The sequence below is a fragment of the Balaenoptera musculus genome, chromosome 13, assembly GCF_009873245.2.
Source record: "Balaenoptera musculus isolate JJ_BM4_2016_0621 chromosome 13, mBalMus1.pri.v3, whole genome shotgun sequence".
NCBI lineage: Eukaryota > Metazoa > Chordata > Mammalia > Artiodactyla > Balaenopteridae > Balaenoptera > Balaenoptera musculus.
The window spans coordinates 46,759,928-46,832,016 of NC_045797.1; the positions used below are offsets into that span (position 1 = coordinate 46,759,928).

Genomic DNA, 72,089 nt, shown 5'->3' on the forward strand with positions numbered 1-72,089 from the left:
GTCTAAGAAGAAGGTGCTGGTACCATTGCTTTCTCTGAGGCCTCTCTCTGTGTCTTGCAGATTACTGCCTTCTTGCTGTGTCCTCAAGTGGCCTTTTCTCTATGTACACACCCAATTAAAAATTGCCCAAAAATCTAAATAGACATTTCTCCGAAGAAGATATATAAACTGCCAAAAGCACTTGAAAAGATACTCAGCATCATTAACTTTCAGTGAAGTCAATACCACAATACCACTTCATACCCAATAGCGTAATTATGATCAAAAAACCAAATAATAATAAATGTTAGCAAGGACATTGAGAAATCAGGTATGTCCTGTGCTGCTGGTAGAACATAATGTTGTGCAGCTGCTTTAGAAAAATGTCTGATAATTCTCAAATGGTTAAATATAAAGTTATTATATGATCCAGCAATTCCACTCCTACATATATGCCCAAGATCATTGAGAAGATACGTCTACACAAAATTTTTTACACAGGTTCATAGAAGCTTTTTGTTTATAACAGCAAAAAGAGGAAACAAAGCAAATGTCCATCCACTGATGAATGGCTGAATAAAATGTGGTACATCTATACAATGGAATATTATGTAGCAATAAAAAGAAATGAAGTACTGACACATTACAAAATGGATGAATCTTGAAAATATTATGCTAAGTGTATGACTTTCCTTAGGCTGCTGTAACAAATTATCATTAATTGGCTGGTTTAAAACTGTTGAACTTTTTCTCTTTCAGGTCTCAAGACCAGAAGTCCAAAACCAAGGTGTTGGAAAGACTGGTTCCTCCTGGATGCTCTGAGTGAGAATTCATACCATGCCTCTTTCCTACCTTCTAGTGGCTGCCATCAATTCTAGGTGCTTTTTAGCCTGTAGAGACATCACTTGAATCTCTGCTTCCATCTATGTGTCTTCTCTTCTGTTCTTTTATAAAGACAGTTGTCATTGTGGACTTAGGGCCCACACTAATTCAGGATGATCTCATCTTGAGCTCCTTAACATAATTACATATGCAACACTTTTTCCCTTAAAATGTCATATTTCCAGGCTCTGCATACACCTATCTTTTGGGGGGCCACCATTCAACCCACTATACTAAGTTAAAGAAGATAGTCACAATGGACCAAACATTATATCATCTACCTATAAGAAATGTCCAGAATATGCAAATCTATAGAGACAGAAGGTAGCTTAGCCATTACCTAGGGCTGGAGGGTACTTGTGGAAGAAGTAACAACTATATAATGTGAGGTTTATTTTTGGGTAGTGAAAATGTTATAAAACGGATTGTGGTGATGGATGTACAACTCTGTGAATATAATAAAGTCCACTGAATCCTATATTTTAAATGGATGAATTGTGTCTCAAGTGAATCATAATTCAGTAAGCTATTTTAAAAAGTAAAGTAAACAAAGATCCATAATAGATGATCTAAATTCCCATCTTAGGAATCCAGAAAAAAATGGGAAAATTAAACCTGAACTAAGTAGAAGGAAGAAAATAATAAATGTGATATAGAAGTCAATGAGAGGGCTTCCCTGGCGGTGCAGTGGTTGAGAGTCTGCCTGCCAATGCAGGGGACGCGGGTTCGAGCCCTGGTCTGGGAAGATCCCACATGCCGCAGAGCGGCTGGGCCCGTGAGCCACAATTGCTGAGCCTGTGCGTCTGGGGCCTGTGCTCCGCAACAAGAGAGGCCGCGACAGTGAGAGGCCTGCGCACCGCGATGAGGAGTGGCCCCCGCTTGCCACAACTAGAGAAAGCCCTTGCACAGAAACAAAGACCCAACACAGCCATGAATAGATAAATAAATAAATTAAAAAGAAAAAGTCAATGAGAAAAAATTTAGATAGAAAAAAATCAATGAAACTGAAAGCAGATTGCAAAAGATGAATAAAATTGACAAAAATCTGATCAGACTAATAAGAATAAACAGAAGACACAAATTACCAATATCAGCAATGAAAGAGGAGCTATCACCACAGACGATACAAACATTAAAATATAATAAAACAATATTATGAAGAATCATAAATTGTAAAACTTACAGGGTACACACAAATTCTTCTAAAAGCAGTTACCTGTTTTTATGAAGGAGTATATCTGAATTTATGAAGGGGTATATCTAAATAGCTCTATACCTATCAAAGACATAGAATCCATACTTAAAAACAGTCCCACAAGGGAAACAGGGGTTGGTATCTTTCCTGAAAAATGACATCAAACAGATAAAGGAGAAATAATGCCAACTTGTGTAAACTCTTCCAGGGAAGAGGAGGAGCAAACATTTCCCAGCACATTTTCTAAGATACTTTGATACTGAATCAGGCAAAGATTTCACAAGAAAACAAATCTACAGACCAATATTCCCCTTGAACACGGACTAAAAACCCTCATTAATTCATTAGTGAATAATATCTTATATTGAAAGTTAATAAATCATGATGAAGTGGGGTTCATTTCAGTAATGAATTTCAGTAATTTTTAACATTCAAAAATCAATGTATCTCACCATATTAATGGAATAAAGAAGAAAAATCACATGATTAGCTAAGTATAGGCAGAAAAAAAGCATTTAATAACATTAAATATCCATTCATGATACATCTCAAGAGTTTATAAACACCACAAAACATTCTAAATCTGATAGCATTGGAATATGACTGGGAGAGCCTAGAACTGGGAGCGTTGCAAGAGCGTAGAGACAAATCCTCTTATAAGTGGGACACAAAAGGACGAACTGTGCAAAAGGAAGGCATAAAAGTGAGGGTGAAAGAAATTGGGATAAACCCTCTGGAAATTAGCCTCAACTATAACTCAAGTTATCACTAGAAAATTTAGGAGGCAAGTTTGCCAAAGGAGTTTTCTCAATAGATTTTCTATCCACAATTTTACATCTTCCCTTTGCAGAGCTCTTGTCACTCTCCCAATGTTATTCACTGTTTGCTATTTGAGCCTCTTGGGGGGAAGGGGTCAAGTCAGGGTGTTATTTCTCCTTTGTCTAAGTCTCAGTTTTGGGCAACACTATGCTTTGGGCTTGGGGAATGTAGCATTTTCAGTGCTTCTGCCATCCCCCCAGCTGTAAGTACAGTACATTCTTCACCAGAGGTAATGATTTATTTTTGTTTCCTCCTCCAGTTGTAATGGTTTTTCAGCTGTAACCCATGGGCAAAGAACACTGCTATCACCATGACCACCACAGCAGGTTAAGGCTTTTGATCCCTAGGAGAAAAGTTTGGGCATAATTTTATGCTGCTCCCACAACAGCCATTGTTCTTTTACTCAAGACATGCAACAAGAAGGAAGCTCTCACAAGACACTCACCAGATTGTGTGCATGTGCACGAGCACCAGTGTGTGTGTGTCCTTGTTGGGATCCATGGACGAGTGGAGTCCTCCAAGAGAATGTAAAACCAGCACCCTTTGTATGTGACTCCTAGGGGCTTAATACTTTCAAAATTCCACACTCAAACTTCACTAATTTTTTTTTTTTAATTATTTATTTATTTGTTTATTTTTGGCCACGTTGGGTCTTCGTTGCTGGGCACGGGTTTTCTCTAGTTGTGGCGAGCTGGGGCTACTCGTTGTTGCAGTGCACGGGCTTCTCATTTCCGTGGCTTCTCTGCTGTGGAACATGGGCTCTAGGTGTGTGGGCTTCAGTAGTTGTGGCTCACGGGCTCTAGAGCACATGCTCAGTAGTTGTGGTGCACCGGTTTAGTTGCTCCACGCCATGTGGGATCTTCCTGGACTAGGGATCAAACCTGTGTCCCCTGCATTGGCAGGCGGATTCTTAACCACTGAACCACCAGGGAAGTCCCTCTTCACCAATTTTTAACTATTCTAGCTGAAGTCTTCTTGCTGTCATGCCACTGCATCTTCCCCAGGTAAACACGTGCTTACATCTTTTTCCTCCTTGCAGACGTTTGTCTCTCCTTAGATTTCAGTATCATTGATTATCTTGTGAATTAGCTCTCTGATACATTGACTGTTTGTCTATCTTTTTTTGTCAGTGTTGTTATAAGGATGGCGGCATCACTCTCTTTAGGCTCGGTATCTCTGAGCAGAAGCCCAAAGTACTACATCATACTGTTATTTTTTGTGCTTTTCTTTGTTTTTGTAACCTTACCTGATTACTTCAAGAGTTAAAATTGAATTTTAAATCTTATTTTTATACAGTCAGCACCAAGCATAAGAGGAGGTGTATGTAACCCTCAACAAATGTTTGATTCATCAAACTGAAGTAAAAGTCAGAGAGGCATATAGTTACATAATTCAGGATAGAATCTTAAACTACTCTTGGCATTGGACTCAATTTTTTTTGTTTGTTTTTCAATAGTATTGGATTTTATTCTCCTATGGTGGCACTGGCTATATCTTTCCTAATCAGACTTATATATGGAATGGTCATTGAATGCCTTTGAAGGACCCTGCCTATTATAGAAAGCATCGTTCTGGAAAAGCCAAGTATGATGAAAGTCTGGTAAAAGATGACTTTATGTAGTTACATTGAATTCTGCTTTTATCAACTATGGTAGCTGTTTTGACTAATATTAGAATCATCTGAGGAGCTATTAAAACTTTGGCTTGGGCTTCCCTGGTGGCGCAGTGGTTGAGAATCTGCCTGCTAATGCAGGGGACACGGGTTCGAGCCCTGGTCTGGGAAGATCCCACATGCCGCGGAGCAGCTGGGCCCGTGAGCCACAATTACTGAGCCTGCGCGTCTGGAGCCTGTGCTCCGCAACAAGAGAGGCCGCGATAGGGAGAGGCCCGCGCACTGCGATGAAGAGTGGTCCCCACTTGCCACAACTAGAGAAAGCCCTCGCACAGAAACGAAGACCCAACACAGCCATAAATAAATAAATAAATATTTAAAAAAAAAAAAAAAAAAAAAAAAAAAAAAACTTTGGCTTGACTCAACCCCAAAAATTAAATTAGAAACTTTGGGTGTGGGCAATTGTATTCTTGAAACTCCTCTATGTGATTCTAACCTGTAGTTAGGAAGGATAACCATTGTACTAGTTTGTCTGTATACTAGAAATCAATATCATGTGTACATTTAATTTTCATAAGTGCAATCCACCGAAATATGGATGGCTAAAATGAAAAAGTTAACCAATAGTCAAAAATGAATTATTCAATATGATTTTTCAGTCACTGATAAGGTATTTATCAAAAAATCTTCTGTAAGCTGTCTTCAACACATAATACTATTAGGTTAACCTATCTCCTAAAGGAACTACTTAGTTGCAAGACCTCTGACTTTATCTGCATTAATTTAGAACAAGGGAGAGATGGAACAGTCAATAAGTGTAGATGAGATGTGAAATTAGTCTCAGTAATGTCATTCTGCTATCTGGTTCCCCAGAGAGGACCTACACAATATTACTCCCACTATCACATAGGTTATTTAGTTCCAGTGACATTTTCTAAGTTTCTATATTAGTTAGGGTAGGTTAATTTGTCCTGTGGCAACAAACCAATCTAAAATCTCAGTGAACTAATGCTAACAAAAATTTCTCATTCCTACAAAGCCTGCTGCACATCTACAGGATTTTCTAACATAACTGTCTTCTATACTTACACAGTCAGATATCCAAATTTCTAGGGTGCCATCAGCCTATTGCTGAACTATTATATACCCATGGCCTATGCATTTGCTATGGCAGAGATTTATGCATGGAATTTCTGTTCCCTCAACCCAGAAGCGGTCCATATGCATTCTGCTTATTGCCCATAATGCAAGGAATAGGAGAAATAGTTATTGTATGATACTAATAATTTCTTCCCCAAAGATAATAGATTATTTATTTCCAGGTTTCTAATTTATCTGTCAGTTAATTTTTTTTGTTCGCAGTTGGGAATTTCTCTAATAATCAGCCTGCATTGAATTTATGTAATTCCATTTATCTGATGTTTAGGCTCTGTGTCTTATAAATCAAACTTCCATTTGATTACTGCTTCAAATAAAATGAATGTTTGGTATTAAAACACTCATACTGAGGTCATACTAAGGTATATTAAAAGATAAAATGGAATAATCCACAAAATAAACTAGTTACCACATCCTCCTTTATACATATTTAAGCCCAGATCAAATCACAGACTATGGCAATGTGAATCAGTGGCTAATTATAGGATTAATTTCCAGATTCTTGTTACTAGTCTCTTCTTTTTCCTAAGGTCTTCAACACAAATACTCACAAAGCTTGTGGAAAGGCTCTGCTGGTTATCAACACTGAAAAATTTAACTTACTTCTCCATTGTGATAAAAGGTGAAATATAGAATTTAAATTTTACAATAATAATCCTAATTTCTCATGAGTGCTTCTTTTAAAAAAAGTTACATTTTTAAAGAAATACTAATCTTTTCTAAATACTGTGGATTTAACAAATACCATCATCTAAAGCTCTGCAGTGTTTATATACAATGTCTATTGTACAGTAAAAAGTACTTAATTACAAAACATAATACCACATGACCAAAAATCAAGCTAAAAAATAAATAGAAACATACTTATTGATAGTGGAGTAAGATGACCAAGAATTAATATGTCACAAAAATAGAATGTGAAAGTGTAGAAAATAGCTTAAAATATAGACAATTATACCAGAGATTTCAAATTTATATAAAACAATCAAATAAAGACTATGGAACTGAGTAATGCAACTTATGAAATTAAGAACTTATTACATGGATTTAAATAGTAGGTTAGACACAACAAAAGACAGAATAAGTAAAGTGAAAGACATATCAATGAATAATTCCTAAATTGAAGCAAAATAGGTAAAAGAAAAAACATAAAAGACTACTAGGGATAGAGTAAATAGCCTAATACAGATGTAACTGTAGTTTGAGAAAGAAGAAGAAAAGGAAGATATGCTGCATCAACCATATTTGAAGAAATAATGCTAACAAAATAAATATACCAGCTCATTGATTCACAAAGCTATAAGAACCCCAACCATAAGCAAATGAAAAACACTACCGAAAGGCACAACATAGCAAAACTACTGAAAACAAAACCAAACAAAAACCAAAGGCATACTCAAAACCTTCCTGAAAACAAGACACATTATCCTCTGAAAATAATCAGAAGACTGACAGCCAAAAATTATGAAAATCAGAAAACAGTGGAATAAGACCTCTGTAAAAATGAAATAAAATAATCACTTACTTAGAATTTAATGCCAAAAAGAGAGCTTTATGAAGTAAGGTGAAATAAAAACTTATTCAGACCAAAACTAACCAACCAACCAACCAACCAACCAACTAACCAAAGTTCTGAGAGAATGCATCAGCAGCTGACTTTCACTAACAGATAAACAGAAGGAATTTCTTCAGACAAAAGGAAAATAAACACAGAAATATAGGAAAGAATGAAAACCAACAGATAGAATAAATATGAGTTAATGTAAATAAAGATTTTCATAAACACAATAATTGTAATGTTTATGGATAAAATGTATAGACTAAAAACATTAACTGTGCAAACTGTGGTAAGATGTAACTGTAATAAAGTGTTCTAAGTTTTTAGTATTTTCAGAGACATTTTAAAATTATTAAATTGTGTATGACTACAATAAGTCATGATACATGTTTTAGTCTCTAAAATATTTAAAAATGTAACTACTCAATAAATATTAAATTAATGTAAAATTAGTAAAAAGGAAAATGGAATAACAATATATACTCAATTACTCCAAAACACAGAAAATAAGAGAGGAGAAAAAAACAAAAATAGAAATACAGTAGGTATAAATTCAAATATATACTTTTTTACATATACTATTATTGTGAACTGGATAAAAAAAAGTGTGTGTTGTTTCTCATAGCACATTTTAAATATGAGTATGCCAAATGTTTGAAAATGAAGATTTTAAAAATATACTAGGAAAACAGTAATCAAAGAAAATTGGTATAGCTATACTAATATCAGATAACATAATGTCAGAACTACTAGAGATAAAGATGGACATTTCACAATAATAAAGAAGTCAACCATTCAGGTAGATATGGTGATGATTATAAAAGTGTGCCTCTGATAGTTTAATATAGGTAAGCAATATTTGACATAAATAAATGAAATGAAAAAAGTAGTCACATCTATAATCATTATGGGAGATATTAAATCACATATTCCACAAACCTATACAAGCAAACAAAAATGCAGTAAGGTTAGAGAAAATAGAAAAAGCACAATTAAAAATATGTATTAACAACCATGTAAAAACCTATCCAAAAGAGACAAAAACATGTTTATTTCATAAGTGCTTTAGATACATATTTTATACATATTTTGGATCAAAAGTATATCTAAACAAAATCAATGGATGAGATTGTAAAGTATATATAGACAAAATTCACGATATTTTCTGACTGTAGAAAAATAAATAACAAAAAGATAATTAGAAAGTCTTGGGCTTCCCTGGTGGTGCAGTGGTTAAGAATCCGCCTGCCAATGCAGGGGACACGGGTTCGAGCCCTGGTCCAGGAAGATCCCACATGCCGCAGAGCAACTAAGCCCGTGTGCCACAACTACTGAGCCTGCGCTCTAGAGCCCGTGAGCCACAACTACTGAGCCTGCATGCCACAACTATTGAAGTCCGCGTGCCTAGAGCACATGCTCTGCAACAAGAGAAGCCACCGCAATGAGAAGACCACGCACTACAGAGAAGAGTAGCCCCCGCTCTCAGCAGCTAGAGAAAGACCGCACAGCTACGAAGACCCAGCACAGCCAAAAATAAATAAATAAAAATAAATAAATTTATAAAAAACAAAACAATCCTTAAAAAAAAGAACGTCTCCAACTGTTAGAAATTAAGCAACATACTTTCAAACAACACATGGGTCAAATAAAAAATTACAATAGAAATCAGAAAATATTTTAAACAGAAAGAAAATGAAAACACAGCATATGAACCTTTGTGGAAAATAGCAAAAACAATGCCTAGAGGGGAATTCATAGCCTTAACTAGATATATTAGAAAAGAACAAAGACTGAAAATCTATAATCTAAGCATCCATCCCAAGATGCTGGGAAATGTATAGTAAAGCATACAAAGTAAATAGAAAAAAATAATTAAGATAAGAGAACTCAATGAAAGATAAATACACACAGAGGAATACATTAACACAAGAGGTGGTTCTTTGAAAATATGGATGATACTAATCAAATGCTAGCAAGACTTATCAAGGAAAAAAATGAATAATTTACAAGTTACAAATATCAGATTAAAAAGTCATATCACTCTGGACCCTACACGTATGAAAGTGAAAATAAAAATATATTATTAACTCTTTACACCATACATTTGACAATTTTTGAGAAGAAAAAAAATCCTTGAAAAGCATATTCCAAGACTGATACAATAAGTAAAAGGAATATGAATAGTGCTACAACTATTAAGAAAAACACAATCCATTATTTAAATCCTCAGAAAGAAGACTGCTTCACCAAAAATTTATTTCAAATATTGAAGAAAGATATTAAGCAAAACTTTTAACAGTAGTCCAGATTGTGGTGTGTGTGTGTGTGTGTGTGTGCGTGTGTGTGTGTGTGCATGTGTGTATGTACAGCAGTCATTTTATGACATCTGCAAACCCTGATACCAAAATCTGACCAGGAAGATTTAATTTTTTTCTTAAGTAATTCTCCAATTTTTTAATCTTTTTACTTGAATATTTTAATCATAATTATTTCAAAGTCTTTATTAGTTAAGTTCATTATCTAGATCATCTGTGGGTGGTCTATAGGGATGATGTAAATATTCTCTTGATTTTTATCTTCATTTCCTTACTCTTGGTATTTCTAGGGTGGTTTTTGTTTTTTTTGTATGTCTGTCTCTTGGTTGTTTTGTTTTGTTTCTAGCCATGTTGTATTAAAAAAATTGTAGAAGCTCTAGGTTACACAGTCTCTCCCCAGAGGGACACACCTTTTCCTTTCGTAGGTAGACAGAGTGGCAAGCAAATCAATTTAATCCTATCTCGGATGGAGTTTAGTGGAGGCAGGGTTGAAGTTTTAGGAAGGCTCAGTCTACTTCTCACTCCAATCTTTGGGACTTAGATTCCAAAGTTTCCAATTTAGAGTTTAGTGGACTCTCCAGGACTGTTTCTCTGGAACATTCAGACTCTATCTCACCACTACCAGGGTACTTTGGCAAACACTTCTCTGCTTCTCAGAATGTTCCAGCTGAAACTGTGCCTGCTACTCCACCCAAATTCAGAATCTGTCTATTGTCTTGAAAGAGAAATTGACACTATGTCTGAAGCCACTCAAGTCTCCAAAGTTGTCTCTTTAGCCCGGGTGTCAGTATAGCCCATGAACCTAATCCAGCCTATTGATTTTTCTGTAGCCTATGAGCTAAGAATGGTGTTTACATTTTAAATGGTTGGAAAAATCAAAGAAGAACAATATTTCATGAGATGTGAAATTAAACAAAATTAAAATTTCAATGTCCATAGTGTTTTGGAACACGGACACACCCATTCATACATATTATCTAGTTTTACTTTGGCTGCAATGGCAGAATTGAGTATTAGCCACAGAGAAAATATTTACTCTCTGGCCCTTGACAGAAAAAAAAAAAAAAATTATCATCCCCTACTCTAGTCTATAAAACCTCCAAAAGTTCTGAAAGTTTCTGTGTCCCCTAGCAGTGGCCTTCTGTCCAGGCAAAGCCCAGATTCTCATTGAAAGCCTACAAGAAAAAAATTTGGTTTCAGATTATAAATTTATCACTCGTAGTTCTCTCACTCCAAAATCTCTACCCCTCAAGGGCTTTTTCCTTCAAACGTGCTCTGATTTTTTTAACTATATATATATATTTCTTTTTTCCTCTTTTATCTACCTTTTGCTATTTTATCTGGTTTTTCTTGACAGGAGCAATCATATATAAAAATCTCCTCCATTCTATTTGCAAATGGAAGACAACCATTAATTTTAAGAGCTGGGTTATTGCCATATTTCATTTTGCTTATTATAAGAGGTATCCAGGGGAAAATAAAGGCAAAAGTTGAAAATATCTGGGTCATTGAAGAGTTTCTGGTTTGAAAGGAGGCAACAGATCTCCCAGTTCAATCTCTTATTTTGCAGGTTAATAAATCATGGCTTAGAGAGAAATGTGAGAAGTTTGTCAGGATCTACCCTTAGATTTTAGTAGTCAGGAGTTGAGTCCTAAACCTCTGGATCTTGGAAACTTTACTCTGTTGTCCTCTGTGTGACCTTCACTGTACACGCACATATGTGTATATAAGTTTAGTTGAAGTGGTAGGCTGAGTCTGAGTGTGTGTGTGTGTGTGTGTACACGTACCTTTCAAGATCTATGTATATTTGTGTTACTGACACAATTAGATAATGCTCTGACATTTGAAGTTATTGAAAATTATCTTTGAACTCTTTGTCCTGTGTTGTTCCCAAGAGAGAATACTGCCTTCCTATCTTGTTTGGTAAAAATGAAATTACTGAGGATGTTTTCAGTTCAACTTAAATTTATCCAAAGTGATTTAAATATTATTTTTGAAGTAAAAGTATAAAGTGTCATTTAAAAAATAGGGTTAATGAGAAAAATGCTGACAGAATCCTAGTGCTATTGTCACTGCAGACTAGTTCTTTATTCAAGGCACCAATTAAGTACAAATTTACATTTAACTTATCAGAAAGAAATATTTGTTAAATTTTTATTCAGCTTTTGTAATTTTAAGCAGAGTTTATTCTCTAATACCAAATAATATATGCTTACACTTGCTTCTATATATTTAGCTATCTGGGTAGATGGCATATCCCATATAGAATACAGTGGAAGCACTATAATAAATATATTTCTTATTATAGAAACTGTCCAAAAGATTACACCAAGACTGAAGGATACCAAATGTATCTTATATCTAACCTTTTCATTGGCGCTAAGTAATATTTACCAAAATTATTAAGTTGGATCTATTTTAGCATCCAGGACAGAAATATCAGGCTATCATTGATAACATATTTAATAATACATTTAAATTTAGAAATTTATTCAAATTTTCAAGTTTTTCATGAAATTCTTTAGAATCAGACATTCTAGCTCTACTTTTTTTTTTTTGCTATTAAAATTTATTGCAATAGGGCAGAACTCAGGACGAGGCATAAGGAAAAAACATTTATTTTATTAGTGTTCTCCTTCCTACTGATACTAGTAATCTCTAACAAATATCTATATTTAAATAAAAGTTTTCAGGCTTAGCAAAATGTATTTTGCTTTTTTTTTTCTTTTTTTTACATATAAATGCTATGTTCAGTTTATTGATGTACCAAATTCTTAAACCATATAGGGTCTTCAGTTCATGTTGACATTGTAGATTTTTCTTTTCTATAACCTAAACCCTCAGAGATACAGGAGTTGTAAAGTCTCATCTTACCAGCAACTTACAGATATTCAAATGGCTAGAGTGCAGAATTTAATCCTCAGTAGACTCATGCTGAGTTTTAATCCCTAGCAGAGAGAACTGCTCCTGCCTTTCATGTCATTATCAGGAAGGCTGTGTCAATATAATTTCACTTTTATTGAATGCCATCTATAAACTACAAGCTAGTACTGAATCCTCCTTCATCAAAGCCTAACGTGTTCATCTATGTGAGGTATAGGTTTCCTAAGATACACCTGTTCAACCTGAGATACAGTTTCCCTAAGCATAAGAGATGACCATGAAACAAGAATTCACAATTCTTTATAAAGTATCTTAGTCAATGCTGTTTTTTAAAAAATAGAAATATTCAACAAGGTTGACATTTTGGTTATTTATCCAAAAAAGGGAGAAATAAAGCAAACAAACAAAAAAACGTAATCTGGATTCTGGTTTAACTCATCACTACTCCCATTGGCAGGGGTCAAAAGGGGGTTTTGATTATTAAGAATAAACTTTCCCTCCCCTATCCTCCTTGTGTCTAATGGGGAAGATTGAAAGGGAAGGCAGAGAACTCTGTGTGCCCCTGGCAAAAACTCCCTGCTTCCCCAATCCCCACTGTCCAATGATCACAGCCTGTGGTCAAGTCTGACATCTTAGAGGGACAACAATTCATGATTCTCCATTATTTGATACTTCCACTGTATTGTTTCAATACAGTGTATTCCACCGTTCTGTTTCAATAACAGTGTAAATAATTACACTGTTATTGAAACAGAACATCTCACTGATATTTGGATTTTTTAACAAGCTGTATAACAAAAACTTTTGAGTAGGTTAAAATATAATTTATTTCTTCAATTTTTGTAAAAGTTTGTGGAGTCCTCATGTGTCCAGTATTGGAAGAAAAAGTATCAAACTTCCTTTTTTACTGGTCTTCCTGCAACTTCAAAAGACAGGAGAAATGAAGCAGGGTACAAATATGATCCAAGATAGTCCTCAAAAGTAATATAAAATATGCACACAAGATAGATATAAATTTGGAACAAACATGTAAATTCTTAAATTTGATTGAAATTTAGTTAATTATTGCCCACAGCCATCCTTTAAATATTGATAATACAATTTTCTGTTAATATGCCTTTTTTAGTGAATCACATAGTAGCCAGCTGAGTAGGCATACAATAAACAGTCACTGAAGGATTGACTGAATCAATGAATGGATGCAAAATCATGAAGAACGAGATAAATATAAAGTACTGAAAGGGAAAGGAAGGGATTAGTAAGCGGCAAAGAAACACTTCTTGGTTTTGAAATTTTGACACATATTAAATGGTTGAGTTATACATGTATAATTCAGAAGAGGCTAGATATGCTGCGATCAAGAATAATGATCAAATTTTAGTGGCTTGAAACAATAGAGCTTTATTCCTAACTTAATGCTATCTACCCAACATGTACCTATTGTGAACTTACTGTTTCAGATGGATGAAAGGTTCATTTTGTGTGTTCCCATGATCACCGTGGAATAGGAACAACAAAGCTGTAGGATGCAGTGCCTGCTGTTAAATGCTTCAGTCCAACATTTGGTCCACATCTAGTCTGTCAAGGACTAGTCACATGGTCCCACTTAACTTTAAGGGGCTGAAAAGTACAACTATATTTGTATCAGAAAAAGAGGGAACTGTGTAACAGACAGATTGGTAATGTCTCCCATGGTGGGGAATTTTCTAAATCAGGAAAGATATGGCACAATCGAAGGCTAAGAGCCAGAATTTATTCAAAGTAGAAAACAAACAAACATAAAAAACTGCCTGCCATTTAGCCAGGCAAGATCACATGGACTATGATATTCTGAGAAGCCTCCACTTATTAATTATGAGGTTAACGGATTTGGATTTAACACAATAAATAACAGAGAACAGATCCTTACAAATAGTGAAATAAAAGGATAAAAATATCAACCATGGGGCTTCCCTGGTGGCGCAGTGGTTGAGAATCTGCCTGCCAATGCAGGGGACACGGGTTCGAGCCCTGGTCTGGGAGGATCCCACATGCCGCAGAGCAACTAGGCCCACGTGCCACAACTACTGAGCCTGCGCGTCTGGAGCCTATGCTCCGCAACAAGAGAGGCCGTGATAGCGAGAGGCCCGCGGCACCGCGATGAGGAGTGGCCCCCGCTTGCCGCAACTGGAGAGAGCCCTCGCACAGAAACGAAGGCCCAACACAGCCAAAAATAAATAAATAAATAAATAAATAAATAAATAAATAAATAAATAAATAAAATATATATCAACCATTACCATATAAGTATTAAGTACTTGATAATTCTGTCATTTTTGCTTTGGGTAATTGGAAAAAGCAGAGTTACAGTAAAAAAAGGCAAAAAACTTGTGACAATAATTCAGGTAAGAAGAAAGATTTGGACTTGGGTTTGTAATTTTGTTGAGCAAATGGAAAAAATAACAACAACAACACACATACACACAGGAGAAAATCTAGACCTTTTTATGAAGGGAGATATCCAGAACTTGATAACATATTTAATTTTAAAAGAAAAGGAGAGAATTAGAAACACAGTTTGAGATTATACATTTTAGGGATTGAGAGAGAGTGTATTCATATGTTTATACATGAGTGCAAGAGAGACAAGACAATGCATTTTTTTTAAACAAATCAAAGCGTCTGAACAACTTCACCATCAGTGAAAATCATATCAAAGTAGAAATAAAAACAAGCGAAGCTTCTCTATCTGTCTTTGAATAGCAATATGAAATTAAGAGTGAGATAATTTCCTATACACGGAAGCTATTCTGCTTTGAAATTTACTCATACACTCAGATATGTTAGAAAGGTAATGCACTCTGTAATGTGGTCTTTAAAATGCACAGTGTGACTGGCATGGTTTAAACATAACGTTTAGTTGCAATATCACCCCAAATTTTCCTAGCAGGGAGAACCAAGGCAAACCACCACTTTTGACTCCACATGTATTCCAGATACAGAAAAATGGATATATTGGCTTCTTTTGTGCTCTCCTTGCTGCATGTCTTTACGAGCAGTAAAACTGTGTGGATGGAGATTTCAGCTCACAGAGAGGCTTCCAGAGGAAAGCGGCAGGAGTTAGCAACTCACAGGGCAACCTGGATTGCAAATGGAACCCAGCAGTCATCATGCTGAAGAGGGTGGATGTAGATTAGAAGGTAGGATGTAGTTATTTTAAGGAGTAAACTCCAAGTGTCTGAACTCCCATGAGGGAAACAGAAAGCCTATGAATAGTGGGCATTCTAGGAAAGATAAATTTGGCTTTTCAAATAGTTGTTCTTCAAAAGGTTATTGATAGGTTTCCAAGACTTAATAAGGAGTTATTTTACAGTTTTCTATCACTGTAACTGTTATGATCTTCAACAAATCACTTACTCTCTCTGTGCCTCAGATTCTTTCTCTGCAAAATGGAGATAATGTCTAAAGATCAGAGAGTAAGTCAGCAGATCACATGAGGTCCCTCCTCACTTTAGGTTGTATAGTTCTATGATTCACAAAGGCCTCTATGTGGTGCACAAAGGCCAGTAACTATAATGATTCTCCCTTATAATTCTGTTAAAATAGTGGCCAGCTACCTCCTACCTGTATGTTTAACACCATTCTGGATTCTCAGCTAGCCCTGCAATTTAAGAAATCCTTGATCAGTAATGGCTAGGAATTAAGTACCTATCTCTTACGGTGTTATGAGAATTGAATGTATTAATGGATTAAAGTTCTTAACCCACTGCTTGACACAGAGTAACTATTCAGTAAGTATTAGTGTTGGTGGGTGTACTGATAGTCATCATTCAAAGGGTCTTTGCGCTAATGGTGTTATCAGCCTTTCTGCTGATCCACTCCAATGTAATACACTAATTCTCTGATACCAGTAATAAGTGCCATAGATTTCTTGTGACCAAGTTCCTACTGTGCATTATTATTCTATATCTTGATTTTCTTTTTTCCCTTGGTCTCATTTCTTGTGCTTGATCCTAAGTTTGACTCACCAGTTCTTCTAGGAAAAAAAGATCTATGCAAGAGCTCTAAGGAGTGTGGTGTGGTAGGATTCTTGATTTCTGCTTTGACCTTCTTGATGAGGGTGATCACCTGGACTTCTACTGCCTTCAGTTTGTAACCCCATGTTCTGCTGTACCCTCTGTTGCCTCCAGGGCACCATCAATCTCGCTACACCTGGCTAGTTCTTATGGTCTCCAGTGAAGCTGATAATAGATCACACTTTCTTCCTAATTTTTGAAAAATTTAGAAGAGAAGAGATAAGAGAAGTCAGAATACCACCTTTTATACGGTTGATGTTGGAGAGTGTGGGTTTCAGTAAGAGACAAATGAACTTCCTAACATAGAACCTCAGAATTAAGCAAGACCAGATGGGTATAGCTGACTCTGGAGGAAATGAGATTGAAGAGGAAAACAATGAGGGGCTGAGCCCCGGATGCCCCAAAAGTGTCAGTAGACAGAGATTAGAAATGATCTTATAGGGAAATGTCCCTCCTTGGGGAAACTAGAAGTGGCTCTCTCATGATTGTCTGTACTTTCCTCTGTGAAGGGTGATCTCTAAACCTTGGCCATGTTTGGACTAAATCCTTTAATAGTTATTAAGACTCTCTATATTTTATTTGGGGTAGCAGTAGGGGAGTAATGTTAAGCCCTCTATAAAGCCTTTACTTTTTATGGAGTCCTATACTAGGGTAAATGGAATACAAGTTTGTGCTCATAATATAAATTTAGCAAACATAATAATTGGTGTTAATTAAAAAGAGACTCTGGAGAGAGATGCTGAAAGCGCAACATTCTCCCTTAAGACAAAATAAAAGACATTTATTTTTTTTAAAAAATAGGCTTATATGAGTTTGTATGTAAACGCAGGAGATAAAGAAAATAATTTTCTGGGTAATGGGCATTAATTTACTATTTGTCAGATTTCCCTATGTTATGATCACCTCCTTTAAAATGTAACCCAGGGTATCACTTATGCTGCGTATTTTTCACAGTGCTATGTCCTCTAAGAACTTCTCTTTTTCATTGTATAAGATAGTGCCCTGGTCATCATCAAGCACTTTCAGGATATGAATTCATTAAAATATTTTAATAAGGATGAATAATATTTCATTTTGAAGTGTGTTCTAAGGGTTCCATAGGGACTGGTAGCAAACAATAAATTAACAGAAAAGGAACTTAACATAACGTCAAGCAGTAAAACAATGCAAATAAATTACATTGGTTTCATCTTTAGTAATTATGAATTAGAAAAATAGAATAGGAAACCTGTCAGGACTTGCTTTTCTTTCTTGTGGTGGTGGTGGTGGTGGTGTGTGTGTGTGTGTGTGTGTCTCACTTGAAAAAGGTGAAGGTGAACTCTGTTCCTGCAACTATATTCTTTTATGCACATTTACAGGCATTCCAATGTTCCAGAGATGTTTCAGAGGCATACAGGACTCTTGCTGACCTACAGCAATAATAATAGGTAGCCTTCACTGGGCGCTTGCCCTAAGAAAAACATGTGCTAAGCAGTTTGCATTTAATCTTTCAGCTATTCTATAACATAGGTACTATTATTATCCCCCCTTTATAAAATAACTTAAAAAAATAAGCTTAAAGAGGTTAGGTATCTTTTCAAGAACACACCACCAGAAAGAGTCAAAGATAGGATTTTCAACTCTTGTTTGTCAGGCTCCTTAGCCATCCTCTAAGCCAGTGGATTCCAAATTATTCACCAGGGCATAAGTAAATACATACACTAAGGAGTGGATAGAAAACATTAAGAAACATACTTTTTAATTTATCTTATCCTTTAAATTTTTATTTTTGTGTACGTTTTAGAAAACAAACGACATATTAGTAGTGTTATATACAGATATTTATAAAGTATATACATAAATTTTGTGTTTAAGCTCAATTTTTGTTATATTTTTATTTTATTGATATGGATATATGATAAATGTTACAAGGAGAGTGGCTCTAAATGATCAGGTGTATTTGCAGGAGTAACAGAATAAGTATTTGAGGTCTACCTTATCTCTTTCTTTTTTTTTTAACATCTTTATTGTAGTATAATTGCTTTACAATGGTTTGTTTCTGCTTTATAACAAAGTGAATCAGCTATACATATACATATATCCCCATACCTCCTCCCTCTTGCATTTCCCTCCCACCCTCCCTATCCCACCCCTCTAGGTGGTCACAAAGCACCAAGCTGATCTCCCTGTGCCATGTGGCTGCTTCCCACTAGATATCTATTTTACATCTGGTAGTGTATATATGTCCATGCCACTCTCACTTCGTCCCAGCTTACTCTACGCACTCCCTGTGTCCTCAAGTCCATTCTCTACATCTGCGTCTTTATTCCTGTCCTGCCCCTAGGTTCTTCAGAAACATATTTTTTCTTTTTTTTAGATTCCATATATATGTGTTAGCATACGGTATTTGTTTTTCTCTTTCTGACTTACTTCAACTCTGTATGACAGACCCTAGGTCCATCGAGCTCACTACAAATAACTCAATTTCATTTGTTTTTATGACTGAGTAATATTCCATTGTATATATGTGCCACATCTTCTTTATCCATTCATCTGTTGATGGACACTTAGGTTGCTTCCATGTCCTGGCTATTGTAAACAGAGCTACAATGAACATTGTGGCACATGACTCTTTTTGAATTATGGTTTTCTCAGGGTATATGCCCAGTAGTGGGATTGCTGGGTCGTATGGTAATTCTATTTTTAGTTTTTTAAGGAACCTCCATACTGTACTCCATAGTGGCTGTATCAATTTACATTCCCACCAACAGTGCAAGAGGGTTCCCTTTTCACCACACCCTCTCCAGCATTTATTCTTTGTAGATTTTTTGATGATGGCCATTCTGACTGGTGTGAGGGGATACCTCATTGTAGTTTTGACTTGCAATTCTCTAATGATTAGTGATGTTGAGCATTTTTTCATGCGTTTGTTAGCAATCTGTATGTCTTCTTTGGAGAAATGTCTATTTAGGTCTTCTGCCCATTTTTGGATAGGGTTGTTTGTTTTTTTGTTATTGAGCTGCATGAGCTGCTTGTAAATTTTGGAGATTAATCCCTTGTCAGTTGCTTCATTTGCAAATATCTTCTCCCATTCTAAGGGGTGTCTTTTCGTCTTGCTTATGGTTTCCTTTGCTGTGCAAAAGCTTTTAAGTTTCATTAGGTCCCATTTGTTTATTTTTGTCTTTATTTCCATTTCTCTAGGAGGTGGGTCAAAAGGAACTTGCTGTGATTTAAGTCCTAGAGTGTTCTGCCTATGTTTATCTCTAAGAGTTTTATAGTGTCTGGACTTATATTTAGGTCTTTGATCCATTTTGAGTTTATTTTTGTGTATGGTGTTAGGGAGTGTTCTAATTTCATTCTTTTACATGTAGCTGTTCAGTTTTCCCAGCACCACTTATTGAAGAGGCTGTCTTTTCTCCATGGTGTATTCTTGCCTCCTTTATCAAAAATAAGGTAACCATATGTGCATGGGTTTATCTCTGGGCTTTTTATCCTGTTCCATTGATCTATATTTCTGTTTTTGTGCCAGTACCATACTGTCTTGATTACTGTAGCTTTGTAGAATAGTCTGAAGTCCAGAAGCCTGATTCCTCCAGCTTCGTTTTTCTTTCTTGGGGTTGTTTTGGCTATTCAGGGTCTTTTGTGTTTCCATACAAATTGTGGAGTTTTTTGTTCTAGTTCTGTGAAAAATGCCATTGGTAGTTTGATAGGGATTGCACTGAACCTGTAGATTGCTTTGGGTATTATAGTCATTTTCATAATGTTGATCCTTCCAATCCAAGAACATGATATATCTCTCCATCTGTTTGTATCATCTTTAATTTCTTTCACCAGTGTCTTATAGTTTTCTGCATACAGGTCTTTTTCTCCTTAGGTAGGTTTATTCCTAGGTATTGCATTCTTTTTGTTGCAATGGTAAATGGGAGTGTTTCCTTAAATTCTCCGTCAGATGATCAAATGAGCTTTATCCCAGGAATGCAAGGATTCTTCAATATATGCAAATCAATCAATGTGATAAACCATAGTAACAAATTGAAGGAGAAAAACCATATGATCATCTCAATAGATGCAGAAAAACTTTCAACAAAATTCAACACCCATTTATGATAAAAACCCTCCAGAAAGTAGGCATAGAGGGAACTTACCTCAACATACTAAAGGCCATATATGACAAACCCACAGCCCACATTGTGTTCAATGGTGAAAAACTGAAACCATTTCCTCTAAGATCAGGAACAAGACAAGGTTGTCTACTCTCATTACTATTATTCAACATAGTTTTGGAAGTTTTATCCACAGCAATCAGAGAAGAATAAGAAATAAAAGGAATCCAAATTGGAAAAGAAGAAGTAAAGCTGTCACTCTTTGCAGATGACATGGTACTATACATAGAGAATCCTAAAGATACTACCAGAAAACTAGTAGAGCTAATCAATCAATTTGGTAAAGTAGCAGGATACAAAATTAATGCACAGAAATCTCTTGCATTCCTATACACTAATGATGAAATACCCTACCTCTTTCTGACATCCTCACTCACTCATTCACTTTCACTTCTCCTCATCGTCATTCACTTTCTGACACCCTCACTTCCTTAATCTCTAGGCAGCCAGTATCCTCATGCTATGTGCCAGACATCTACATATGACTTTGGTCTCCCATAACAGCCTCCCTTCAAGTTCAGGTTTTCCCCTCTTGCACTATCTCCTCTAACTCAATCATTAGGCTTGCCCTTCTCTCAATGCTGCTGCCTGGATCTCAGTGTAAAACAAACAAATGATTCATTAATGTGATCACATAGATTACTGAAAAGTAATGACATGACTTCTCTAGGATATCTATATTTAAAGGTGAGGTCTTTCACATCAAATAAAACTTTTAAAATGAAGAGTGGAGGGAAAATTCATTCTTTATCCTTATATCTTTTACCCAAAGATATGGATTATCAATTACTTGGAATATGTCAAGGACTTTAGGAATGCATGTTTTTGAGTGTTTTTTTCACTTTGCAACATTGGTGAAATTCTACAAAGCACACATTTTTAACATGACATTAAATTTATTTTTCCTTTAAACGAGGGGTTATCCTGGATGCTGTCTTCCCTCTTATCCACCTTTTCTCAAATGACTAACTTTTATACTTTGCATGTGAAATTTGATAATTTCTGTGTGAAACATAATAATGTATTTAACATAAAAAATTTCAAACTTGCCACAGAATCAATGAAGAATATTCTTAGCCATATCTTTTGCATGGCAGGAATTAGCTTCCAATCATTAAGAGTCTTAGAAAAAAAGACCTACAATCTCTTTGAAATAGTGATGCTATATCAGTTTATATTAGTTGTGAAAATGATCACCAGCTGAAATGAAAACAACAGCTAGATATTTGATATATTTTGGTTCTTGTGAGTCCTCTTTACTTAGAAATCCACCTCTCTGGAGGCATATTGAAGATACACCAGTCAAGGCAAAATTTTTCTACCTTGTCTATGGAGGAAGAGAGCAGAAGAAAACAATGGACACTATGAAAAAAGTTTATAAAGAATGTGAGTGGATTCAGTTTAGATCTGGCAGGAATGTTAGATTATGTGCAAACTTTGATTTCAATGTAATTCTACTTATTTTCTTTATGGAAGAGGAACATGTTCACTGCCATGCTTTCAGATGGCATCAGTGTTACCCTGATTCATCTCAGCAAGCACTTTATCCCAGCACTCTAGATAGCATAGACAGAGGAGGCTCAAAGAACTCACAAAACATTCCCACATGAGGCTGTCCTCGATCCAAAAAGTCTATACTGTGGTATGTCAGAAAGTTAGACTATAGAGTCAAGCATAGAAATTAACACCTAGTCTTGGGATGAAAGCAACACAGAAGTTGAGATGTTGAATATTGTGCATTAAGTACACATAATGAATATGTGGTGAATTACACTAGAAACCTATTTCAAAATTCAACTGATGTATCAAGGTTTGTCTGTATGAAAATATAAACTACATTAATCCTGTAGGTACATTAAAGCTATTTCATCTTTTCTTCCTCTACTTCTTCAAAAAGATCAAGTTATTCTCTCAACAGACTGAAAGCATAGAAACTTTATTCTGACATTTTCATATTTTTATTACTTTAAAACTTAAAACATTGATATTTAAGTCTATTAATTTTATGACTTAAAAGAGATAGACAAATTTTAACTAACTTCAGTTCTTTACAGAATAATTCCTCCTTTTTGATATATCATTTATCATTAAAAGAACAGTTTGGATGTGTGTGTTTGTATGTATTACATGTTCTGCTAGATAAATTGGAGTTGAAGAAAAAATCTTTCTGTAGCCAGTCTAACAAAAATGGATTTTTTCTGTATTTATTTACTGAATGAGAGGTTAATTATCTCCATTTTCACATGCTGCAATTTAATTTATTAAATTCTGTGTTGAGCACAAGTTTGTAGCCACATTATTTTATACTATCATCCTGTTTGTTGCAACTTTTTCCTGCCACTAAATATATTATATGCAAAAGAAGAGTGATCCTCCTCCTAATTTATTGATGTGTTGTTGGTACAGGACACATAAATAAAAAACAAACTTTGAAAATACAGGAACACATTGGAAGAATACTGAAGAACCAATTGTAAATGGAAATCATCAGAACTTGTTATTGGGATGAACATTATTTTTTTATAAAAATTTGTTTTTATTTATTAAATTTGCATGTGAATCAGATTTATAAAATTAGACTTTATATAAGAGAATAAAGAGAGTGCAAGCAACACTATAACTTCAGAACATAAGTTATTCTATACTTTTGATTTTGAAATAAACCCATGAACCCATTTCATATAGACTCAGATTTAAATGTTACGACAGAAAGCTTAAAAAGTTTTTCACTCAAGAAAATGAAATCATTAAAATGCATTTTCCCAAAGTAAGAGACAGAACTGGTTTACAGTAGACATTTTAAGATGGGTTTCCTTTTTGTGGTCTTCTGCCTCGGGGAAAAAATGGAATAGCTAGAATCTAAAGGTAAAGGTTCTTCAGACCTTTATAAAATTAATCTCTACCAATTAAAGGCAAACCTGCCATATTATCTCAATGGGAGGTAGTAATATATTTACTTTTATAAACCAGTAAAGAACACTACTGATCTTTTATGAATTTAAGTTAGTTTACTTAAAATGATAGTTTCTTTACTATTAGTGAATGAATATTGATACATTATTATTAAATAAGTCCGTACTTGATTCAGGTTTCCTTTATTTTTACTTAATGTTCTTTTCCTGACATTTATGTTTAGTTGTCTTGTCTCTTTAGACTCCTCAAGGCTGTCACAGTTTCTCAGACTTTTTTGTTTTTGATGACCTTGACTGTTTTGAGAAGTACTGGTCAGATATTCTATATAAGAGCCCTCTATTGGAATTTGTCTGATGTTTTTCTCGTGATTAGACTGAGTTTATCACTTTTTGAGAAGACGACCAAAAAGCTAAAGTACCATTTTCATTACATCATATTAAGGGTGCATACTATTAAACATGATTTTTTACTGCTAATGATGACCCTGATCATCTTGTTGAAGTAATGCTTTTCAGGTGTCTCCATCATAAAGTTATTCTCTTTTTATCCTCCTTCCATACTGTACTCTTTAGAAGGAAGCTGCAATGCCCAAAGCATACTTAAGGACAGGGAAGTCATACTCTTCTTCCTTTAGGTTAGAATAGCTGCACAAATTATTTGGAATACTTCTACATGGCATATTTGTCTCTTCTCTCAGGTTTATTTATTTATTCAGTTATTTGTTTATATCAATATGGACTCATGGACATTTGTTTTATGCCTTGGTATACAATCCAAATAATCCAATACTACTTTATTTATTGTTGTTTCAACTTTTTCTGGTTTTGTCTATTGAGAGTTCTTTCAGATAGCTCCTGTGTCCCTTTGACTTTCACCCATTGATGTGTTTTATTATTATTTTTGAGTATTTTCTTACTTTCTAGCACTATAATATCTTTGACGTTCATATTATATAATTTGTACCCCAGTCTTAGAATCAGTCATTTCTCCAAGAATTTTTTTTTTTTTATTACTTCATGTCTTTTATTAACCAATATACAATTACTTGTCTATGGTTTGTTGAAACAATAGGTCAGACAATATTTGACGCAATAATGTCTGTCAAAGTGGCTGGCCATAAAAACTCCAGCACTACATTCATCTGAAGGGCACACCTGACGAAGGCAACTGATTTTACCATTCTCATCCACCTTATAGTACTTCAGGACAGCCAGCTTAACATTCTTTCTCTTATGCCTGTTCTTCTTGGGAGTGGTGTAAGACTTCTTCCTTTTCTTAGCACCACCATGAAGTCTCACTACAAGATGAAGAGTAGACTCCTTTTGAATGTTGTAGTCAGACAAAGTACGTCCATCTTCCAGTTGCTTGCCAGCAAAGATCAGTCTTTGCTGGTCAGGAGGAATTCCTTCCTTGTCCTGGCTCTTGGCCTTTACATTTTTCTATTGCATCCGAGGGTTCAACCTCGAGAGTGATGGCCATCCCTGTCAGGGTCGTCAAGAAAATCTGCGTATTGGTGGAGCTGCCACCACAGATGGTGGATCCGAAAGGGAAGTTCTTTTTTTAAATTGGAGAATGGCATTAAAAATCAAACACTGGATGCTAGATGTGCTTGTTGTTGCTGGGTTTTCTTTGCTGTTAGGCCATTTTCACTGACAAAGCAAGGAAGTACATGTGTGTTTACTAGCCCATGTATATACATGTATCCATAAATATTTTTATATGTAACTATCTGTATCTATATTAAGCTAAATATGAGTTTACACTGATGTCTCCAACTCTAATCTATTACCATATGGATGATTCTTGCCTCTTCTCCTTGTTTATTTGTAAGTTCTCATTTGTACAAGTAACCTGGCTCCTACCACGTGCCATCTATTTACTTAATTGTTTGAATTCCAGTATATATATATAGCAGTATCAGAACTGTTAACCCATATCCCACTGGAAAAAACTTCACCAACTAAAGAACAGTACTTGTGTGCAATTCCTTTTACCTTTAGTCTCACAGATCTCACTCATTTCCAGTTACTTAGGTCGGTGCCTTTTCTCCCCATTCCCTTCAGTAAAGTTGTTTCATATATTTGTAATACAGTTACATTGTTTGTCATACTCTGAATTTTTCCTGGGATTTACCCAACCTCCTAAATATTTTTTAATTGCATTCATTAAACTTCACTTTGCAAAGTTCTGTGGATTTTGACAAATGGATAATGTCATATAATAACATTATAGTACCATACAGAATAGTTTCACCATACTGAAACTATTTATATATATTATAAACATTTTACCACATTGAAAAAAAAATCATTGTGCGTCACCTATTCAAATCTCATGCCCTTGTTTTGAACTCTCAGCATCACTCATCTTTTTATTCTATAGTTTTGCCTTTTCCAGAATGTCATTTAGTTGGAAACACACAATATATACCATTTTGCATATTGACTGCTGACACTTAGCAATACGCATTTTAGGTTCATCCATGTCATTTTGTGGCTTGATAGCTCATTTCTTTTTGCTGATGAAAAATTGTCCATTGTATGGCTATACCACAGTTTGTTTATCTATTCACCTGTTAAAGGACATCTTGGTTCCTTCCAGGTTTGGCTATTGTGAATGAGGCAGCTATAAGCATAAGCTACAGGGTTTTGTGTGGACATGAGTTTTAGAACAGTTTAAATACCCAGAAGTGTGACTGCTGGATCATATAGCAAGATGATGTCTAACTTTGCAAGAAACTACCAAACTCTCTTCGAGTGGCCATACATTTTGTACCCCTACCAGCAATGAATAAGAGTTTCTCTTGCTCCACAACCTCACCATCAACTATTATTATCGTTTTTTTGGATTTTAACCATTCTAATAGGTATGTACTGGGATCTTATTGTTGCCTTTTTTTTAATTGGAGTATAGTTGCTTTACAATATTGTGTTAGTCTATACTGTACAGCAAAGTGAATCAGCTAGACGTATACATACATCCCCTCTTTTTTGGATTTCCTTCTCATTTAGGTCACTACAGAGCATTGAGTAGAGTTCCCTGTGCTATACAGAAGGTTCTCATCAGTTATCTATTTTATACATAGTATCAATAGTGTATATATGTCAATCCCAATCTCCCAATTCAGCCCACCCTCCTCCTTTCCCCCTTGGTATCCATAAGTTTGTTCTTTAAGTCTGTGTCTGGAGACATGGATGGACCTAGAGACTGTCATACAGAGTGAAATAAGTCAGAAAGAGAAAAACAAATATCGTATATTAACGCATATATGTGGAATCTGAAAAAACTGGTATAGACGATCTTATTGTTGTCTTAATTTGAGGCTTTCTAATTATAAATGATGTTGAGCCTTATTTGTCATATGCTTATTTGTCATCTGCATATCTTGTTTGGTGAGGTGTTTGTTCAAATATTGCCCATTTTTAAAGAAATGGATTGTCTATATTCTTACTGTTGAGCTTTAAGAGTTCTTTGTTTATTTTGGATAACAATCCTATATCTGATACATGTTTGTCAAAGCTTTTTTCCCCCCAGTCTGTGGCTTGTCTTTCCAGTCTCTTAACAGCATCTTTTTCAGAGAAGTTGCTATTTTAGTGAAGCCCAACTTAACAGTTTTTTCCTTCATTGATTATGCTTTTGCCTTTTACCTAAAAACTTATTGAGATACCATTCCACACGTTCACTAGGTGGCTATAATAATAATATTAGAAAAAAATGAAAAATGACAAGTAAAAATGGTGCTGCCACTGTAGAAATAGTTTGCCCATCCCTTGAAAAGTTATACACAGAATTTCATATGACCTAGCAATTTTACTTCTAAGCATAAACTCAAAAGAACTGAAAATAGGTACTGAAACAAATTCTTGTACATGAATGTTTATAGTAGCATTATTCGCAATGTCCATTAACAGATGAATGAATAAACAAAAGTGTCATATTCATACAATGGAATATTATTCAGTTAAAAAAAATGAAGTACTAATACATCCTGCAACATGGATTATTGAAAACATGATAAGTGAAAGAAGCCAAATATTAAAGATGACATATTGTATAATTCCATTTGTACAAAATATCCCAAATAGGTAAATCAGGAGAAACCAAAAGCAAATTAGTGGTTGCAGGTGAATGAGGAGTGACAGCTTAACCTCGAAAGGGTTTCCTTTTGGGGTGATTAAAATATTTTGGAACTAGATAGAAATGATGGTTGCACAACATTGTGAATGTACTAAGTGCTTCTGAACTGTACACTTTAAAATGGTTAATCTTATGTCATGTGAATTTTGTCTCAAAAAAACGACAAGAAAAAAAAACTCATTGCCATTTCCAAGGTCACCTAGTTATTCTCTTATGTTTTCTTCTAGAAATTTTATAGTTTTGTCTATTTTTATTAGTGTTTTAAACAAAAAGATTTTTTAAAATAATAATAAATGTTCCAATCTAAATATATATTTTAGAGCAGCGGTCCCCAACCTTTTTGGCACCAAGGACCAGTTTCGTGGAAGACAATTTTTCTACGGACGGTGGGGGGGATGGTTTAGGTGGTAATGCGAGCTATGGTTCAGGCGGTAATGCAAGTGATGGGGAGCAGCAGATGAAGCTTCACTTGCCCGCCTGCCGCTCACCTCCTGCTGTGCGGCCCAGTTCCTAACAGGCTGCAGATCGGTACCGGTCCACGGCCCAGGGGTTGGGGACCCCTGTTTTAGAGTATATATTTTAGAGTATATATTTTCTTAGTTACCTAATAATGTAGTTTTGTACATTCTTTTTTAAACAACTTAATGCAATTAGAATTTAATAAAATGTATTTTTATATATTAATTTTACTTTTCTACATTCTTCATTTATTCTAATATATCCATGTTTGTTTGTATAATAAATAATTTCTAAAGTCTCTAAATAAAAGGTAAGCTTATTGGGCAATGTATGGAATAAAAACAAGAAACTAGTTATTTTATGATGCTTATTATAAATTAAAATATACAGAAATGGAAGTTTTTTGATTGCCATAATGAAAGGCAAGTTTAACTAGCATGTGTTGATTTAAAATATTTACACCTCTTTATATTTCCCTAATTATTGGGTCTGCATGACAAGCATACAAAATTAAAATTCTAATAAATTACAAAGAAAATTTTATTATCAAACCAATTCAAAATAATATGTTTTCCAGTTTGTCCTCTTTGAAATAGAAAAGAACATTATAAATGTGCAATACATGTTCAGAGAGATCAAACCAGAATTTACATTTTCCTTTACATTAAGAACCTGAAAATTAATACTAGGAGGCTGGAGCCACCCTCAGTTGCGGTATTAATAAGTCATTATGAATTAGTTTAAATATTTCTTATCCTTTAGTCACATTTTTCATCCTTAATATTGAATATAAATCTTTGAATCATCTAAAATGTTATATTTTATTGTTTGGATTACACAACTAAGTTCATTAAAGTTAGGAAAGGAAATAACCAAATAAAAGTGACTCAAAACAAAGAGCATGAAGGCATTAGTAATATCATCAGAGTGACCTTCTTCACTGAATTCTAGCTAGAACTGGCAGCCCTTCACTAGAATGTGATAGCTAGGCCATTGGGTAACTTTTTCCACTGAATAAGGAAATATTTTCCACTGAATATTTTATATGACAGTGGGATAATTGGGGTATTAGTATATTTGGTTCAATGCCTGCCAAATTTTTCAGAAGCCATGAAGATATTAAGATAGTTAATTAAAATAATGTTTCGGGTGATATAAGAAAGATACATTGTGTAAAGAAGGCTGTTTCATCATGTACAGGGGACAAAATATTTGGAGGAGAATAAAGATAATTTTATTAAGAATGCATATGAATGGCTACAGTAGCTTCAACAATAGGAATAAGTGCATCCAGCTATATCTGAAATCCTTAGAAATAAAGATCTCAGAATACCTTAGATTTTCCAGACTTATTTTCTATATAGAGTTTGAGGCACTTTCTGGCATGTTGGGCCTGATAAGAGTCTCACATAGCTCTTTGGCACATGCTGTTCTTGACACAAATCATATACCATGACCTACGAGAAACCTCAGCTTTGCTTGCTTCCTTTTCCTTGTTAAGGTCTGAATAGTGAATACACAATGTTTTAGAAGGTATTCATTCTGATCTGACAAAAATAGGAAATCGTCTTCCTGTGTTACTCCCTATGTTGTTCCTTGGCATACTTAGCTCATATCATAAGCTCATGATAAGAACTTAAAATGTGATCAAATCCATAATGTTCAAATCTTACTTTGAATAGCATTCATTTCTGTTTCTAACACATGCCCTATTCTTGCTCCAAATTCTCAAAAACTGCTGAGGTCTGAGAGAGCCAATAGGTATCACTCTTCTTCTGCTTCTTGATTTTTAGAATAGATGAAGTCACAGAAAGAGACCATTTTCCTTAGGAAGAAGTTCCCACTCCCACCACCACATGTGGTACTTAGATTGGCCTGACTTAGCTGGATCCAATGTGATGACTTCAATTTGGGCACTCAGGCATTTCTTAGGCTGAAAGACCACCTGACAATCCAATAATGCAGACTAATCTCTCACAAGGCAGCACAAGGCAAAAGGTTCAGAAGTAGCAATGACTAATCCAGACACTTAAAGTTAGGAGTGATTACTAGCTCCCTATTTGGGTTGATTACCCACCAGCCTAGCTCAGCTTTACTGAATAAGTAGGACTGAGAAAAAGAAAGATTGTACACCACACACAGCCATAATGTCAAATTTAAAGTGGGTCACCTCCCTTGCTGAATAAATTGAATAAATAACACAATCATGACTCTGAATCTCACACTTTGACATGTGTAAGCAATAATGAACTAAGTTTTGCATGCATCTACTAGAGGAAAGAAGTAGAGATTTTTGCAAGCCAGGCATCTGTAGCAGGTGTGTCAATGGAACCTACTTCCTGTTTCTAATACAGCTGCACATGTTTCTGGCAGGCAGCTTGAATTTGTGCCCCTCAACCTCAGTGATTTCATTTGCTTGGCTCTAGATTCTGGCATGTCTATGCATAAATTGTCAACTTTATTAAAGCTATAAAAGGCCTGAGTGTTAACATCAAGCATGCAGATGCAGTGCTCCCTTAGCCAAGCACACTTCCTGGACTACCACAATAGTGCAGCTGCAACCATTGTGAGCCATTAGCAGTGACATTCTGTAAATCTTAATCTATTAAACAGTGGCACCGTCATGAGTTGATACAAGGTAAAAACTTGCTATTTTAGTTAGCTAGTGGGTAGATCTCTATAAATATGCTATTTTTTCCCTTAGAGTTTAAGTTATATATTTGAAGTCAAAATATTATTTATAAAAATGGATAATTTGTAATTGCTAATTTAGCAATAATTTGGTGAATTTTTTGTTAGCCTGTCTTTTGATATCTCAAAGTGTTTTACTTGAAAAGTGGAAAATTATTTTGAAGTCAGAACTTCTATTTCATCTGCTTCTAATGATACAGAGATTTGTTATCCTTGAAGGCAAAATTTGTGGGTCCTCTTTGTCTTTTTGGTTCCTGAAAATTGATTCACATTTCTTCAGGTCATTCTGTTGAACAGTGCCATGAAGAATAGAGTCAGTCAAGATACAGTAAATTAATATCACTTAATTATAATTTAAATACCAAAAGATCAGTGTCAGACTTTGATAAGTAAAGAAGAAATAAGCCAAACATGACCATAATACTAATTTATTTCAAGTATTTAAAAAACTGGTGTTAAGATGACTGAAAAACAATATTATTGGCCTGAGTGAATAAACCTTCATAAATTTAGAAGTCATTAACACAGAGACATTTAATATATTAACTGAATATCAAAAAGATCTATTATTAGGGCATCCTTCCCAAAACTATTTCTTTTTAACCTGGTATGTGTTATTTATGTACTATGCCCAGGGGATACAATGGTAAAGAAAATATATGGTATCTGTCCTCCCTCCTGGAACTTGTATTTAGTCTTACAGTCTACCATGGTTACTAAATGAACTTTGAAATTCATAGAATGCCATTTCTCTAAATATGATTATAGTCATAACTCTCTAAATCAGTAGGGATTTTATTTATTTTTAAGTTTTCCATTGCTGCTATAACAAATTACACAAATTTAGTGGCACAAAACACTAATCTTATAGTTCTGGAGGTCAGAAGTCCTAAAATCAAGGTTTCAACATGCTATTCTCCTACTGGACGCTGAAGGGAAGAAGCTATTTCCTTGCCTTTTGCAGCTTCTAGAGAAAGCCTACATTCCTTGTTCCTTGGCTTGTGATCTCCTTTCTCCATTTTCAAAGTCAGAAGCAGGACAGTATCTTTAAATGTCTCTCTTTCTCACCTCAGCTTCTATTGTCACATCTTCTTTTCTAAATTTGACCCTCCTGCCTTCACTTATAAGTACCTTTTGTGATTACATTGATTTCACCAGGATAATTCAGAAGAGTCTCCTGATCCTGAAATCCTCAACTTAGTCACAACTGGAGAGTCCCTTTTGCCAGGTAAGGTAACATATTTGCAGGTTCCAGGGATGAGGATGTAGACATCTTGGAAGAGCTATTACTTTGCCTATCACAAACTCTTTACATTAGGGTGACCCTTTCATTATCATAGTTGATAATCTATTATATATTAGCACAACATGTGGATGAAAAGTCGAGTTACCTAAATATTTTTCTTAAATATCTCACAGCCTGAAAATTTTTGGAATAACCTGGATGATGGACTCAAGTTAAAAATTTTTTTTCTTGCAAGTTGACTGCTACGTCTATATTTACATATATTTATCTCCATGGAACTTTATAGCTTTTGTCCTGAAATGGTAAGAAAAATCATTGATGTCTCCCAACCTTATTCTTTAATTTTCACAATTCATTACCATGATGTATGAATGTGCCATTTATTTGCTTTTTTACCTGGCTCCTTTTTCTAGGTAGCTGAGTAAGAATACAAGGAAAGTGAATTACATTGATTTCATTAATACTAGAGAAATCAAATTTAAGTTAATTATTTTAATTGTCTCTACCTGTGATGGTTAACTTTCTGTGTCAACTTGGACAGGTCACAGTGTCCAGATATTTGGTCAGATGTTATTCTACATGTTTCTGTGAGGATGTTTTGGAGATGTTAAGGAGATTTACATTTAAATTGATGGACTTTTGGAAAAACAGATTGCCCTCCATAATGTGAATAGACGTCTAAAGAAAACCAATTAGTTGATGGCTTGAGTAGAACAAAAGGCTGACCTCTTGTGAGAAAGAGGAATTTCTGCAGCAGATTGCTGCAGAATTTCTGCAGCAGGAATTTCTGCAGCAGACTGAATTTGGACTTGAATTGAATGTTTTTCCTGAGTCTCCAGCCTGCTGGCCTCCCCTATTAGATTTTGAATTTGCCAAGCATCCCCAGTTGTGTGAGCCAACTCTTTCTTTTTTTTAAAGGTGTAGGCTTATTTATTTTATTTATTTTTGGTTGTGTTGGGTCTTCGTTTCTGTGCGAGGGCTTTCTCTAGTTGGGGCAAGTGGGGGTCACTCTTCATCGCGGTGCGCGGCCTCTCACTATCGCAGCCTCTCTTGTTGCGGAGCACAGGCTCCAGACGCGCAGGCTCAGTAATTGTGGCTCACGGGCCTAGTTGCTCCGCGGCATGTGGGATCTTCCCAAACCAGGGCTTGAACCCGTGTCCCCTGCATTGGCAGGCAGATTCTCAACCACTGCGCCACCAGGGAAGCCTGTGAGCCAACTCTTTAGAATAAATCTCTTTCTACATATATACACATCCTACTGGTTCTATTCTTTGGGGAACCTTAACATCCTACCTAAGATTAAAGTTATCTGCAGTTTGAGGTAACCAGTTTAAATTCTTAAAATAACATATTAGAGTTATATCTTAGTAGTTATCTATTGCTGCATAACTAATTATGCCAAAACATAGCAATAAACATTACTGTCATACATTTTCTGTGGGTTAAGAATCTGGGAGTAGCTTAGCTGGCTGGTTCTCATTTAGAGTCTTTCATAAAACTGCAACCAGGTGTCATGTTAGTCAAGGCTGCAATCATTTGAGGTTTGACTGGGACTGGAGGTTCAGAAACTAAGTTCACTCACATGGCTATGGCTGGAAGCTTCAATTCCTTGCTGCTTGGGCCTCACCATATAATTGCCTAACATTTGTCAGCTGGCTTCTCTCAGGGCATGTGGTCTAAGAGATAGAAAGCAAAACTATGATAATTTATATGGCCTAGTATTCTAGTCACATACTGTCACCATCGAGTAGTTATTCTTTAAAAATGAGTCACTAAGCCCAGTCCACACTCAAAGAGGGGGGACTACATAAGGGTGTAAATATCTAAAGGGTAGGAATCTTTGGGACCATCTTGGATGCCAGCTACCAATATTTTTGGAGGAGTAAAGGGCTTTGAAATGTTTAATACTTATGCCTTATGGTTTAAACGATAATGAACAGGGGTTGGCAAGCTACATCTTGGGAGTCAAATCCATCCCAAGGCTTATATTTTTATGGCTTTTGAACTTAGAATGTTTTTTCACATTGTTAGAGGATTAAAAAAAAAAAAAGAAAGAATATGTGACAGTGACCATATGTGATTAGAAAAGCTTAAAACATTTACCATCTGGTTCTTTATAGAAAACTCTGTCAATCCCTGGTTGTCAGGAACAATATTTGAGGCAATATCAGTATCATCACAGTTATCTGAAATCAGTTAAGCAAATATGAATTTGCTAACTATATTATCTTAGGCCTACATTTTGTTTTCATTTATACGAGCCAGCAATAAACTTTTGTAATTACTGTTGTAGTTTTTTTGTTGTTTAAAATTTTTTGTAATGTCAACTCACATTAGTAATTAAAGAGACTGCTGTCAACTCAAAAATGAAACCATTCTCTTTTAGGAAGCTCTTGGTATCAAATTCACACTAAATTTCACTATTTCTTCAGCAAAGCCAACTCAAGAGTGGAATAAGCACAAAAGAACCATAACTAATACTGCTCTCAATGCATCAGAATTCCTTATATACAGATCAATCGCTCCCCCTGGCCTCTACCACTCTCCTTTTGGGGCTACTATGTTCATAGAGTCTTTTTGTGTTTGTTTTTCAGAATGACCATTACGCTGTGGATCAGTATTGCAGAAACCAATTTTTACTCCAAAGAGGTTTATTCCTATTGATCCTAGAAGTTCTACTATATGAGATATTTCTCCACAGTATGGAAACATAAAGTCAAAACATATTTACTAAAAACTATACGTTAAATATATTTTATGTACTGTGGGGATCACAAAGAAATAAAAGGCTGTCACAGTGTAATTCATAGGCCAGTGGGGGAGCAAACCTTTGCAAACATAAAATTGGCTAACAAACAAGCCAGTATGAGTGAAGTGCTAAGTCAGTGCTACATAGATGAAAGGTATAGAAAACATGTCCAGACGAATCTCCTACACTTTAAAAGTAGGTCACTGTGTGATATTTGAGCTTATGGTCATGCTAGAATTTTGTTAAATACATGAAGGCTGGACTTATCTTTTGGACAGAAGTAGGGGAATAAAAACTCAATATTTGATTTTGCCTTATTCACCATTAATATTTCCTTTAGCACCAACAGCCAGGGATGACTAAGAATTCAACTGTCCCAAACCTATTTCCAGAAAGCACCTGTTAATTATTCATAACATAAAAATCAAAGATAAGAGCTACTGCTGTGATGATACCATGAATATTTTCATATTTTCATCATCCTTAAACAGCTGTCCAGCTAACATAATGTAACTGAACTGGTGAGAAATTAAACCTCTAATTGTTGCAGATGCTATGGATGAAGCCATCAGAGACTATCAGATGGAATGAAACAAATGATTATTTTAAAATGATTTTGTGTGTGTGCGTTTAATTACTCAATTTTAATTCCTATATTCATTGATAATTGTGCCTATGTTGAATACTTCCCTAAAACATTAAACCAAACACTATTCAGGCTTTTAAAAATTGTTTTTCTTTGTTTTTCTTTTTTTAAGTAAGCAAATTTATTTGGTTTCCTAAGGTAGGGCTCCTCTGTATATTTGATGCATGTGCTTTTGTGAAACTGAACATCAGAAAGGAGCAAGGAGGTTGTTAGAAATAAAACTTTTTTCTATCCCCTCCAAAATTAGTTAACCTTCCTTCCCACCTTATCAAAGCAATAATCTGATACATATGAAATTAAATTGGTATAAGTATAAATGTATATTTGCAGGTCTGCCTGAAATTTCTATCTGATTTGAACATTGGAAATGCTTCTTTGAAAGGTAGATTTGTTTGTGGTCTTCTTAGGAGAAAATCTAATGTCATACATTTATTTCAGGTAGGAATAATTTTCTGAAAAGAACATTGAAGAACTAAAGGCATGATGAAGTATTCAGTTCTAAAAGTTCCCAGACAATTTGAAAATGTCAAGACATGCATTATTCTGTTTATATTAAACAACCTGTCAGCCCAGCACATTTGTGAAAAATAACAGTGGTTATTTGTTTGCTATTTCCAATGTCTCTTCATTTAACTCAAAATGTCCCTCCCCCAACCAGAGCGTGCATTAAAAAAAATTCTTTAAAACCATATAGTACCTTCTAGTCACTTAACACCATTATCAATGTTTAAACTTGAAGAGAGCTAGTGATATTGCCCTTACTATAGACTGAATGTTTGTGTTCTACCAAAATTCATATGTTGAAACTTAATGCCCAATGTGATGTTATTTGTAGTGAAACCTTTGGGAGGTGATTGGTCATGAGGGCGCAGCCCACATAAATGGGATTAGTATCCTTATAAAAGAGACCCCAGACAGCTCCCTCACCCCTTTTTCCAACACCTTAATCTTGGACTTCCAGCCTCCCAGGCCAAGAGAAAAAAATTTCTGTTTTTTATATGCCACCCAGTCTTGGTAGTTTTTTTATAAGCAGACTGAATGGACTAAGACAGCAATGTAACTCAAAAAGTAGTCAATAAATGTAGAATATGAATAGAAAGTAATATCACAAAAAAGAAGATTAATCTAAAGAGAAAATGGTCTCCATATGACACATAGGGTCTAATTTTGGTACTGTGAATGTACACATACTAGTTATATTAAAAATACTTAATCTAATTCATCTAATAACCTTTCATAATAATACACATTGTCTTATTTCAGCTGAACCCGTGGGTGTAATTTTCAATTAAGATGTCTTGAGAGTTAAACTTTAGTTAAGACATCATGCTAGGTAGACACTATGGAGGAAACAGAGAAGGGGCTCTTTAAGACATGGTGCCCGGCTTGTCAAGCTGAAATCACTAGGAAACTGAAGAAAATAGAAAGAAATCAAAATAAAAGCCAAGATAGCTGCCAGCATATAAAGGCGGGAGGAGTTAGATCTGTGATGTTCCTGAGAATTGAGGTTAAAATGAATTAGGATATAAGGTCAGAAACTGGATTTTCAGAAACATCTGTGCATCATGAACCATACGATGTCTTTCACTTCTCTTAATGGATAGTGAATATTCTGAAATATCCCCCAGGTAAAAATTAACCCTATGAAAATGGGTAAAATATAACCAATAGACTTTTACGAACATAGCTATATTCACAAAAAAGTAAGGGAAGTACATAAGGACTGTCTTAGTCCATTTGGGCTGCTATAACCGAAGTACCACAAGCTTAGTGGCTTGAAGAACAAGCATTCATTTTTCTCAGTTCTGGAGGCTGGGAAATCCAAAATCATGGCACAAGTCTGGTAAGGGCCAGCTTCTTATTGACCACCAATGTCTTACATGGCTAAAAGGGCAATGGACCTCTCTGGAGCCTCTATTATAAGGGCACTAATCCCATTAAAATAAAAGAGGGAGATGGAAATGGAACCCAGAATGCTAATTTGATTCTAAAGGGTTGATTCTGTAGTTGTCCAAGGACTTCCACTTACTCCAGGAAATGAAGAAACTATAGAGCCGTGGGTTTACTGTCTGTTTTGAGTCAGAATTTTGGCCTGAGCTAGGAGGAAGGCTGAGCTGCAGCTCCCAAGTAAAGCCAAGATCATGGAAGCTGCATACTCAGTGAAAAACAAACTAAAGAATAAAATTTAAATTCATATTTGCAAAGCAGAAATAGAGTAACAGATGTAGAAAACAAACTTAATGTTATCAAGGGGGTAAATGGGGGGGGAATTGGGAGATTGGGATTGACATACATACAATACTATGTATAAAATAGATAACAATGAGAACCTACTGTATAGCACAGGGAACTCTACTCAGTGCTCTGTGGTGACCTAAATGGGAAGGAAATCTAAAAAAGAGTGGATATATATAAACCTATAACTGATTCACTTTGCTGTACAGCAGAAAATAACACAACATTGTAAATCAACCGTACTCCAAAAAAAATTAACAGAAACAAGAATAAAATTTAAAATAAAGTCTTTCCCCCAGCAAAGGGAGATTATAAAAATCTTTCTGTTAAAGTTTTTTTTTTTTTTTTAATAATCTCCTCAAAGAGGTCTTGAGAATGAATTTACACTATTTGTGATGATTCAAGCTGAGAATTGAAACTAAAATGGTCATAAATTGTTGGTAATCTAGGGACTCTGGCAGAAGTAATACAAAACCTTTCCAGAGGAATATATCCTCAAACAAGGCTAGGAATATTCCTCAGAGAAACTTGACTGCTGGTGAGAGCAGTTATTGGAGCTATTGATTTAAAAAGTATAAAATTATGAAAATGAAAAGAAAAAGCTAAAATTTGGAAATTTTTAAAATACCTCAAATAAACCTAAATTCAAAGAAAATCATACTTGAAATAATAAAATATTCAGAGCTATACAAAAATGAAAATGGTATCTAACAAACTAGTGAGATGAAGCTTATTTGGCAAGTAATGGTAAGTGTATAGCTATATATTTCTATTAGAAGATCAAAGCCCCAAAATTAAGATGATAAATGAGCAATAAAAATAGATTAAAAAATTTAAGAAATACAAAGAATGATAAAGATAAAAGCCTAAAGTAATATGTGAATAATAATGTTATTCAATAAAAATATATTGAATAACAACACTAAAAATAATAACAGTAATAGTAACTAGCATTTATAAAGCTGTTACTATTTGCCAGGTACCACTTTTATTTTTATTAATTCATTTAATAAACCACAACATGTAGACTACAGTTAATATTACAGTTTAAAATTAGGAAAACAAAAACAGTAGAGAACTTTCTGAGGTTTACTTGTAAAACAATTAGTAAACTATATGAACCACTGCTGAAGTTAATCAAGAAAAAAACAGAGGGTACAAATACATAACATTAAGATAAAAATGGAAAATGTAACTTTTAGTGCCAATATTAAAATAATTATGCATATACTTTGAATAATGTTATGCCAATAAATTGGCAAAATAAGATGAAATAGATTTTTTTAAAACTAAAATCTATCAAGCTGACACAAAAGAAAGATAAAATCTGAGTAAATTAATAGCCATTTAAAAAAATTATCTTGGTAGTACTTAAAAATCCAACCACAAATAGTTCTGTCAAGCCTGTATAATTTCACAGATGATTTCTGCCAAACTTTCATGGAAAATAGAATTTCAGTCTTACCTAAATCTTTCTAAATAATATAAAATGAGGAGTTCATTTTCTGAGGCCCATATAACCTTGATATCCAAAACAAACTAGGGCAGTATAAAAATTAATATTGCAAGCCAATATCACTTAGGAACATAGATACGATCATTCCAAACATAAAATTTAGATCAAAATACCCATGCATTTTGAAAAGGATCAAGGTGATGTTATCTTAGAATACAATTATGGCTTCATTTTGCAAGTTATATTAAGATAATTCATACAATACTACATTATAAAAAAATACACCATATGATCATCTTAACAGAAACTATAATATTCTTTGATAAAACTCAACTTACATTCATATTATAAGTACTTACCAAACTAGTAATAGAAAAGAACATTCTTAATACGGTAAGAGATACCTATGAAAATCTGCAACAAACATTAAAATCAATGGTAAAATATTAGAGGTATTTTGTTAAAATCAAAGAATGAGAAATGTCTGTGTTCATCTAATCATCAAGTAAGACAAGTTCAAGCAATATAAATTATAAGAAGTTGAAAGTATATGTATTTTTTTTAATGTCCTTGATGCAGATTTTCCATAGGATATTGTTTTGTATGTTGTAAAACATTATATAGTGGCACCACATTATATCTATTTTCTTGAAATGTGCTATTTTCCTTAATGATGTATTTTTGGAATTCATTCAAATGGATACACTACTCTTTGTTATATTTTACTTATAGGTAACATTTTATGACAACTCCATAGAAAAAGACCCAACTGGTCTTTTAGGTCCATTATTAGAATTAAAAAGAGAGTTTAGTAAGGTGGCTAGTAGTTACATGAGCAATAAAAAATAAAAGGTACATACATATATTACAGCAAAGTTATCAAATATTAAGATACTATTTATACAAACAATACAAATATAAATTAATAAATCAATGAAAAATATGCACATCTTTTGTAGAGAGAACTGTAAAACATTAATAAAGTTCTAAATGAACTACGTAATTCACATAGAAAGCTGTAAATAGTTCTACCTGTTTTTTTGCAACAAAGCAGCTCTGATAATCAAGTTGATAATTTTAAAACGATAATGATATAAAAGTTTGCCACTAAAGACATGTTAAAAGTATAAGACAAACTGTGACTCAACATGAATATATTTACAATACATATGATAGAAATGAATCAATATTGGGAATATATAAACTGATCAAATATATAGATTAAAAAAGAATCCAACAAAAATTTGGGCAAAACATATGCATAAGCATATCACAGAAGAGAAAACTCAAATAATAACAACAAGAAAACATCAAGAGATTTCAAATCTCTCTAGTGATCCTGGCAAGGAAAGAAAAAACACTATTACACACAACTTTCACTAAACTGTAATAAATTTTAAATCAGGAAGATCTATAAAATGGTTGCATGAATACTGGCACAAACACTTTGGAGAGTAATATGGCAATATCTGTAAAGCTGAAGATGTGCAGACCATAAAACCCAACAATTTTACAAACTGTCTTGTACATGAATATACTTTGTTGATTTCATTATAATTGCAAAAACCTGAAAACAACCTAAAAACTCACTAAGAGGAAAACAGGCAAATAAATTGATATATGCATATGTTAGTTATATATTATATTTATAACATATATTGTACACAACACAATTGCATACAAAAATATATATTGTATACTATAACATATATTACAATATATAGTGGTATATTAGTATATATGTTTATATGAAAATTATAATATAGATATATATCTCCATAGAATTTGACATATTAGTGGGAAAGAACGAAATAAAGGTAACCATAACAATCTGCATTAAACTAGCAAACAGTTCACTGACCAAAAATAACATAAAATAAGTATGGATACATGAGCAATGCTACTGTGAACATTTTGTGCATGTCCTTGAAATTCACTGGTATTCATTTCTATTGGATATATACCTAGGAGGGGAATTACTGGATCTTATAACATAGTTACTTCTTTATGTTCTTACAGCAGAATTCGAAAGTTTTCCAAAATAATTGTACCTATTCTCAACACCAATATATAAGAATTTCATTTGCTCCACATCCTTGCTAATTTAACATTTGGTATTTTCAGCTTTACAAAATGTAACCAAACCCACCATCTGGAGTAGGGTCATAATCATGTATTTTCTGTTAGCTTTATATCACTGTGCCCATCTAGTGATCCCAAAAATGTTGCCTTTTTTTTTTTTTTCCTGTTTTGAAGCTTTATAAACTGAAACTCACACTATTTACTTCAAGTGTGTCCATGAACAGTCTGAATAAATAACCTGATCTCTGTTCACTATTCATCCATACCATCATTCCCTTAATAATTTAATTCAGGAACACAGAAGACAATGCATATAGGCCTCATCATATTCCTGATGTCTAACTTATCCTCCATAAAAGCTTCTTCAGTCAACATTATTTTGTGGCTTTCTGTGATCTTTCACAATAGAGACCCACTACCCTAATTCTCTTTCTCAGTAAGATTTCTCACTCTATTGCAAGCTCCCAACAAAGGAAAAATCTATCTATATATCTTATTTTGGATTTTATTTTTCATAATGCTTTATATGTATTCAAGGACCAGGTTTGGTATATTTGTGGGCAAATTTAATAAGTAAATCCATATGCCTTATTAGCTATTTTGGAATTCATGGAAATGAGCTGACATTTAATGAGTAAATACAGATTCCGCTGCACTGAAACATCTGCCAATTGCTTCCTGAGGCTCTCTTATTGTTGGACTTATCCTTTTGGGTTTACTTTGTGTCTCTTTTTAAAGATTTGTTTAGATCAATAATAAAATGGAGGCTTCCCTGGTGGCGCAGTGGTTGAGAATCTGCCTGCCAACGCAGGGGACACGGGTTCGAGCCGTGATCTGGGAAGATCCCACATGCCGCGGAGCAATTAAGCCCGTGCTCCACCACTACTGAGCCTGCGCGTCTGGAGCCTGTGCTCCGCAACAAGAGAGGCCGTGATAGTGAGAGGCCCGCGCACCGCGATGAAGAGTGGCCCCCGCTTGCCGTAACTAGAGAAAGCCCTTGCACAGAAACGAAGACCCAACACAGCCAAAAATAAATAAATAAATTAATTAATTAAAAAAAAAAATGGTATTCTTTCTTAAACCTTGCCTAGGACCTTGAAAAACACACACGGTCTTTAAAAAAAGATGTCTTCATCCTTTTACACTTTGACTTTTGCTCTGGTTACGACCGAAATAGTCCGGGTTTTAAAAAGTGATTCATTTTCTTAAATGCTTAAGAAAAAATACTAAAGACAAAACGATTATTTTATCTCCTATATAGTGGTTCACAATAAATTCATATATCGGTTCTATTGAGAAATAAGTTAAAAAAATACTACAACCTCTGATTATACCTGAAGATTTACCCAGAAGTCAACTGAAATCTTTTGAGTACGTCTACATGACAAGTAATTTTCACTATCTTTTTAATCCTCTAATTAATACTATTGGAAAAGTATTCTAGTTTATATCTCCTAATGGGCAATATTAAAATAAATAGATCTCATAAACAGTAAGTAGCAGAGTTTAGAAATTAATTGATTAATTATGTGTTTTTAAATCAGATTTTCATGTTGGGACTGTTAGAACATTAAAAGTAGCAGAATTGCTTTTTTTTTCACCAATGTACCTGTGTGTTTCACATAGTGCCTGAGACTTAGTAAATATTCAATCAACATATTTTTAGGTAAATAAATGGATGAATAATGTCATATGCTTTAAAATCTGACAGCAGCATACAAGATGAATGTGAATAGAGAGACAGGATGAATAATTAGATCTTTATGGTAGTATTTTGAGTGTGAAAGTGTTAAGAATCTTAAGGTCACTTCAGTGGGAATGGAAAAGAAAGGACAAAAATAAATTATAAGATTGGCAGTCATATAGGATCTCTGTGTGGCTTATACCTCACTGAGGAAAATAACGAACCTGAATGACTAGTTGTTTGATACATTGATTACAATTATTATTTTGCAATCTTTATTATATGTTGTCACTGTACTAGACACAACTTATTTTATTCATCACATCTTTACTCAGCTTCCCAAAGACTCTCACTTTATGGCAAGCTCTCAGTCTGGAGTATTTTTGCTGGTAGTGTGGATAGAAATTTTTCAAAGAATTTACTGTGGATACAAAATCAGGTGCACATAAAATTGAGATATGCCTCTAATTTAGGTCATGTTAGTATTTCCCTGCCTAACATAAAGCCCAGACCTTCAAGGAGCACATTTATTTATTTCACTTTGTACTTCCTGGACATGGTGTGCTGTTTGTAAAATAACTGCAGTTGTTTAAGTGAAATAATATTTTTGGCTCTTAAGGGATATTTTTCAAAGACAGCTAACTGATGTAAAACTTGAGTATCTAATATGAGTTAAAGGAACCCATTTTCCTAATATCTGAAGAAGTCTGCATGGGAATTCATCATTATCATTATCAGTAGGCAGTGTGTTGAACACCAGAAAAACTGGATATTATTCAATCTGAAAGCTTTGAGGGCACACTATACATCAACTCATTGCTTTTTAATAGACTTGAACGTAGGACTTAGGTGTGTGGAGAACAAGAATTGCAATGGTTTCTCATATACTCAGAATTTTTAACCATGAATATCACATATAAAATAGACATTGTTTTTTTTCCCCTGGTATCAGGAAAGAAATATAAATATATCTGATCTCGGGTGGCCTTGGCCTGCAGCAGCTTGAAGCAGGGTTTCGGTTCCCGGCCAGAGATTGAGGTCGGGTTGCAGCACTGAGAACACCAAATCCTAACCACTAGACCAGCGGTCAGTGACAAGGCCCTGGCCCTTCGGCTTTGCAGAAAAGAATTCCCACAAAGACGGAAAGTAGTGAAACAAGTAAAGTGTTTATTAGGAGTAAAAAAGAGTAGAGTACACGTGGATAGACACACAGGCGGCGAACTCAGAGAGTCCCGCCCTCGTGGTAGTTTAAATCACTTATATGGGGCATTTCTTCCGGGTTTCTTTGGCCAATCATTTTGATTTGCCTAGTTCAGAGTCCGTATTTCGTATATCTCAGGATCTTCCCATGTATGCGCACGCATCTCTTAGCCAAGATGGATTCCACCTAAGAGGCCTATGGGTAGCTGGCATCACTTACTATGGGGTGATGCCCCCTCACTCCTTGTAGCGCCCCCTCACTTTTTGACCTACAAGGAGCCTTTCTGCGCATGTGTATTCAGGGAGGTCTCCTGATTTCAAGAATGAGAAATATGTGGTCTCTTATTATCTATCTGGGCAGGGCCCAGCCTCCTCTCTCAATTGTCCTGCTATTCTCATCTTGGAGTAACAGTCCACAGGGAACGAATCTCCAATTGCTTTACCCTGGCGGGGGGGGGCCCATCTACCTCCTGCCTCAAATCCACTTTATACCATATTGTTTAGTGTGTCGTCAAGAATATTAGAATTTTTATACTTGAAAGTTAGATTGGCTATACTGTTTTGTTCTAGAGATGAAGTTACGATTCAAAAAACATAAGTTCCTCTCTGGTGTCCATATCTTATGGCAGGGAAATAGTGTCTTTAAATTTCCCAAATCTTAGTTACACTGGAAACTAATATATTTTGGAAATAAGTTAATTTTGGAAAAGAAAAATCTGAGGTAAATAAGCTATTTGAACTACTTATAACTTTATTTATGAAAGTTGTCAAGTTATATATGTTTTGAAGCTGGCTCAGGGAACATAATATATAAAGTATGGTTAGCTATTGACTTGGGAATCACCTTCCTCTGCAATTTCTTTTCTTATTCATAATCAGATATTGGAGCAGAAGCTTTGCAGTATTTACTTGAACTCTATCTCACTCCTCTTTCTGAAAGTGGATGATTCTGAAATTTTCTGAAAGTTGATGATTCTGAAATTTTCATGCATATGAGAATCACCCGGGGAGCTTATAAAAATCCCAGTGCCAGGCCACAACTCATGTGAACTAAATAAAAATCTCTGGAGATGGGACATAAGAATCAGTAATTTTTAAAGTTTTCTAGATGATTCCAATATAAGATTGAAAACCAATGCTCTAGATTCTGAATTTCCCCTTTCTCAGGTGAAATGTGTTGTATGAGAATATTAAATACTTGGTATAAAGCTAAATGTCTAATTTCCATATTGAGGTAAAGTGTCAAAAGCTCTGAACCTTTTATCCAGATGCTCTTGCTCTCACATTACTCATTTGCCTCATACTAAGGCAGACTTCTTGCTGTCAATTTTTTACTCTTAAGGCATCTGAGATAAAGAAGACACATGGTCCACCTTTCTTTAATAGAAAAGAAGCTATCTGTGTGTTGGATTTCAATTACACTTTTTAGGAATTGATTCTATCTAAATAAATAAATGAAATTAATTAGCAACTGATGCTGGCTTGAGGCTGGAAAACCTAATTCCAAATGTATTTAATTTCAAACATGCAGCAATTGAAATAAATGGCAGATATTCACCACAGTTAAAATATCTACATGTCAAACACCAGATTGCTGATAACTCTTCTTTCTGTGAATATTAACTTTTGTGCTCAGACTTTGAATGAAAATGTAAGCCACCACAGGAAAAAAATGTGGAGTGAATATTGGATATGCTCTTTTTATTTTTTTAACCTTTAATTTTATGGGCACATGCGTGCTAGTGAATTTAGTAGTAGAAATAACAATGTCTGCCTGGAATAAAACATTTCCTAAGTGCCTGGCCATGTGCTCAAGGACTTCACATTTATTAACATATTTATTTTTATGACGATAATTATTTCCATTTTATTGGTGAAGAAACCGATGTTTATAGACTTTAAATAGCTTGTCTCCAAGTTCTCTGGCAGATCTAGAATCTAAACTTGATTGTGTATAATTCTAAAAGTACTTCCATGCAATCACCATGCTACACTAACCATTAATTAAAACTGTCCTGTCAACTTACCATGAAAAATAGTTTATGAGTGCAAATTGAGGTTAATGCAAACGATGGAAAAATTACAAGATTTTTAACATTCTCTGCAATTTTATATCCTTTCCTCTTTTTGGTGCATAAATCCATTTATCAAACACGTATTAAGCATCTACTCACAGGCACACTGTTAGATTCTAAGAAAACAGGGATGAAATATAGGGCCTTTCCCTCAAGGAGCTTAAAGTTGTAAGGGAGATGAAACCTTGAAAGAGCAACTTTTCATTTATGGATTGTTTGGTGTAAGATGAAAAGAAATACAATCCAGATGGCATAGTTGACATACCTCGAACAATTAAAGAGTCACCTACTCCACTGGGACCCGGTAGAAGATGAAAACATAGGTATAGGTTGGGTCTCCATAAAAACTTTCCATTATTGTCAAGTTATCCGGAGGGTAATTTTTATTGTCAAATATAACAATGAACACACACACAAAACTCACAAAAACAAATGCAAACACAGGGACATATATATGGGGAAACATATTTTGAACATGAAATTGGCCGTTTGGCTTTACAGATACTAAAAAACTCTAGAACTTGTTTTTGATTTTTAGTTATTTTTTTAATTGATGCACAATTTAAATGTGTTAAAAGTTGTCCTTTTTAGTGTACACTTTTATGTGTTGAGAGATGTGTAAAATCATGTATCAACACCACAATATTTTTTCAAATTTTTGTTATTTTAACCATATGGATCCCTCTCTTTATAAAGAATGTGAAAACATGTAACAGCAGCAAAAAATATTTCTAACTTTTAACCAAAGTCACAGTTAAAAAAATATGTGTGAGTTCAATATGAGGCAAAATTCAATAATTAAGAAATTAGACTTTTTTTCATGGAAATTGATCACAAAAGAAAGTGTCATGACATTAAAATGATCATATATGTATTACATCTATAGAGCTTTTGTACAACACTAACAAGTTATTAAAAGGGAATATAGGTTTCCTTAAGTTACAAACATCTAATGAAGAGAATATTAATGTGAACCAAGAATACAGGATATACACATGACCTGATAAATTAAGACCAAGAGCTAAACAGTAGAAGTTGCAAAAGCATATTCTAAGTAACTGGCCTTATTTTATTGGAAAAGGCCATGGGCCTACATTTTCAGATGTGACATTAGGTTAAAGATCATTTCTGAGGTACATATGTAACTGAAAGCATGAGGGATTATTGACCATTGCAATATAGGGATACATGTCCATTTCTGGTTGGTCAAAACTTTACTAGTGGGCTTCCCTGGTGGCGCAGTGGTTGAGAATCTGCCTGCCAATGCAGGGGACACGGGTTCAAGCCCTGGTTTGGGAAGATCCCACATGCCGCGGAGCAACTAGGCCCGTGAGCCACAATTACTGAGCCTGCGCGTCTGGAGCCTGTGCTCCGCAACAGGAGAGGCCGCGATAATGAGAGGCCCGCGCGCCGCGATGAAGAGTGGCCCGCGCTTGCCGCAGCTAGAGAAAGCCCTCGCACAGAAACGAAGACCCAACACAGCCATAAATAAATAAATAAATAAAAATAAAAAACCAAAGTTTAAAAAAAAAAAAAAAAAAAAACTTTACTAGCATCCTTTTTCCAGTCATTGGGATATGTTTTGCTCTTTGGAAAATAATAAAATCACTTATCAGTTGAAAGTTTCTTTTTTAAAAATTAATTAATTAATTAATTAATTAATTTTATTGAAGCATAATTGACCTACAACAGTATGTTAGTTCCAGGTGCACAACATAGTGTTTCGAAATTTCTATACATTACAAAATGATCACCACAATAAGTCTAGTTACCATCTGTCACCATATAATATTATTGACTATATTCCCCATGCTGTACATTTCAAACCCATCACCAATTTACTTTATAACCAGAGGTTACCTCTTAATCTCCCTCACCTATTTTACTTATCCTCTCACCTCCCAGAAAGCTTCTTTTGTGATATGCTTCTTCTTTGACTTTATGCATTATTTGCCCCAAATCTCGGTATTATGTATAGATATACTAATGCTTATGATAAGGCAATTTCAATTGCAGCCAAAGCTACATGCAAGCTCTGTGAAATTGCAGTAACATTAAAGTGACTTGTGTTTAAGGTATAACATCTCTGATATGGGCTCCATGGGTCAGGTAAAAAGCTGCAGCAATGAGGAAAATAAGACCTTAGGGCATAAAATTCATATTAAAATATCTTTAACCACTCTGCAGTTTACTAATGCATACTCTTACAGTAGCAGAGCATCAACAAAACTATTCATTTGATTTCCCACAATTGCTAGGTTTTCCAAATGGAGCTGGAGACCATTTTCAAATAGAGATTTGTCATCCTGACAAATAATCTCATCAGCCTACCCAGCCTCATGACTGTTAGTTTTAATTTGCTAGTGAGGAGACTTTGCTTTAATTCGTCTGCTCATGAGACTTCGTACCTGCTATTCTCTCATTACAGTGGTTTTAAAATATAGCTGGGAGTCTTTGACCTCCTCACTTTAAAGGGTGGAGCCTATATCCTCTCCAATTAAATGTGGCATGGACTTAGTTACTTGCTTTTAATAAATAGAATAAATGTGTCATAAATGATGCTATATGACTTCTGAGACTAGGTCAAAAATGACCTGCTTGTCTCTTTCTTAGCTTGCTCATTCAGGGGGAAGCCAGTTGCCATGTCAGGAATATACTTAAGATATCCTGTGGAGAGGTCCACATGGAGAAAGCCTGAGATCTCCTACTAGTAACCAGCTCCTCGCTATGTGTGTTGGCCATCTTGCAAATATATAATGACATGTATCCATAATTATAGTATCGTATAGTGTATTTTCACTGTTCTAAAAATCCTCTGTGCTCTGCCTATTCATCTCTCTACCTCCCTCCAACTCCTGGCAACCACTTTTTACTGATTCCATACTTTTGCCTTTTCCAGAATTTTTTATAGTTGAAATTATACAGTATGCCTTTTCAAATTGGCTTCTTTCACTTAGTAAAATGAATTTACGGTTCCTATGTATTTTTTCATGAGTTGATAGCTAATTTCTTTTTAGCAGGTCTCGCCATTCTTTGGGAAGAAAATATTTATTTACTTATTTATTTTTAAATATTTTTAATAGAAACACTTTTCTAGATACATGTCTTCCAAAACTAGTCACTAATTAAAATGTATTACACTCTATGAAACTTCATGAAAAATTCACGTTCTAAGGAAAAAAGATTACTGAATTTTGAGGCAACCCATCATGTAGATAGTTACATGTTTAGTTACATGATTCCTACAACATTATTAAAGGAATCATCACAGTCTCAAAATTCCATGTCTGTTCATTTTCTGAAATATGGGAAAGGGAGAAGTACTATATTTTAACGTTATGTGATTTCCACCATCAGCGTAAACACGTATTTACCAGAAACTATTGGGTGTGCCTAGCTATAAAGTTCTAAACAACTTATAAATTTTCTAGGTGTGAGCAATATATAAAAAGAAAGAATCTTAGACGCATCATATCTCACTGACATAAATGGATGTCAGTTTTGTCTTTTTACTAAACTGAACTAGTTCTTGCAACCCCTCCCCCACCTTTCAATTTACAATATATTTTTTTGCCACTGGTGACTAGATACTTATTTAGAGCACTAGGAGGACACAGTTTTAGACAGAAAATTTGGGGCTCATTTTTATTGCTCTTAATTTATCTCCATCCTTTGGTGAAAGTAGATTTCTTCTGCCCTGATTTTAATATTGTCCTTTAAAAAAATAGACAAATGTTTGAAAAACATTTGTGAGAAAAAAATTCATTTTATCCTTAATCTTCAATTGCAATTTGTAAGCACTCGCCCACTCTCTAAAGTATGAATATTTTTGAAAGCCTACTTACATACACATACACACACATTACAAATATAGCAATACAATTTAGCCCTTGTTTAAACAATCCTTAAAGTGTCATTTTCGTGTGTATAAGAGTGTGTGTGTGTGTAACTATGTCTACACAAACTGGGTGGGGAAAGTGGCTCGTTGACACTGAGACCGTAAAATACATTGAAAATAGTGAGAAAAAGTAAAATAATTTGGAATTTGTCTTTATTTTACAGGCCTCAAGCAGAAAAAGAAGCAGAATCTATAATCTAAAATTTCAAGCATTTTTCATTCTTCTCTAATCTATGACGTTTTTCCAATTCATATTTTTATTTAATCAGTTGGATGTGAGAAAACAAAAAGAAACGAGTTTGTGACACTGGTAGATCAGAATTAAATTTTGAAAATATTCAGAGGAAGAATTTGACACAGGATTCCATATAATCAACTGGATAGATTTAGGACTTCAAATATACATACTATTTTCTGAGCTTTAAATGAAATGTCAAAATTTTATAAATATGCTATTTTTACCAGGTTTATTTTCTATGATCACATGGCAAATTTTATTACAAAATACTCATAGGCTATTATGTTATCAAATGAAAAGTATCTGCATTTGTATAATTGAATATACTTTAAAATGCCATGTTCACATACCTATGTCATATTAACCTCTTAGAAAATGTGTAATTAGGAAGCAGTTTTATATACACATTTTACAAATGGAATAACTATGGCCCAGTGGAAAAAATGGATCCATAAATATGTATTTATCATATGAACCATTTTTAAGTGCACAGTTCTGTGGCATTAAATATATTTCACCAGTATCACCACTGTCACCACTATCCATCCCCAACACTTTCTCCATCTTCTCAAACTAAAACTGTGTACCCATTAAACAATAACTTTCCCTGACCCCCAACCCAGGCAACCACCATTCTACTTTGTTTCTATGAATTTGACTACTCTAGGTACCTCATATAAAGAGGAATCATACACTCTTTGTCCTTTGTGTCTGGCTAATTTCACTTAGGATAATGTCCTCAAGGTTCATCCATGTTGTAACATGTGACAGGTTTTCATTTTTTTTTAAGGCTGAATAATACCTCAATATATGCAAATACCACATTTTGTTTATTTATCGATCTGTCAATGGACACTTAGGTTACTTTCACCATTGGCTACTGTGAATAATGTTGCTATGAACATAGGTATACCGATATCTGTTTGACTCCCTGCTTTTAGTCATGGGTATATGACCAGAATTAGAATCGTTAGACCATGTGGTAATTTTATATTCAATTTTTTTGAGGAACCACCATACTGTTTTCCACAGTAGCTGCACCATTCTACAGTCCCACCAGCAATGCAAAGAGTTCCAATTTCTCCATATTCTTGCCAACACTTGCTATTTTCTGTTTTTGTTTTTTCTTTTGTTGTTGTTAACAGTCATTTTTCAGGGTGTGGGGTGATAGCTTATTGTCGTTTTGATTTACATTTCCCTAATGATTAATGACGTTAAACATCTGTTCATGTGCTTATTGGACATTTGTATATCTTCTGTGGAGAAATGTCTATTTAAGTCCTTTGCCCATTTTTGAATAAGGTTGTTTATTTAAGGTTTTGTTTTGAATTGTAGTTCTTTATATATTCTGGATATCAATTCCTTACCAGTTACATGATTTGCAAAATTTTTCTCCCATTTCCTGGGTTGCCTTTTCACTCTGTTTATAGTATCCTTTGAGGTACAAAAGTTTTTAATGTTGATGAAGTCCAACTAATTTATATTTTCTTCCGTTGCCTGTACTTTCGGTCTCATATCCCAGAAATCACTGCCAAATCCAATGTTATGAAGATTTACCACTATATTTTCTTAAAAGTTTTATAGTTTTAGCTCTTAAATTTAGGTCCTTGATCCATTTTGAGTTAGTTTTTGTATATGGTGTAAGGTATGGGTCCAATGTGATTTTTCTTTTACTTGTGGATATTTAGTTTTCTTAACCATATGTTGAGAAGACTATCCTTTCTCCATTGAATTATTTACCATCCTGTTTGAAATCATTTAACCATATATGCAAGGTTATTTCTGAGCTCTCAATTCTATTCCATTGGTTTATGTTTGTCTTTATACCAGTACCACACTATTTTGATTATCATAGCTTTGTAATAAGCTCTGATATCAGGAAGTGTGAGATCTCCATCTATGTTACTCATTGTCATGATTGTTTTGGCTATTTGGGTTGCTTAGATTCCATATGAATTTTATGATGAGTTTTTCTATTTCTGAAATGATGTCATTGCATGGAATACCTTTTTCCATCCTTTCAGTTTCTATCTATGCATATACATAGATCCAAAATGGGTCTCTTTCAAACATCATATACTTGGATCCTGTTTTATCATCCATTCTGCCAATCTACAATATTTGAATGGGAAATTTAATATATCTACACTTAAAGTAACTACTAATAGGGAAGTATATACTTTATAATTTTGTTTTTTTTTGTATGTATTATAACTTTTTTGTCCCTCATCTTCTCCCTTACTGCCTTCTTTATGGTTAGTTGATTTTTTGTAGTGTCACATGCCTGCTGTTGAGACCCTCTAGTAAATTTTTCATTTCACATACTGTATTTTACAGCTCCTGAATTCCTGTTTGGTTTTAGTTTTTACAATTGCTATGTCTTAGTTGATATTCCCATTTTCACATATTGCTTTCAAGAATTCCTTTAGATCTTTGTGTTTTCCTTTAACTCTTTGAGCATATTTAAGCCAACTGATTTATAAGTCTTTCTCTAGTAAATATGATACATGTGTTTCTTCAGGAACTGTTTCTGGAGATTTATTTTTGTTCCTTTGAATGGGCCATGTGTGCCTCTCTATTTGTATTCCTGTGGTCTTTTGTTAAAAATTAGGCATTTGAAAAAAACAGCCACTTCTCCTAGTCTTTTGCAGACTGACATAGAAGACCTTCACTTATTAGCAGACTCCTGAACTTTGAGATCAGCCTTGAGTAAAAGCTTAAGGTCTTCTCAGGTCTTCTGGGCATGGGTCTTGTTTGGACCTGAATGTATGATTTATTTATGTATTCATTCATTGTTTACTTCCCCTGGCTGCTTTTAATTTCTTAATTTCCTAAAGGGTCTCACCCCAGCTTCTTCCCAGGGCCTTAGATATTCTATTGTATTACTATTCCCATAGTCTCTTGCTCCCAGGTATCGCTCACTCTGCCATCCTCCTGCAGTTTTCACACACCTCTGTGTCCACAAATGCCTTTTGCAGTCTCAGCCTGAAATTCCAATTATCCCTCTATTCACTGTCTGATTTCCAGTCAACTAAGACAGAAACGAAACCTGAGGTCATTCCACAGACAAAACACTTTATACAAATTCCACTCTGTTCCTTCCATCCTGAGGGAGGCAACTGGGAATTAGACTACATCAACCAGACAACTATATGTCACACTGAGAAAAAAAACAAGGCAAGTGTAAATAAAAATCCAATGAAATTTTCTATAATTTGAAAGTGGATTCCTCTTCTAATTTGTTTTTAGTCTAGTGAATTTTTTGTCTTACTATTTTTCTTCAGTTTTATTGAGATATAATTGACATACAGTACTGTATAAATTTAAGGCATATACACAATTTTTGTTTTGTTTTGTTTTTTACATCTTTATTGGAGTACAATTGTTTTACAATATTGTGTTAGTTTCTGCGGTACAACAAAGTGAATCAGCTATATATATACATATATCCCCATATCCCCTCCCTCTTGAGCCTCCCTCCACCCTCCCTACCCACCCCTCTAGGTCGTCACAAAGCACAATGGACACTTAGGTTGCTTCCATGTCCTGGCTATTGCAAATAGAGCTGCAATGAACATTGTGGTACATGACTTTTTTTTTTTTTTTAATAAGAGGAGAAATGATGATCTCTGTTTTTTTGTTTTTTGTTTTTTAAAAAGGTTTTGTTCTATGTTTATTTATTTATTTTTTAATTTATGGCTGTGTTGGGTCTTTGTTTCTGTGCGAGGGCTTTCTCTAGTTGTGGCAAGCGTGGGCCACTCTTCATCATGGTGCGCGGGCCTCTCACTGTCACAGCCTCTCTTGTTGTGGAGCGCAGGCTCCAGATGCACAGGCTCAGTAATTGTGGCTCATGGGCCCAGTTGCTCCGCAGCATGTGGGATCCTCCCAGACCAGGGCTCGAACCCGTGTCCCCTGCACTGGCAGGCAGATTCTCAACCACTGCGCCACCAGGGAAGCCCCCATGACTCTTTTTGAATTATGATTTTCTCAGGGTATATGCCCAGTAGTGGGATTGCTGGGTCGTATGGTAGTTCTATTTTCAGTTTTTTGAGGAACCTCCATACTGTTCTCCATAGTGGCTGTATCAATTTACATTGCCACCAACAGTGAAAGAGGGTTCCTTTTTCTCCACACCCTCTCCAGCATTTATTGCTTGTAGACTCTGATGATGGCCATTCTGACTAGTGTGATGTGATACCTCATTGTAGTTTTAATTTGCATTTCTCTAATGATTAGTGATGCTGAGCATCTTTTCGTGTGTTTGTTGGCAATCTGTATATCTTTTTTGGAGAAATGTCTATTTAGGTCTTCTGCTCATTTTTTGGATTGGGTTGCTTGTTTTTTGGATATTGAGCTGCATGAGCTGCTTGTAAATTTTGGAGATTAATCCTTTGTCAGTTGCTTCATTTGCAAATATTTTCTCCCATTCTGAGGGTTGTCTTTTCATCTTATGTTTTCCTTTGCTGTGCAAAGGCTTTTAAGTTTACTTAGGTCCCATTTGTTTATTTTTGTTTTTATTTCCATTTCTCTAGGAGGTGGGTCAAAAAGGATCTTGTTGTGATTTATGTCATAGAGTGTTCTGCCTATGTTTTCCTCTGAGTTTGATAGTGTCTGGCCTTACATTTAAGTCTTTAATCCATTTTGAGTTTATTTTTGTGTATGGTGTTAGGGAGTGTTCTAATTTCATTCTTTTATATGTAGCTGTTCAGTTTTCCCAGCACCACTTATTGAAGAGGCTGTCTTTTCTCCATTGTATATTCTTGCCTCCTTTATCAAAGATAAGGTGACCATATGTGCGTGGGTTTATCTCTGGGCTTTCTGTCCTGTTCCATTGATCTGTATTTCTGTTTTTGTGCCAGTACCATACACTCTTGATACTGTTGCTTTGTAGTATAGTCTGAAGTCAGGGAGCCTGATACCTCCAGCTCTGTTTTTCTTTCTCAAGATTGCTTTGGCTATTTGGGGTCTTTTGTGTTTCCATACAAATTGTAAACGTTTTTGTTCTAGTTCTGTGAAAAATGCAATTGGTAATTTAATAGGGAGTGCATTGAATCTGTAGACTGTTTTAGGTAGTATAGTCATTTTCACAATGTTGATTCTTCCACTTCAAGAACATGGTATATCTCTCCATCTATTTATGTCATCTTTGATTTCTTTCACAGTGTCTTATAGTTTTCTGAGTACAAGTCTTTTGCCTCCTTATGTAGGTTTATTCCGAGGTATTTTATTCTTTTTTTTTTTTAACACTATTTGGCTTACATCATGAAATAATTATCACAATAAGTTTAGTGAACATTCATCATCTCACAGATACAAAACTAAAGAAATAAAAAAAGTATTTTTCCTTGTGCTGAGAACTCAGGATTTACTCTCTTAACTTTTATTTGTAACATACAGTGGTGTTAATTATACTTATTATGTTACACCCCACATTATATCTCTAGTACCTATTTATGTTATAAATGGGAATTTGTATCTTTTGACTACTGTCTACAATTCAACTCCCCCCCACCAAACTCTGCCTCTGATAACCACAAATATGATCTCTTTTTCAATGAGTTTGTTTGTTTGTTTGTTTTTTAAGTGTAATTGACCTACAACACTATGTTAGTCCCTGTTACACAACATGGTGATTCTATATTTCTGTACATTACAAAATGATCACCATGATAAGTTAACATCTGTCACCAAACAAAAATATTACATAGTTATTGACTATTCTGCCTACAATGTACATTTCATATCTGTGGCTCATTTACTTTGTAACTGGAATTTTGTGCCACTTAATATCCCACACCTACTTCCTTACTCCCTACACCTTCCTCTCCTCTGGCAATCACCTGTTTATTATCTATACACATAATTCAGTTTCTGTTTTGTTATATTTGTTCATTTACTTTGTCTTTTAGATTTCACGTATAAGTGAAATACTACAATATTTGTCTTTCTGTGACATATTTCACTTAGCATAATATCCTCTAGGTCCATCCATGTTGTTGCAAATAGCAAGAATTCATTATTTTTTATGGCTGAGTAATAATCCATTGTATATAAATGCCACCTCTTCTTTATCCATGCATCTATTGATGGGCACTTAGGTTGCTTCCACATCTTGGCTATTGTAAATAATGCTGCAATGAACATAGAGGTGCATATGTCTTTTTTAATTAGTGTTTTCTTATTTCTAATTTTTTACAATGAGGGGTGAAATTGGTGGGTCATATGGTAGTTCTATTTTTAATTTTTTGAGTAATCTGCATACTGCTTTCTACTGTGGCTGCACCAATTAGCATTCTTACCAACAGTGCATGAGAGTTCCCTTTTCTCCACATTCTTGCCAACACTTCTTATGTGTTGTCATTTTGATAATATCCATTCTGACAGGTGTGATGTGATATCTCATTGTGGTTTTGACTTGCATTTCCAAATGTTGAGTGATGTTGAGCTTCTTTCCATGTGTCTATGGGCCATCTGTATGTTTTCTTTAGAAAAATGTCTACTCAGATCTTCTGCCCATTTTTAATTGGGTTGTTCATTTTTCGATGTTTAGTTGTATAAGTTCTGTGTATATTTTGGATGTTAACCCCCCATTGGATATATCAGTTGAAAATATCTTCTCCCATTCAGTACATGACCTTCTAATTTTGTTGATAGTTTCCTTCTTCGTGCAAAAGCTTTTATGTTTCATGTAGTCCCATTTGTTTATTTTTGCTTTTGTTCCCCTTGTCTGAAGAGATAAAACCAAGAAAATATTACTAAGATCAATGACCAAGGGCATACTGCCAATGTTTTCTTCTAAAAGTTTTATGGTTTCATATCTTACGTTTAAGTCTTTAATCCATTTTTAATTAATTTGTATGCATGGTATGAGAGAGTAGTCCAGTTTGATTCTTTTACATGTAGCTGTCCAGTTTTCTAACACCTTTTATTAAAGACACTGTTGTTTCCTCATTGTATATTCTTGTCTCCTTCGTCATAGATTAATTGCCCACATAAATGTAGCTTCATTTCTGGGTTCTCTATGCCATCGATCTATGTCTGTGTTTTTGTGCCAGTACCATACTGTTTTGATGATGGTAGCTTTGTAGTATAGTCTAAAATCATGAAGCATGACCCCTCCAAGTTGTTTCTTCTTTCTCAAGATTGTTCTGGCTATTTGGGATCTTTTGTATCTCCATACAAATTTTAAAATTATTTATTCTAATTCTGTGAAAAAATTGCCGTTTGTATTTTTATAGGGATTGCATTGAATATGTACATTGTCTTGGGTAGTATGGTCATTTTAGCAATATTAATTCTTCCAAATTATGAACACAGTACATCTTGCCATCTGTTTGTGTTGTCTTCCATTTCTTTCATCAGTGTCCTATTGATTTCTGAGTACAGGTCTTTTACCTCCTTCATTAGATTTATTCCTAGATTTTAAAATTCTTTTTGATGTGACTGTAAATGGGGTTGTTTTCTTAATTCCTCTTTTTGCTATTTCACTGTTAATGTATAGAAATGCAATAGACGTGGATATTAATTTTGTATCCTGCAACTTTACCCAATTCATTAATGAGTTCTAGTAGTTTTTTGTGGCATCTTTCAGATTTTCTATATACAGCATCATGTCATCTGCAAACAGTGACAGTATTACTTCTTCAGTTTCAGTTTGCATCCCATTATTTCTTTTTCTTGTCTGATTATTTTGGCTAGGATTCCAATACTATTTTGAATAAAAGTGGTGAGACTGGGTGTCTTTGCCTTGTTCCTGATCTTTGATGACATGCTTTCAGCTCCTCACCATTGAGAATGATGTCAGCTGTGGGCTTATCATGTATGGCCTTTATTATCTTGAGATATGTTTTCTTCATACAAACTTTACTGAGAGTTTTTATCATACATGGATTTTGAATTGGGTCAAAAGCTTTTTCTCCACCTATTGAAATAATCATATGATTCTTATTCTTCAATTTGGTTAATATGGTTTACCATATTTCTTGATTAGTGGACACTGAATCATACTTGCATCCCTGGGATAAATCCTATTGATCACGGTGTATGAGCCTTTTAATGTATTATTGAATTCAATTTGCTAATATTGTGTTTATGACTTTTGCATGTATATTCATCAGTTATATTGGCCTGTAATTTTATTTTTTTGTGATATCTTTGTCTGGGTTTTGTATCAGGGTGATGCTGGCCTTGTACAATAAGTTTGGAGGTATTTCTACCTCTGCAGTTTTTTGGAATAGTTTAAGAAGGATAGGTGGTAACCCTTCTCTAAACGTTTGGTAAAATTCACCTATGAAGCCATCTGGTCCTGGACTTTTGTTTTTTGGTAGTTGTTTTATTACTGATTCAATTTCTTTTTTTTTTTTTTTTTTTTAACTCATAATCTAAGATTTTTTTTTTAAATTTATTTATTATTTATGGCTGTGTTGGGTCTTCGTTTGTGTGTGAGGGCTTTCTCTAGTTGCGGCAAGTGGGGGGCACTCTTCATCGCGGTGCGCGGGCCTCTATCGCGGCCTCTCTTGTTGCAGAGCACAGGCTCCAGACGCGCAGGCTCAGTAGTTGTGGCTCACGGGCCCAGTTGCCCCGCGGCATGTGGGATCTTCCCAGACCAGGGCTCGAACCCGTGTCCCCTGCATTGGCAGGCAGACTCTCAACCACTGCGCCACCAGGGAAGCCCCCTGATTCAATTTCTTTACTGGTAATTGGTCGATTCATATTTTGGTTTCAATTTCAGTACTTGTGATTGGTCTGTTCATATTTTCTATTTCTTCCTGGTTCAGCCTGGGGAGATTGTACATTTCTAAGAATTTGTTCATTTCTTCTAGGTTGTCCATTTTATTGGCATATACTTCTTCTTAGTAATCTCTTACAATCCTTCATATTTTTGTGATGCTGGTTGTAACTTCTCCTATTCATTTCTGATTTATTGACTCAGGTCCTCTCTCTTGTTTTCTTGATTAGTGTGGCTAAAGATTTATCAACTTTGTTTATCTTTTCAAAGAACTAGGTCTTAGTTTCTTTTGATCTTTTCTATTGTTCTTTTAATTCCTATTTCTTTTATTTCTGCTCTGGTATTTATGATTTATTTTCTTCTACTAACTTTTGGTTTTGTCTGTCTTTCTTTTTCTAGTTTCTTTATGTGTATTGTTAGGTTGTTTATTTGAATATTTTCTTGTTTTCTGAGGTAAGCTTGTATCACAATAAACTTCCCTTTTAGAACTGATTTTGCTGCATCACATAGATTTTGGATCATTTTGTATTTGTTTTCAGTTGTCTCCATGTATTTTTTAATTTCCTGTTTAATTTCACCATTGATCCACTTGTTGTTTAGCCTCCATGTGTCTGTATTTTTTTTTGCCTTTTTCTCTTGTAGTTGATTTCTACTCTCATAGCACTGTGGTCAGATAAGATGCTTGATATAATTTCAATTTTCTTAAATTTACCGAGACTTGTTTTGTGGCCTAGCATATTATCTGTCCTGGAGAATATTCCATGTACACTTGAAAAGAATGTGTATTCTGCTGCTTTTGGATGGACTGTTCTATATATATCTATATATCTTAAGTGCATCTGGTCTAACGTGTCATTTAAGGCTAGTGTTTCCTTACTGTTTTTCTGTCTGGATGATCTATTGATGTAAGTGGGGTGTTAAAGTCCCATACTATTATTGTGTTACTGTCAATTTCTCCATTTATGTCTGTTAGTATTAACTTTATGTATTTAGGTCCTCCTATGTTGTGTGCATATATATTGACAATTGTTATAACTTCTTCTTGGATATATACCTTGTATGTAATGTTCTTGTCTCTTATAACAGTCTTCATTTTAAAGTCTATTTTGTCTGATATAAGAATTGTTTCCCTGACTTTCTTTTTGTTTCAATTTGCCATCCCCTCACTTTCGGTATGTGTGTGTCTTTATATTTGAAGTGGGTCTCTTATAGGCAGCATATATTTGGGTCTTATTTTTTTTAATCCATTCAGCCACTCTATATCTTTTGATTAGAGTATTTATTCAATTTACATTTAAAGTAATTATTGATAGGTGTGTACTTATTGCCATTTTATTAGTTGTTTTAAAGTTCTATTTTGTTCTTTTCTTCTTTTGCTCTCTTTGCTTGTGATTTGATGAGCATCTTTAGTGTTTGGATTCCTTTATTTTGTGTGTGTGTGTTTATCTATTATTGATTTTTACCTCCTGTAGTTACCAGGAGGTTTATATATATAATATATATATGATTAAGTTGCTGATCTCTTAAGTTCAAACACAGTTTAACAGCTCTGTATTTTTAATCCCCTGCCCCACATATACTCTTTTCGTCATCACCTTGTATATATTTTTTGTTTTGTGTATCCCTTAACTGCTTATTGAGGCTATAGATGACTTTATTACTTTTGTCTTTTAACCTTGCTATGAGCTTTATATGTGGTTGAATTCTAACTTTACTTTGTATTTCACTTTACCAATGAGATTTTTCCTTCTGTTGTTTTTGTATTTCTAGTTTTGGCCGTTCGTTTTTGCTTAGAGAAGTCTCTTTAACATTTCTTGTAAAGCTGGTTTGGTGGTAATAAACTCTTTCAGCTTTTGCTTGTCTGTAAAACTTTTGATATTGCTCTCAAATCTGAATGAAATCCTTGCTGTGTAGAGCAGTTTTGGTTGTAGGTTTTTTTCTTTCTTCACTTTAAATATATTGTGCCACTCTCTTCTGGCCTGCCCAGTGTCTCCCTAAAAGTTAGCTGATAGCCTTACGTGAATTCCCTTGTACATAACTTGTCCCTCTTCCTTTACTGCTTTTAATATTCTCTCCTTATCTTTATTTTTTGCCATTTTAATTGCAATATGTCTTGGTGTAGGCCACTTTGGATTGATCCTGTTTGGAACTCTCTGTGCTTCCTGAACCTAGATATCTGTTTCCTTTTCCAGGTTAGGGAAGTCTTCATCTATTATGTCTTCAAATATGTCCTCTGCCCCTTTCTCTCTCTCCTCTCCTTCTGGGACCCTCGTAATACAAAAGGTAGTATGCTTGATGTTGTCTCAGAGATCTCTTAAACTGTCCTCATTTCTTTTTAGTCCTTATTTTTTTTTTCTGTTCAGCTTCAGTGATTTCCATTACTGTACCTTCCAGTTCACTGATACATTTCTCTGTATCATCTAATCCACTGTTGATTCCTTCTAGCGTATTTTTTTATCTCAGTTATTGTATTCTACATCTCTGGTTTTCTTAAATTTTCTAACTTTGTTAAAAACTTCTAACTTCTCACTCTATTCATCCAATCTTCTCCCAAATTCTTTGCACATCTTTAGGATCATTATCTTGAGCTCTATATTGGGTAGATTGCTTATCTCTACTTCACTTAGCCCTTCTGGTGTTCTACCTAGTTCCTGTGTTTGGAATATTTCTCTGTTGCCTCATTTTGCTAATATTGCTGTTTTCAATTCTATGTAATTGGTTGGTTGTTTACAGTTCCAGAACTTGGAGAAGTTGCCTTTTGTAGGAGACATCCTATGAGTCCCAATAGCACACTACCCTCTGATCACCAGAGCCATATGCTCTAGAGGTTCCCCCTATGTGGGTGTATCCATCCTTCTATGGAGTAGGGCTTACTATTGTGGGCAGTCTGGTAGGTGTGGCTAGCCCTCAGTTTATTTTGTTGACAAGTCCTTCCTTGTGTGGGGGGCTGCTGGCTGCTAGTAGGCAGGGCTAGATGATGAGGCAGCTGGCTGCCAAATCCCAGGTGGTTCCTGGGCTAGTGCTGTCCCACAGGTGATTGGAGGCAGATTTTGGAGTGGATGCTTATGGGGACTGAGTTTCCAGATGCAGTGTTGGCCTGCTGGTAGGTGAGGCTGGTTCCTGACTTGCTACCTGTGGGGTACAGGGTATCCCCAAGCTGGTGTTGGTCTGCTGGTAAGTAGAGCATCTTGGTATGGTTGGTTGTAGGGCCCTGTGTGTCCCAGAGTTGGTATTGGCCTGTTGGTGGGTATACCTGTGTCCTGGGGTCTCTGGCTTCATAGCCCTGGGGTTCCCAGTCTCAGAGCTGATGTGTCAACACACTGGTGTCTGGGCTGCAGCCCAGGGGGTTCAGGGGTTGGTGCCTGCCCACTGGTGGGGAGGTAGTCCTAAGGCTAGTGCCAGCCCACTGGTGGGCAAAGCCAGGTCCCAGGGTCTCTGGCTACAGGGCCCTGGGGTTTCTGTTGCTAGTGCTGGCACACTGGTGTACCCAGCCAGGTCAAAGGCCCTTTGGTGAACAGGACCATGTGCCAGGGTGGCTGTGGGCTCAGAGGGTCTTAAGGCAACCACCTCCTGATGGGTGGGATTGTGTCCCCCCCCACCCCGAGGTAGTTACTTGGCCTGAGACGTCCCAGTACAGGTGGCCCCAAGTGGGTGGGTGCAGTTGGGTCTCTGCACTAATAAGCCACAGAAAGGATTCCAAAATGGTGTTTGCCAACACCGTTGTCTTCATGGTAGAATGAGATCCCCAAAATGACTTTGCCAATGTCTGTGACCCCACAGTGAATTCCAATTTCCTTCTGACTCTTCAGGACACTCTCCAAGATCATCAAGCCTCTTTCAAATTACTGCTTCTGCCCTGGTTCTTGGAGCCTGCGAGATTTTGTGTTTGCCCTTTAAGAGTAGTGTCTATACTTCCTACAGCACTCTGTCTCTCTTGAAAGTAAGCACTGCTGGCATTCAAAGCCAGACTTTGTGGGAGTTCATCATGTGCAGAACCCCTGGGCTGGGGAGCCCGATATGGGGATCAGATCCTTTACACTTTGGGGAGAACTTCTGCAATTGTAATTATCCACCTGTTTGTGGATTGCCCACCTGAGGGCATAGGTATAGAATATCATATCTCCACCCCTCCTACCCATCTCGTTGTTGTTCTTTCTTTATATTTTTAGTTGTAGGAGATAGTTTCTGCTCCTCTTCCAGTCTTTCTCATCAATAGCTGCTCTGTAAATAGTTGTAATTTTGTTGTGCTCATGGGAGAAGGCAAGTTCAGGGTCTTCCTAGTGTGCCATCTTGGCTGCTCTCAAATGTGGTTTTTCTTATTTGGATATTTGCTTGATTGGTATAGATCTTTTGTTTCCAAAGAACCTATAAAGTTATTTTATTTATCTGTAGTTGTTAATTTGATATTTTTGTGGAAGAACAAAGACCTGCGACTTCTTGGTCCACCATATTGTTGACATCCAAGAATATATATATATTTTTAACTCACATAAATATTTAGTATGAGAACTGAGTAAGATTCTTAGACTCCTGAATTCCTGTCTTTTTCCCCATTCTCATTGAAATGTAATAAAATTGCCATAATAATAAATTGCCTTTGGTATCAATACAAGTAATACTCTTAAGTACTGAATTTGAGTATCTTTTATGGTCTTGCTCTAAGTTTTACAGCAAATATCATAATCATATCCTGAGATAAATAGATGCAAGATGTTAGAAAATAAACAAATCACACTTTATGCATAGATGAGTAATTAAATGTTAGGACTTCTGTACCAATTATCTATTACACAAAAATCAGTGGCTTAGCATATTTAGCGTTTATTTATTCCACTAGTCTGAATGTTTGTAATTTAGACTGTGATCATCTGGTCAGTTTTGGCTATGCTCCATGTGTCTTTCATCTTTCAGCAGATTAGTCTGGGCATACTCTCATGCTGATGGCAAAGGTTCAAGGGAGCAAAAGTCAGCACATAAGCTAATATACCGTTCGAAAAACGAAGTCACACAGTTGAACCCATAGTCAACGGATAAGGCAGGTCACTCTGATCTCAGTGGTAAGAGACTATGAGGTTATAGTGTAAAAATGATAGATGCAGGAAGGATGAAAAACTGAGAATATCAGTGCAAAGAGAAGAGCTTTCTTTAATCATAAGCTACTTCAAAAATGAATTATTAAACTTTTCAACTATTGAAGTACTTTTGGTATATTTCCTGGTTATATTTTGGTAATCTAATTAGCTTTAATATCCTTAACTTGAACTAATAAAGTTTAACTTCCCATCCTCTTGGTCCTTTAGCATATAAAAGCAATAATTAGTTTTCACTACTAATAATATAGAAATAAGTAATAATTGGAAAGCAAAGCAGTCAGTATACTATTTTTCAACAGTTTGTCTTTTACCCACATAATTCTCAATTCAAGTTTTAGTTCAGGAATGTATTGTTGATTCTTATCATTTGCTTCATATTAACTTGTGTACCCAGTGAACATGAATACATGGCCTTTCTCCATCTTACTTCTTGACTCAGTGACTAACCCCAATACTTCCATCAACAATGTCCATGCATTGACTATCATACAATGTAGATGTGGTGCTTAACTTTGCAAGTGTCCTCACTGAGACACCTACTCCATTAAGGAAAATCTGATTTTTATGGTATCTCCTGAAGATGTCATATATTAAAGAAGAATAATGGAGTTGAGACTAGTAAAAGTGGAAAGCATGGAGAGTGTAAAAGAAAATTTATTATGGATGCCTGATCAATTGAAAATAAACAGCTATTTATTCTGCATATTTTCTCTGCCAATCCTGCACCATATATTGTAAGAACAAACTTATACAACATAATTGAATTGTAAAGCTAAAATACATTTTATATTTCTTTTTTATTAGCAGACCTATTTTCTCCTTCAAAGAAAATAATAAGCAAGAATCAAGCTACAGAAGAGATAAAGGTAGAGAGGCTTATTGAATTTCTGACTCATTCAGGTTCCTTTTACTCACTTTTCCCTATCCCAGCACTCAGAGCAATCTAGCAGAACACAAGTATGAGTAGAATGCAATTCAAAAACCATTGAATCTGTTGTGTTGTATATAGGAAGCTGAGCAGTAGAGAAAGTATTAAGTGACCTAAATTAGCAGAGCTATTTAATAATAGAGCTGGAAATCAGAGGTAAGACATCTAAGTCCTGCTTGTTTATTGAGGACTGTTAAGAAGCGCATTCATGATTTTGTTTTATTTGCCCCAACTGTTATTCCTTAAAATCTTCTTTTCTGAGAGGTAATGACTATGAGTTTGTTTGGAGTAACTGAAATTATAGGACTGTCTGAATGCAAACTAGAGTCAAAGCATTTCATGTTTCAGAATTTTCTGTTGACTTTTTCCCATGTGAATTCTCCCTCAGCTTTGAGATTTTTAGTTGGTTGACATCGTTCTGGCTGACACACACTTTACTCTAGAAATTGCCATGTCTATACCTGATTGCTGACACAGCTGAATAAATGGAAAACAGAAAAGTTCTGTCTTCTTTGCAGTTGTCATTTCTAATTTGTATTGCAGATAAATTTTGAATTCCTTTTAGTAGCTTTGTTTTACTTTAATTCTGATATTTGAAATTTTGAAAATCATTAACTAGAAATAGACTACAAATTTTGAACTCAGTTAAATATTTGGAGGCAGAAAATTGCTCTTTTTGCAGCAAATTTATTATCTTCTTAAAAAATGCCTGTTTATTTATCAAAGGATGTTCTATATAAGAGAAAATAAGGCTGATCTTATATTCAGCACAACGTTCAAGCCTAGAAGAATATGTTATCACTAAAGTTGTGGGGAAGTAAATTATGATCCAAGGTTAAGCTGGCAAGTTGTGAATCAAGTGAATAAAAAGATATTCTCATAGAATGTTGCATTTATTATACATTATTGAAAAAAATCAATGATAAATCCAGCCAACCAAGAAGTGAATCAAAATAAGGAAGCCTTTGTAAATGATTGATCCTAAGAAGTAAAACCCTTAGACTTGGCACTGAGTTTAGCAATTTAGAGATTTGTGGTTGCACAATAGAATATCTGTAAAATGAAAATAGTATAAGCACACATAATCATGATGTAAGGGCAGGGTGTTTGGAAGGGTTGTGTGCAAATCTCTTTGTCATTAAAAGCAGGATATCTATCAGTTCCAACTATGTTAAAACATTAGTTTCTAAAATACACTAATCCTTAGTTATTTTCATAATTTTTCCTAAATTTTGTAAGTTTTTTTCTTGAGAAAAGAAGATAACTTGCCAAGTTATTCTCAATACACCAATTCTTTCAATTCACTTTATTTTTATTCTTTTAAATTCAAGACAATATTAACTTAATACACTCTTACACTATATATCTAGAATGATCCTTTCTAATAGAAACGATCTCTCTCCATTTATTTTTCTAGTGATAAATAATTTGATAAACAGAGACATAAATAGAGTTCTGAAATCCGGTATGCCACATGTTACAACTGCTTTCTTTCAGTTATCAGTTTGGGGCCCATTTTTTTCTTTGACTTTTTTTTCCCCTGTAGCTTTACATTTTAAATAACTGTCATGAAGTATTTTGTTAACATAATTAAAGAACACTCCTACATCACTTAATTTCCTTTGGTCAGAGTCTATCTCAAGTTAATCAAACTGCATGGTTTGAAGGCACAGTCATCCAGACTGCCAAGTCTACTCAAGGCTTTGGACACTGACTTCAAGGAGTTAGGGTACAATTACAAGGTTAAGGGTAAGGGTCCAAAATAGGTGAACCTCAACTTCTGACAACAACTGTAAATTCATTGAGAGGGTGTGTGGGCATGTCCAAAATCACCCTCAGCTTTGAAGCTTTCATTTTCTCAGGACATATTTTCCTCCTGGAATTGTTTTGTGACAATATGAATGACAATGTGCCTGAAAATTCATACAAGCTTCAGAGTCCACAGTTTTTATTGGAGCTTCACTACATAGGCATGATGGATTACTGCTCACATGGTTGAATTTCAGGTCAACTACTAACCTGTGACCCAACGTCCCTGCCCTAAATCACGTGGTTGTTTTTTCTGACATGGCCAGTCCCACCTTAAGACTGTCAGGCATAGTCAACCCTCACCCTAAATCATATTGTTATTATATGACTACCCTAAACATTCCCAGGCAAATAAGGATTACCTCCAAGGAGATGAGGGAAAAGACCAGGTCTCCATTTGGGGAAGGTCAAATTATTTCCTGCACAGAGCCTTACTGAATGCATCACTTCAAAAATTTACTTCTCCAAAGAATTACCTATACTTACAATCTCCAATTATTCATCTCCCTTTGACGCATAAAATCTATAAAATCTAGCTTGTCATTCTTCACTATCACCATCATTAACATCATTACAACAATATATACTAAACAGGTAGTGCATGCCAGAGAGCAATTTACAATTGCTAACTCAATAATACCAATTTCCTAATGACCTATACCTTATTATGACACCATTTTACAGATGAAGAAACCAAGAAAGAAAGAAGTTAAATTATGTTCATTACTTCACACAGCTGCTAGATGACAGAGCTAGGATTCAAACCCCGAAAGTCTGACTCTGGTAGATATTAACCTACACACATCAACAAGCAAAATAAAACATTCCCAAACATCAATAACATTCATGGTGCTAAATCCAATATGTACTTTTCATTTCTCGTTTTAGGTATCCTTCTACAACATTTGCTATGCAAGCACAGGCATGCGCGCGCGCACACACACACACACACACACACACCCCCTCAGACTTTGAACTCAAGTACTTGGGTTTTAATCTTTATTCTGAGACATGCTAAATGAATTTGGGAAAATTCCATAAGCTTTAATATTTGTCACACTGGATTTTTGTGAGAATGAAGTAAAAGATCATTAATGGATCCATCTATTTTATGTATTATTTATATTCCAAATCTTCCAACATGCTCTTCAGTTCCACTTTCTACACCACAGCCCAAGCCACCATTATCTCTCATACGACCTCCTTCAATTCCCTCTTCTTTTATTCTTACTCCTGTGTGGCTCTTTCCAAGAAATCAATAGCACTTTATTTAAAATGACTATATATAAAATGCAAAACTTATCATGCTACCACTCTGCTTAAATACTTTCTTCAAGCACTTTCTCTCCTTTTACAATAACATGCCAAATCCTTAACATGGTCCACAAAGTCTATCCTGTTCAGCCACAGCTACTTTCTCAGCCTGGGATATTCTTTACTCTTTCTGGGCCCCTGACATATTGGTCATTGTTAAGACATTTGAAAGTGACAAGGTCTCTTCAGTCTAATGATTGTGACCCTTTGTGTGATACACATTCTCCCTATTTATCTCCACATCGATAATGCCTATTCGCAATTGAGAGCTCACTATTGAGAGGTTAGTATTTATTTCCTCATATATATATATATATACACACACACTATATACATAAAATGAACATATATATATATATACTATACATGCAATGCATATTTTATAATATCATATAATATATATTTTAAACAAATGATTGCAAAAAATAATTAGTAATGATTCCTCCTAGACTAGGCTTTCTCTGAGGGCAGACAACAATGTCAATCTTCTTCATCTATTGGTTTTGTACTACCTACCAAATAGTAGGTGAACAGTTGTTAGATAAATAATAAACTGTTGTTAAATAAATGAATGACTTGCAAAATAGATGACAGACAATTCTTCATTGTATCTTGGTTCCAGTAAGAAAAACAAAAACAAACAAACAAAAACCTGAGTACCCCAGATCATATTAATGAGGAGATGGGAGTGGTGGGTAATGAATCAGAACATATATAAAAAGTCATGAAATCCAAATATCTGATTTGGGATTTTAGCACCTTTCTTTTTGTAGAAATTTTTATTGGCTATATTCTATATTTTATAATTACTTTGAGACAAAATCTGGTATAGTAAAGACAAAAAGCAGATGTATAGCAAGAAGAATGGACTCAAAGCTCTTTTTTAAAACTCTCTGCTATTTCTGGCCCACTTGATTCTTTACTTTCTGACAGAAAGCTGTCATGTAGTTAAGCTGCTGCTACACTCAGTGGAAGCACAAAGAATAGTTATTAGTTTTTTTCTGTCAAATCGAAGCAGACACTATCTTCAGTGTTTGGAACAATTAGCTGGTTTTATTGTAAGGGGAAAATATATACATTTGAGATGAAATAAAAAAACACCCCCAAATTTTTTTCATTTCTTAATATTTTAGTCTGATTTATATTGTAAAATATTTTTTGCCCCATTTCTTATTTTCACGGACCTCATGGAAATGAAGTGAATAGCTACTATCTACTTAAAGAAAAGCTTTTCCACATCAAGTTGTTTCTACTAGATTATTACTAAAAAATACTAGGTGTATTTATTAAAAATAAAATCACAGGATTTGGTGTTCAATTTGGTCACTGGCTTTTTAAGTTAATGCAGAATGTATATTCACTATTATGAAGCTAAAATCAATGCATCCATGCAAAAAATGTCAGAGTATTCTTGGTATTTGTTAAAACTTAAAAGCGTATGGTTAGGTCTCGAGGCCAATTTATATCTGGGCTTAAGCTTACAGAATTGTTAGTTTAGCAATCTACATACTCACAGTAATATCATCAAGAATCATCAGATCCCTTAATATACTGGTAAGCTAGCATATTTATTAATATACAGATGGTTGTAAAATGACATAATAATACCATCAAAATAGCCAGTGAAAATAGCTGTTGAATTCCCTCCTCAAATTTACATATTTCTCATTTAACTAATAAAATACTAGGGAAGAACTCAAACTCACATTACGGAATGGGCTATACGCAGTTTATTAGTAGTCTAGTTCACTTTCCCTGATGATTCAAGTAGGATTATTTCTAACCCAACTTGATTCTTCTTTCTATTATTTTTGGGGAGAATTTTTTCCTCTGTTCCTACAGTAGATATTGGTATTTTAGGAAGCCAGTTATCTATTTCCTGTTCTTTTTGGACAGCAATACCCTGATTTTTATTTAGAGTTCTACTCCATCCTCATGAAGCCTGTGTACTTCTAGAGAAGCTGTCCTCTCCCCAGATACTTCAGTCATTCATCACACCCATCACTAGCTACAAACATGAAAACATGAATGAGTACATAATGATACAGACTAAGGAACAGTTTAGATAAGCTTCTATAAGCTTATTCAAGTTAGCTTTTAATTGTATAGTTTGCATGCTAAGTATAAAATAAAATGATTACCCACATTGCACATGTTACAGATTTTATATCAAGTGTTTAAGAGTAGAAACTAAACCTATATCCCTTAATTCTAAAATAAAATATGCAAAATATAAATATTAACTTTAATTCTATAATCTGAATTTATATAATAATAAATTTATGATGATGGCAATTAGCTGTAACAGAATTATTCTCATTAGAGGACAAAACAGGCTTGCTCATCACTATACTGGCTCTAAGCCTTCAGAACTTAATGAATGCTAAAATATTAAAATCTCATCCAGTTTACCATTGAGCCATAATTTACAAGTATAAATGCATAATAATCCTTTGGACTTCACAGGTAATTTATGAGCAATATTCTCACAGAGGATGATGATAATTCACTCTCAATTATCCCAGCTTGATTTAAATCATTGATTGCCCCATGTTTAATAATAATTTAGTAATAATGAAATTAATACCTCCTTCTATTTTTGGATAAAATTATTAATGAATCCATGGTGAATTTTAACGTTAAACATGAATGCTTATAAATATCTTCTTCAACTTTTCTATCTGAGATTGGTTTCTCTTTCCAGGTATTGCTAACTTTATAGGAAGAATTTGATTTCCTTGAAAATGTTGAGGCTCTGGCCATTAAACTATGTCCTATCTCTGCCCTCAAGGTATCTCCAGATGTTCCAAGATCAGGTTTGCAAACGTCTGATTCTTGCAAAATTATAACCGCAATATTCACTTTCAGAATATCTTATCAATATCAAATATCTCAGATTTGAAAAAGATATTGGTAGAGTTATCTATTTCTTATGATTTGCCATTTCAAAAAAAAAGGAAACAGTTTACAAATTTTTTTAATTACAGTCTATGTCTGTAATATAATCATTATTAACTATGCAGATATTACCCTGATTCTGCTAAAATGGATTTATGAAATAATTTATATATTCAATAATTTTAGCAAATGAGGAAAATTTATCAAAGGTGGCAACATCTAATGAGATTGGACTCATTCCAGCTACACTATGGATTGTAATATGTTTTCTTTTGTCCATGGGTTGAGTACCTATTTAAAAAGCATAGATATAATGTGTGTTATCTGTGCAACAATGAGGTAACCTTGCTTGGTTCCATATTTTCTTCCGAGTTGAGACTGAGGAAAATGCTATTACAGCCTCATATCTCAATGGAAAAAACCCTGACGGTTCCTCAGGTTTGATCAGCAGCATCATCCCTAGAATAAACTTTTGCCACAGAATCACTGTGCTTACCTGATGATTTTGACAGCCACAGAACTTCAATGCTTAATTCTTCTTTAAAAAATGGCATTGCCTGTGGAAAAATATAAAGAGAATAGCAAAATAAGAATAAAATAAGAAAATTCAGAGTGCTGTTATTTTCCTCTACTTGGAAGCCAGTATCAATAGAGAGGGAAGAAAGATCACTGCAAAACGTCACAGAACACTTGAGTTTGTCTCCTACTTCTGTCATCAAATTCTTCTGTGACCTGGGAGAAGTTACCTCTCAGGCTATCAGTTGCTTTTTTTAAGAAGGAGAGGAAGGAGGTGGTCACAGAGATCAAAATTTCTCAACTAGGAGCATGCATCAGCATCACATTGTGAAATTAAACAAAATGCAAGTGTTGGAACTTCACCACAAACCTACTGAATTAGAAGCTCTGCGGCTGGAACCAGATAAGTGCATATTCAAAGTGCACAGCTGTTACTCCTGAATACCTGTGAAGCAGATGAATCCTTAGTGTTCTTTCTAGTTCTGATGTTTCTCCA

The 72,089-nt window shown here is 34.8% G+C and overlaps 1 pseudogene; it reads right to left on the reverse strand.

Annotated features, from left to right (window-relative positions):
• Window positions 1-24,560: 24,560 nt before the first annotated feature.
• LOC118905762 lies at window positions 24,561-25,995 on the reverse strand (annotated as a pseudogene).
• Window positions 25,996-72,089: the final 46,094 nt, after the last annotated feature.